Genomic DNA, 58106 nt, shown 5'->3' on the forward strand with positions numbered 1-58106 from the left:
AATAAATAATATATAATAACTATATTTTGCACATCTTTCCCAGGGACACTCAGTACTGTTTTTGAGGGGTTTTTTTTTCAAATAAACTATTAGTCACACAGTTTAAAATAGTCAAGTAAGCAGAGTTAAAATCTCTGCTTAGACTTCGTAGAATTTGCTCATAAAATGTCATCGACTGGTTAAACCTCAGAGAAAACCAGTTATTTGTCTGAGCCGGTAAAAACTGATCAGTGCGTCTCCACTTGTTTTAGCTTGTTGTGTTGGAGGTGGTACATGTCTTGAAGTTTCACCAGAAATACGTCTAGACGTCGCTGAAAACCAAATAAAACTCCCTCGAAAAACTGTGCAAAGCCCCTCAGCCAGTCCAGAGTTTGCCCACCCACAAGTAAACATTTGATTTATTTATTTATTTTTTTTGTTGCTCCATATCTCCTCTCAGATCCAGACCCAAAACATTTTTTCCGTCCCATTTTCTCAGCACCAGCCCAGCCGGCAGGAGAAGGCAGCCAAGAGTCTCGGCCGCCGGGCTTAATGATGAATTGTGCAGATAAAACCTCTGTTGTGGAGCATTTAAGCTAAATCTTAAATAAACTTTTCCCCTAATGGCGAATCCAATCGTCTCAAAGGTCTTCGGCGCGGCTCGGGTCACGCCTCTGCAGCGGGCGGAACTGGAACACTTTATCACCGCGCAAAGTGACGGGAATAATTAGTTTTCTGCGTGTGCGTGTTTTCGTGTAAGTCTGCGGCGGCGGGGAACGGGCGACCCTCAGAGATACACATGTTTATTAGATGGTGGACCTCAAAGCTGCGTTTAGCCTCATTAAAGTGTTTGATTGTGCTGCACGTTCTTCCTTGAGCGCGTCGTTCATCACACGCGCAAACAAACACGCTTGTGTTCCAGCAGCTGGCAGGTTTTTGTCCCGTCTTAGCTCTCTCAGTGTTCATTAAAAGCTTTAATTAGACTGATGGGTGTGTGTAATTACAGTCTTTAAGATGTACAGCTCCTCTGCAGGCCCACTTCCTCGCCGCCTGCTTCCAGAAGTCACTGGGAAATCATACAAGGCTTTGTGTGTATTTAGAAACATTAACCTCCCGTAAGTTCCGTCTTTGACATTTGCCATTAATATCACCCGGAAAGGAGTGACATTTATGAGGCCCGTACCGCTTGCAGCCTTTGCCGCTCTTGGATTTTTCTTTCTCTTCTTTTTTTTCCCAGTCTTGCTCTTCCTCCTCCTTCACACGCTGGCTTCTGCTTTCCTTTCTCTTAATTTAGAAACCTGTCCCTTGTCTAAGCCGCCATCTTCCCGCCCGCTCCGGCTCACTCTCTCTCCCCGCTACGTGTTGCAGATCGCTGTCACGTTCCTCCCTTCAGACCGCTGACCCACTTCCCTCCTTTTCCGCATCGTTTCCAGATTCCTGTTTCGCCAGACGATTGTCCTTCAACCATGCAACTCTCGTCCTCCTCCTGGTGCCCTCTTTTCCATATTTCTGTTACCTGAAAAGTCCTATGAATCTCTCACGATGTTGGGATTAAGAGATTCGAAAGGCTGCTTCAGACGTTATGCTCCTCGCAAAAGACTTCACACCCCTTAATTAAGACTTTGCAATGTTACAACTAAAAAAAATATTTACCTTGTTAGGGAAAAAAAACTGAAAAGTGTGGCATGATTTCGATTCCTTCCCCTTGAGTCAAGAAAGTGTCTGGGGTAAATTTTTACCAGTTTTGCTCAACAGGGATCTGATATTTTTGCTCAAACTTCCTTACAAAAATTTCTCCAGTTCAGTCACATGTGACCTTGAGCATCTGTGAACAGCAAGGTTCCAAGTTTTGGCACAGATTCAAAGGTCTGGACTTTGACTGGACCATCCTAACAAGTTATAATCCTTTGCTCTTAGCCTTTGTGTATTTACAGTAGTTTTCCTGTTGGAAGTTGAACATCCACCTCAAGACTTTTATTAGGACTGCCCTGTTTTTAGCGCTGACCAGCTGTACGCTAAGCATGATATTGCTCCACATAATGTTTTCCATGCAGCCAAAATCAGTCCTATTTAGGTCAGCACGCCTTTGTTAGACTGTTTGCTAAGTTCCCCCGAACTGTAAACGGGATTTCTGCTCCTTTGTTAGCTAAAGCTGCTCGAGAGGAATGCTAACTGTTGTGCTTTGTTTTGATTCTCAAACACATGACACAAAACAGTGTCACCGAAATGTCTGCCAGTTGCTGAACCCTAAATAGCCTTTTCCGGCCTTTAGCAACCATTGAGTCAAGTTGCATTCCCAGCATTCCTTAATCGGTTTCGCACCAGTCCGCTTGTGGAAGTCAACATCGGCTGCAAGGTTGAGTCAAAGTCAGTCACAACAAGAACATCTCAGTGTGTTGTACAGACGTTTTGGCTTCAGATGCACGCAGAGCTTCGTGGTTTGTGTTTGTCGTCGTCGGCTGGTTTTGCAGAGAACTCGCGCCCCGTGAGGGTCGCCTCCTCCGTGTCTTCGACATGTTTCGCGGCGAGGCGCCAGCGCCGAAATCCTGCAATGACAAACAATGTCACAGTCAGGTTCTGCTTGTGAGGAAGCCCCCACTAAGAGTGGGAAACATTAGGGTAGTAATTGAAAGGAGAGGAGCTTCGGGAGAATAAAGTGATTGCTGCAGCAGACGCCTTATTGTGTTTTTTTTTTTTTCTTCTTCTTCTCTTACGGTGTGATGAAAGGATGATGGGGTGTCAGGAGACAAGTAGCTGCGAGTTAAGGTGGAGTTGTCTCTTGTTTTCCTCCTCGCTGCACTGAATTCACGCCTAAATTGAGCCAGTAAATCAGAATAATGTGAGACAGTGGGGTTTTTATGTAGCGATCTTGTGCTCACACAGGTATGTAAGTTTCCCTTTCTTTCCTGAATTTGTGAATGTGGGAGCGTGAGGCGTTTGGAGGACGACACAGTGGCTCAAAAACCATAGCAGGGTGACCAATTAAGGTATTAATCAAAGATGGATGCACGCTTGAGTGTGTGTGAAAACAGGGATGTTAACATTTGGTTTGTACATTTCGGATGACATTTGTGTGCATATCAGTGACAGTTATCAATATTATCACATATTTGTAAAGCTGCATTAAAAAGAAAGTAAAATTTTGGCTTCGTCAGACCGTAATTGATTCTCCAACAGCGTTGTAAAAGATTTCAGCCAGAACTGGATGTGTTCTTTGAAAAGAAAAGACTTTAGTTTTGTAGTCCATACAAATAGAAGATAAGAGATCGCATGTAGACGGTGGACTGAATTTTGCCGTAAGCTTCTCTGGTCGGTTTTCTTGTCATTTCACTCATTTTGAAGAAACTTCCAGCCTCCATTATGTCACTAGTCCCGTATTTTTTTAAATTACTGTTGATTCTTCTCACACTACCACTTTATGCTCTGGAATTGTTTGTACCCTTCCCCTGATTAATACTTTTATACAATTAGGTCATTTTGCAGACTCTGCAAACTATTGCTTCAACTAAAGAAACGATAATCCCACTAAGACAGCTGAGCTTTATTTCCAATTAATCAAATTCAACGAGGTATGAAGCTGTACTTTAATCAAAAGGTACTTTAACAAAGTATCAGTTTAAGGGTGCATGTATTTAGTAACAGGTTGATGCACGTTTTTTCTTTTTTTTTTGTTTACATTTCTTCACCTAATAGATTTATTTTTCTGTTTAATTAAGCAAGACATTAGTCTTTGCTTCACAAAAACCTTGTATTTGAACAGAAATCCATTGTAATTCAGTGGAGATGTTAGAAATGCAGTAAACTGAAAGGTTTGGTAGAAACCGGTAAATACGCAGCGTCGTCTTACCTAAGCACCTGCTGGGAAGTCGAGCCTTATCTTGAGTTTATGTTTGTCCAGGTAATTTCAAACATTAATACTAACCCTGGGAAATGTTACCTTGGTCATCACCAATAACTATAATCATACAATGCCTAAGTGAAAGTACAACCGCCTTAATGAAAACCCTGAATGAGTCCTATTGAGCTTTGAGGCTCGCTTGATCCTGAACTTTACTTTTATGAGCAAGAATGTTGACTTTTCTACATCGTTGCCCCCAACGCTCAGGGGTTGTAGAGCCAGTTGTACCACACAAGAACTGTATTTTATAAACACGTGTCAGTGGTGTATGGTAGCTTGTAGCTACCTTTCCATTACCAATGTGCGTGAAACTTTGTTGCTACTCCACAAATGTCGGAAAAAACACTATTTTGCAATTGCGTTGTTTCCATTAAATAAGAAGCACAAATCAAACCACACGTGAAAAAGGCAAGGAGTTATTTAAAAACATTCTGTGCCATGATTCTCCCACCACTTCCTGTTGTTTTCTTTGTCTTTTATGCCAGTAGCAACATCAGGTTGTTGATCACATGACTTGTGTGATGTGAAAAAAGTCTTTCCGTTCTGTAACCAACGGTGACATGTCAAGGTCGTGTCGCTCCGCTCTCTTCCTGCCTCACTCCCTCTTAACCCTACCAGCTTAGACGGAGAACCAGCAGTGACACAAACAAAAAAAAACGCATATCGGGAAGACAGGAGCAGTGACGGACTTTGCGAGTTTAACCCACATCCAGGTGGCCGCAGGAGGAGCAGACAACCAGAGGTGTTTCGATTTTATTCTGGGACCGACCTGGGAATAAAAGAGGCGGCGAAAATAAAATAACTCGAGCAAAGAGCAGGGAGAGACAGCGAGGAGGAAGCTACGACGCCGGCGCTGACCCATTTCTCCAGGCCTCAAGTGTTGTTCCTGATATAATGGAGAACGGCTAACTCGCCCGCTCGCACGCGCATGCGAAGGAGCCGAAGACGAACGGGCGCCGCCAGCAGACACCAGCGGATGAAGATGCGTGTAGACATGCACTGCTAAGGTCTGCGGACAGATAGATTCCATGCGAGCGCTTCGAGCCTTCCCTCTTACTCCGTGTGACTGCTGCAAATCTAGCATCACCTCCGCCAGCGCCGGGAAACATCCCACCGAGAGACGCTCGGGCTCGACCGTGAACCCGTTGGCCCGCTCCACGGGTTCCGTCAGCTCAACTCCGGCTATTCTTCCCCTCGGCGGCGACGAGGGGAAGTCTCAAAAGACTTCTATGCCTTTTAAAAAAAAAAAAAAAAAAAATAAAAATCACTTCTCTAGAAGTCACTCTGGGATTCACTGATAAGTGTTCATTAAGTATTGATAAGTAGTCATTGAAGTATTCATTCAGTATGCATGCAGATCCATGCAGAAGTGCACTTGACTGAGAGTTTCCAGTGGGTTTTTTTGGGGGAAGTTAACAGATAGACACACACACACACACACACACACACACACACACACACACACACACACAGAACGCCCTCGCTGCCCCGGGACGGGAGCATTGACCCAGTTGTAAGGAACATTGGTCATGACTGTCCTACATGGCCGGCACTTTACCAACGTTACACAAGGCTTATCCACCCAGTCACAGGGCCTCCTTTTAACGGCCGGCTCCCTCTTTTCTTTTGCATTAGCACTTTTAGTTTTTTTTTCTTCTTCTTCTCTCTCTGCTGCCTTTGTCCCTGTCGGCCTTTTCTTTTTGCTCCATTATGCACGTCTTTGCTCTGGCAGCCACATTAAGCCGGCATGCATTAAATTCCCAAAACGGCCAGTCAGACTTATTGCATTGATGTGGCCACGATTTGTTTTCTTGTCATTTCATTAAGCCAAGAATAGGCGAAAGTAAATCAGCCTCTGTGCTCACGCCTGCTGATCACCTTCTTTACTCTGTCTTCCTGTTCAGTGCGTGTCCGTGTATATAAATGCACATGCATGCATATTTATCTTTTGAAGGCGGCAAGCAGATTTAAAGACGCAGTGCAGAGATTGTTTGTAAATGCAGGGGCCCGCATGCATTCATCACGCATACATCAGGCCGTTGTGCTGCTGCAAACCCGATTATGAACCAGTGGATTTGTTGCTCCGACAAATACGCCATGACAGTCGTAAACATATCTGACCTCTGCCCGCATGGAACAGGTTAGCCACACATGCAGCAGAATAATTCCCAGATGGATTATCGGCATGATGCGGGGCTGTGTGCGCTTATGCAAACCGCAGCACAACAACATGCTTCGCTAGTCGGAGCTAAGTCACAAGCAACCAGGCTATCGGTTCCAGCACCATGTGTGCAAGTGTGTCACATGTGATGATCTGGAGCGTTTTCCACTCCTGTTTACACACACACACCTATGTGACAGCTTTGGGCCTAAACAGAGATAAAAACCTGGAACGTCACAGTGGCGTAACAAGGTAACCTTGGTAACAAGGTCCCAGGTGTGAGTCCCAGCTTGGATTTCTTTTACATTTTTTTTTTGCATAGTTCTCTCCAGGTATTCCAGCTTCCTCCCAAAGTCCAAAATCATGACCATTAGGTTAATTAGTTACTCCCCCCCACTCGCCCACTGAACCCTGGACATGAGCACCTCCACCCCCCATGACCCTGCATGGATAAGTCGGTACTGATAACGGATGGATGGACAACATTTAGATGTTTTATTCTGAAAAACAAAGGCAACTAAATCTCTACTACTGCCACAGAAACACAGAAAATAAATTATCTATGACCGATGTTTGAGGTAAACATTATGGTCATTATCTTTTATTATCATGTTATTGTTTATTTTTAATAAATTAATTACTATTAATATTTACGTTTATCATTTTATCATGTATTGTTAAGTACTTTACTACTATTTATTATTTTCTTTTTGTATCTTTTTTTAATAATTTGGTTATTTTCAAGTGCAGATCTTCTTATTAGAATAGCTGGCTGGTTAATTAGTCAGGCTGTCTGCTAAGGTAGCAAAATTGCTGCTTGTAGTTTATTAACAATAGTAGTTTTGAACCTTAAGAAATTTTAATAAGACTATAATAAGGTTGGTGTTTCTGTAGTTTCCACACAACAAACAACCACATTTTTGTTTTTTCTTCAAAACAAAGGAAAAAAAGTAGTAGCCTTTTTTTCAGCCAGCTGACTGGCAGTGTAAAGCGACAGGTTGGAGGAGCAGTAGCGCTGCGTTCAGGGTTCCCGTTCAGTCTGGAAAAATATGGCCTTTGATTTAAGTGTTTTTCCAGGTCTGGCTAAGTATGGAAAAAGAAAATAAAGTTTGAAATAAAACGTTTGCATTTCAGGACAATTTGAAGCCACCCATCCGCCCATTCCTCCATCCATCACTGCATCTGTCTATTAATCAAGCCATCATCCATCCATCCATCCATCCGCACGACCACACATCCATCTGTTTACCCTTGTTTCCATCCATCCATCTTTTCTGTCCTCCCTTCCTTCCTCTTCTTCACAGCTTGTAGTTTTCTTTAGGTTCCAAACCCAAAAGCCTCAGCAATGTGAAACGTTCCCAAAAATACATGCAGAAGAAAAGGGCAGAGAATCTAAAAACACGGACATGAACCCTGCAGCTCCCTCTGTCAGGGTGTCTGCAGGGTTCAGTCAGACCTTTTTAAGACTTAAATAAGAGAACAATTACTAAGTTAAATAGATGATTTGTGTTACCATGTTAATAACTTAAGCAAGATAGCATATCTTTGTCAGGTGTTTTCATTTAAATGCCTTCCTGCAGTGTGAAAGCTGCCTCATAGTGGTTACTAAAAGGTCCTTAAGTGCCTCTTTTAAAGCAAAACCTCAGCAGGGACAAAAATGCATTTTTTTGGTTTTAGCAGGTAGGTCTTTACTTTAATTGCCTGAAAAATAGAAGATGCAGTAAAGCTGAATATCCCTGGACAAACTCCTTCCAAATTGGGGTGTTTGCAGCCCTGCATCCGGAGGGTTAGTAGTTTTGTCTCAGTATAAAAACACCCACATTCCTGAGCCAGATTGACACGTCGCCGAATAAAAAGAAGCCAAGTAGCTCCCTTCTGCAAACCAAAGCCAAGAAATAATTTGAAAATGTTGATGAAAGAAGCAAAGAATGAACAAATGTCCACAATTCAGATGCAACCGAATGCAATTTAAGAGCTATTATGGAAAACATGGGCCTAGTTAAAGCCTTTCTGTGGTGCTTGCATCCTGAGAATATCCAACACTTTCTCTCCCATATAATTAAAATGACTTTAGGATCCGGGACGTTTTGCGGTTCTGAATCCTTAGTTTGCTTCTGTAGCCGTGACTGACTGATATGGAGGCCCGCGATTCATGTTTGTTACTTTGAAGGGGGAAGGCGGAAGTTTTCCGGAGATTGATACGAAGTGATTGGGAGTCGGCCGCTCCTCGGGCTCACAGGAGACGCAGGAGGAGGAGGGAGCAGGCAGACGGGGTGGTGGTGGGGGGGTTTGGATAGGTGGACAGTGGGTGGATGATTCTAATAGAACAAGATGGATGGAAGGAGAATAACTGCTGAGAATTAAAATGTCATCGAGCACAGAGGGAAAGATCAGCCGCACGCAAGCAAAGACACTGAGATCATTACCCCAGCTGTGTGTGTGTGTGTGTGTGTGTGTGTGTGTGTGTGTGGGTGGGGGGTCATATGAGCATGTACAAGGGGGTACATGTAGGACCCGCCGCCCACGGTTCCAGGGAACTACGTCTCCATCAGAGGAAAGGAAAAAAAATAAAAAAATACAGCGCCTTGCGTGATTTTATTTGATTTTTTCCCTCTGAATGGTCGTGTGTCCGCCTCCTGGGTCAGCATGTGACAGATCATGTGAGTTTAGCCTGTGACTCCAACACTGGCCCTGTCAGGTCCCGTCGCCTCCGGCGCTCCGCTCATGTGCAGGAGGTCGAGAGACGCAGCTTTAAAACCAAAGGACTGAACTGGAAATGATGAGCCGCAATATATCACGTCCATCAAATTGTTGTTGCTCTGCTGAATCCATCAGGACAAGAAAATCTATTTTAATTTCTATTGTTTTGTGTTTTTACCTTTCCAGTTAGCATGTTGTGTTTTGAGTTTAGCGAGTTATTATTCAGCCTTAGCAGGTCTCTTTGGGGTGTGCTGATCACAAGAATGATTTTAAAGTTTCTAATCCTGATATTTACGGTTTTTGAAAGAAGTTCAGGAATGTCTTAAGCGACGCTCCAGCTGGTGGTTCTAGTCTGCAAAGGGTTTGTTTGACAGAACTCATTGGATTTGAAAAGACTCTGGAACAATGGAGAAGGTCCAAGAAACTCATTAAAGATTAGGAAGATTATAAACTGCTGGACCACCAGTGAAACCGACATTATGTCAGCGATTATAAAAATAAATGAGACCCATGCTCCAAAACGGACATCTTCGAGTTCAACATGGACACGTTCCTCTGGAGAAAAAGCTTTAAATATCTGGATGAGATAAAGGGCGTTTTCACGCTCGATAGTCCGGTTGACTCGGTTCGATTGGGGATCAAAAATGGCAACATTTGTTACATTTTCAGCTGGTGCGGGTCACTTTCACCATTTCTCCCGCTAACACTAGACTTGCTCATCTGTTTAGGTTGTATTTACCCAGAATGCCTTGCGCTATAGTTCTCTTCCTGCTTTTCGGAGCGGTCTCCAGTCCGCTTGCGTCCACAAACCACACAAGAGTTCACTTGAACCAAACCGAGACTTCAGGTGAGGTTTACGCGCGGGGACCAGAGCCGGTCTGTTTCGGTTCAAATCAAAATTCGATTCCGCATTCACGCCTCACGTCTTAACTTTCTATTCAAATGAACTTAGTTTGATTAAAGTGGACTAGACGAGGCTGGTGTGAATGAACCCAAAGTTTCAAACCTGAGAAATTCTGAAACAAATGTTTGGACACGGAGGTGGCCGCATCATGATGTTGGACTGTGTTCTCTTTAAGTAGAAAAGGTATTTCCCTTTTTGAACACCATGTTTGTTTTGTTTTGTTATACAGAATTTTAAAAGAAAGAAAAGAAAGGAGGAGGAGTGCTATGTTAATATTAAATCAGGTTTCCTAACAGGACCATCATCCCAGCCTCAGTGGGATTACATTTTCCATTTTCTTTCTAATATGATCTTAACTCTCTGAGCTTAGTGTTATTTAAAGTTTTTGAATGCAAGCATGTTGTGCCAGAAGATTCTGGGTGGCTTCAAAATGTCCGCGCTCAAGGAGCATTTTACTAATTTAACCAAGTAATTTTGACCCTGTACACATTGGAAAACAAAACAAGAAAGGAGTAAACTCAGACTTCTCAAAGTTTTATGGTCAATATCTTAATACTCTGGAAAGAGCGCAGCTCAAATAAACCTTTAAAAGCTACAAATTAAACCAGCTTTGATGTGCACGACGAGTTTATATAAACTTCTGACCCAGAAATGTATTTTCTTAAACTCCACCAAAATATCTCTGGGTGCTATATCAGGCTGCTTGGCTGTTAGCGAGCAAATATTTCTGCGGTTCAGGTTGTTGTTTTTTTTATCTGCACAAATCTCTTAGGTCATGCACATAATAAACTTATTCTGCTCTCAGACCTCTGGCATACCGTTACCTCACCGTGCAACAGAGGCGCCAATCACTCAGACGTCTTTGTTTTAGGAACGTACTTGTTTGTAGCCGGTCCGATCTGCGGACCAAAACCACCACAACACAGCCAGACAGGGAGCCTTTTGTCTGCAACAATAGAACAGGAAAGCTTGTTGCCCCGTTCGCAGCAAAAAGAACGAAAAAAAAAACAAAACAAAACTCTAAAACGTCATGCTATATTGGAAGTAATGGTGTGTTTGGTGTATAATTGAAGGTGGAATGCAAGTAAAAAAACAACAATATACTGGGCTTGTGAGTCTGTGTGTTGGTTTATAAGGGGAGCTAAAATAATGCCTGTTCTGTTCCAGCACACAACTTAATGTCTTTTGCCACCGTGGCGAGGTAATGGCTTGCGATAGCTTCGTTAATGCGTCATAGCCAGGTTATAAAAGTGTCATAGGAGATTTATGAAGACGGTTTTAGTTACAGGAAATTTCGACGGCAAGATCCGTGCTTTTTTTTTTTTTTTTTTTATAGAGTAAGAAGGGGACACAGCGAGAAGGAGAGAGCGAGATTGCATCCTTAAGCGTCGCCTCGGGGGAGAGGAGATCAGGTTTTTCATGCTCTTCATCATCTAGCCTTTAACGGGAAGGATTCAGCAAAGCCCACCTTCGAGAACCTTCTGCACACACACACACACACACACACACAAAAAAGTCCCCACCAGTTTTCCAGCCCACCCACGTGGCGAGGCTTAATGTTGTTGTTGTTGTTTAGGAAAAATCGGCACAAAAGCTAAACAATTGGAACCCAAAGAAAATCAGGATTTTAAAGACAAAGCTACACATTTTGGTTTTTATGTTGATTTGCACAAACACACACCAGCCTAACTAACCTCAGGATGCAGTCATGTGCCCCCCTGCGTGACGCAGATTTCTCCCAGTCACTCGTTCTCGTCGGAGACGGGCGCGGGGCCTCGCTCTGTCCCGGCAGGACGCGGCACAGAGCGGCAACCCGAGCGTCCCGGCTGCAGCTCGGCTATTTATTCATTCTGTTTGTTGTGTAATCTGCCTATTTGATGCGGGTCAATTTTGCTCGCTTTAATCTTACTGCCATTAGAATAAAAACAACAAAAAAACCACCCCGAAGCCTTTAAACTCGAAGCATGTGTGGGAAGTGAAAGGGGGGAACGGCCGTCTGTTTGGGAACGCATTTGGCAATTAAACTCTATCGCATAAAGCTCCTCCTTTGTGCCTCCAATTATGAGAAACAAAAGTATAAAAAGTGACGCTGATGACATTAATTTATTTTAATTTAGCAGGGACACGTCTCTGTTGTGGTAAGCAGGTCTAAAACCAGAGCTGACGCTGCAAAGGGAGGCACATTACCTCCGTTTAAAGCCTCGCTTTGCCAGGAAGGTTTGTACTATAAAGCAACAATCATTCAGATTCAGTCAGTGATGTTCATTACTTCATTGCAGCATGCAGATATTTTTCTTTACTCCTTGTTTTTATTTCCAGGCTCTTAATTAAGGAATTAAAATAAAGTCTTAGAGATGCACCTGTCAGGAATCTTTTTTCTGGGTGATACTGATTTTTTTGATTTTCTTTCACGTTCCAGTTTTTCCCCTGAAGAACTACAGCGTATTTGGGTCCCTTGATAGAGTTTGATGTTATGAATCCAACAGTAAGATGTGGGGATTAAAATATTATCCCCATTTATGCATCGAAGCCCTCAACCTTGATCTGATTCTTACTGAAGTCAAATCAAAGTGCAAAAAATTGCGTTATCTGTCGATGCGTTTACAGTCGGGGAAAAGAGAAGTGAGTTTAAAAATAAATGGGATTCAGCTAGACGAGGGTAAAATTATTTATTCAGGGAATATTCACTGGGAGGAATGAATATTTAAGCGTTTTATCAATCCATAATATGAATCAGTTGTAGATTACTTACTCGGTCAATCATAAGAGCTTCAGTAGGAGGCAACTGGATGTTTTCTCTTGTTGCTTGAAGATGTTTCGCCTTTCACCCTGAAGGTTTCTGAACATGATTACGACTAACAGGCTTAAATACTAAACGACACTGAGTCCAGCTCCCTTGCTTCAAGCTTTCAGCATGTACAGGTGAGTGAACCTCCAGTGGTGCAGACGGAGAGTCTGCACGGCATCAAATGAGGTTAAGTGTAGTTTTTACGAGGTCTTTGCTAGATTTGTATTGCAGTTTTGCCGAGAAGAAGATAAATAGTTTCTCACTGCAGTTACCCACCGCAAAGTTGCTTTGGTTTTTTCACGTAAAAGCAGCGCATCAGCACGGCACCTCGATGAAATCAATGACAGAACTGCTAAAAATAGTAAATGATGATGATAATCAACAACAAGGCATTGCTTCGGTTGCAGCTATAGGGTCATGTCAAAGGCCTGTACGTTGGAACGCTCACGCTGTGGAATGGTGATCAGATTATGAATGCTAGATTATCAGTATCTTTACGCATCATTGAAGCACAACGTTGCAGCACAACGGCGTGACCAGTGTGTGACATCAAAGGTTCTTTGAGGTTTATGTTTAAATCTGAGTTATTTTTGCTTTTATATATGTTTTTAGAATGTCAATCACAATAAGGGTTACAAAGTGAGAGAATATCCCAAAGCTGAATCGTACTTCTACGAGAAACACGCTAGCAAAAAAAAAAAAGAGCACTTCTCGTAACTTTAGAACAAAGCAAAAATACCCCAAACTTCTCAGAAGTACATGACAGAAATGATAACATCAGCAAATCTATAAATCATGTGGAAAGAAATGTTGTTTCGTCTGACTCTGACTTACCATCTGTACGACAGAGAGGAGGTCTGCCGAACAGCCAGCGTTGCCAAACATTCGGTTCAGAAGTGCGTCTTAAATCAAACGACATAAAATGTCGACCGTCTCCGCAGCGAGTGGCGATCGTTAAAAGACTGAGCACACGTCAGATTGGGGATTTATGTCCCTGAATGAGTGAAGAATGTTCTTCAAATGTCAAAGTTTTTTTTTTTTTTTTCCCTTCCTTATAAGAATTGCCAAGCTGGTGCTGTGACAGTGGAGGTGGGGAGGAAGCTCGGCCCACACTGACCTTGGTAATAACAACAGAGTCTGAGAGAGATTCCCCTCTGCTGTGTGTACACAGCCGCGCCTCTGCCTGCCTGCCCGGCTGCTGATTCCTCGTCTGATTGGGGTTGACTGCAGTATTATTTCATTAATTAAGTTTTTCCACTCTCCCTGCCTCTCCCGCCTGTCTTCTTGTCGGGCGAGGGCGGCCGAGCGACGCCCTTCCTCTCCCCCGTCCTCCGGTGCTTCTCATCTCCCCATCACTGCTGATCATTGTCTCAATTACTCATCCCTGCTCTCCCTTCCTCCCTCTCTCCCTCGCTTTTCCCCCCTTCCTCCTCTAATCCCAGATTGCTGTATTCACTCCTTCCCCACTCCATTTTTTTTATATCCCGTCCTCCCAGAATAAGGTGGGAAAGATTGGAAGCAACCCCTCCGCCTCCCCTCCCATCCCTGCCTCTCATCAGGATTTCACAGATGCGCGGTGATTATTTCTGCCTTGATTCGGCGATATCTTCACCCCCTCGAGTGGGAGAAAATTTGAAACATTTGTGCTCATCAGCTCAGATTTTTTTTTTTTTTTTGGGAGGAGCCGCTCTCTTGATCCAAGGGCAAAGCAGCTGGGATCTCTGCGTTCGCTTTGTTCCCGTGAAACCGAGATTTGCGGAAATGGCGACACCTCTAATGGCTCTGAGAGGATGATGCGTCACCCTTTTAACAAAAAAAATGACCTTTGTGATATTTTCAACCTGATTAGGATGTTTGAAAGACAAAAAATAGCTTACATTTGCAAAATTTGCCGAGGCTCTTTTGGTCCAATTTGCCTCTCTGGTGTCCGTCCCGCTCCTTTGTATCCATTACCACACCACTTTTCCATAATGGACGCATTAAAGTATTTTACCTTCCTACTTTCTATCATGTCATTTAAACTCTTTCCTTCCTTTCTGTTTTTAAACTTTCCAACTTTTCTTCTGTCCTCCTCCCCCGGCTCTCCGTCCCCCCGTGGTCCCACATCGTCTCCTGTGTCCATCATATCACCAACAGCTTGTCGCAGCCAATCAGTCTCTGTGCCTCACTTCGCTGCACGGCCTCCTCCACCTCTTCCTTTCTTCTCCCTCGTCTCCCACACCTCCCTCGTCTCTCGTCACCTTGTTGTCCTCCTTCATGTGTCAGTGGTTATTACTCTCAGAAATCTTCAGCGCGCTTATTCCTCTTCTTCTTTTTTTTTGAAGTCCTGTTATTTCTCCCGGTGGCACCTCTGGGCTCGGGTTAAACCGGAGGGTGAGATCCTGTAATCACTCTCACGGCGGCTCCTTATTGAAGGTTTCCAGATTCGGTTTGTTTTCCAGAGGCGAGTCTGAGTTCGGTGATTTGAAATTGGAAAAAAAAAAACAAAAATGGGAAAACATGGGAAGTGTTTAAAATGTACTTTGTTTCCAAAAATGACATTTTACGCTGATGATATGCAGTTATTTTTCCAAATACTGTTTATGTACCATCGATATCTATTTTCAAATTCATATGTTTAGTAATCGATTTTAAAAAAAAAAATCTTTTACCTCATTGTTTGAACATCAGTAAATCTAAATACTGTTTACATAATCGGTGATGGTTTGAAATACATTCTCATTAAATATTTGGAAGAGTATACTTTTTTCTTTTTTAAATAAAGTCATAGAAATCTAAAATTTTGAAGTAATCAAATATCAGAAAGTTGTTGGTATCCATTACAACGTAATTTGTTTTAGTATTTAATATTTGAAATTAGTTATTTCAGTTACAATTCTCAATTATGGTTTTAGTTTCTACTCTCTCTTTATGCATTGAGATGTTTCAAAAGGCATCAATAAAGTATCTGTCTTTAATTATTTACACTAAAATTTACATTTAAACCCACAGATATTCACGACCACTGGCAGGTTTAGATTTAGCGTCATTTCCAACTTTACTTCTGATAGTAAATGAGACGAGCGTCTCTTAAAACAACGGAAAATGAGGATCGATTACGGAAAACAAAAACCAGTTTTAGTTCACATTTCACTTAAAAACTGTCATGTCAAAAAACGTCTCAAATGTTCAAGAAAAAAAATCTGAATCCTAAATTTCGCTTTCTGTTTTCTTTGAAAAATAAATATTTCATTCCGAGTAAAACTTTCATGAATAGAAAATAAAGAAACAAAATGAACTGCTGCTGGAATGACTGGAAAACCTTCTTCTGTATTTTAAACAGCCTTATTTTTTAATATATATTTTTCCTAGCTGCCTCACAGATCAGACCACCTGAAAAAGTAAATAAGATCAAAACAATAAATCTGGTTTTTTTGCCTTGTACTTTATCTTGCTTAGTGACCCTGAATGACTATTTTTTCTGCATTGGTGGCTTTTGAAGAACAAAGTTCTCTTGCATGTGAGCATCTATTGTATGATTTTGTGTTTGGCAATTTAAGTATTTGTGGTTACAGTAAAATTGCTTACGTTAATTTACACGTTTGATATTTGTTCAGGACTCGTCTATCTTTCCTTTTGCCTGCTTGTGTGTTTTGTTTTTGTGTGGTTGAGGAGGTGAGAACAGACAAATAGTTTCAGACATGCCTTCAGTTTTTAAAAATACTTCTTTAAAAAAACTGAATGTTCTCCTGGTTGCAGAGTTTAACGGTTTGCCCTGCAGACATCCAGACAAAAACTCACAACTGGGCTGCAGCTTTTTTTTTTTTTTTCCAAAATAAAATAATAAAAAATCAAACCAATTAGCTTCTTAAATTCCTTTCCTCACTTCACTTCTCACAACTAAATACCCTTTTTTTTTTTTTATGATTTCCCGCTGCTGAGTTTATCAAATCTGCACCGTTGAACCTGGTTGGTTTGCCTGAGCCGCATCTCGCTCACCTTCAGGCTGATTTTTCCTCTTTCTCGTTTTTTTTTTTTTTTTTTTTCGGAAAACAGGCGAAATCAAACGGATAGTTTCTGAAATTTCTTCACGCCACAAATTGATTTTCTAAACCACCTCCTAATAAACGGAACGTTCCTCGAGTTTGGCAGCTTATTGTTGGTTCAAGGCGGATCTGATTAGAAGCACAGTTTGGGTCAACCATTCAAACTTCATTCTTCAGATTTATTTCTCCTGATGCGCTTCATTTCCGAATGTGCCGAATGGGTTTCCTCCTGCTCGAGAAAACACATAAACATTGGATGTCAGGCCAATTAGGGACATGAAATTGGCCTCACACTGCAGAATTGTTTTTTGGCGCTGTGCTGGACTGCTGGCTGCACCTTGGCTGTTAAATGCTGGGATGGATAAATTATATTTTATCGGAGCACAAACAAGTTGGTTAGCTTGGAAATAAACATCCCCACAGAAATCTGTGTGTGAAAGCAGAGGGCCTCTCTTCTCGCGTCTCTGTGCACAAAACAAATAATTAAAAAAATAAATCAATAAAGAGGTACTAAAAATTAACGAGTGATGCTTTTGGTAAATAACTTGCGAATGAACTAGACAGTGAAAAGGTTGGGAGTAGCAGAAAAATGAGTCTGCATCTTTTTCTCAATGAAGTTTTTCAGTATTTATTTATAATATCGTCTTTAGATTTTACTGCTGCTACGGAAACCTGACATCTGAGCTAAGCTAATGTCTAATACTCAGCAGCAGCCCTGATTAACAACCTTCATTCTCTGCTTCTTTTTATTCAGTTGAACTTCATTTGAATGAATAAGTGCTGTCCTTGTAGTAAAGAGAGATATTTCACAGGTCTTTGACAGATTTTGTTCTTCAACAAACAGTGCTAAGTGTTGGAGAATGTGCAAACTTTTGAAAACAAATTATTCTATATATTTTCGGTGTTTCTTTTTTTTAATTATTTTATTTTATTTTGGCTTTTCCGCCACACTGGTGTTTGCTTTGACCTCGGCCCGCTTTGCACCTTCGCTCGTTTTCACACGTTGCTTCCTGTAAGGATGGAGAAGAAAGGTGTCAGAAGTAAAGCTGCCTCTTTTTCACACCTCCGTTCCTCTCGCTCCCGAACGCCGTCTTCCATTTGCCATTTCTCTCTCCCTCTCCTCGGCTTCACAGGGGCTAATTTATATTTAAGAGGGAAAGCAAGGATGCAAGGGTGGCGTGTGCAGCCGCGCTGGAGGGAGAAAGGCTATGATTACCGTACGGTTTATGAGCCGCTGCAGCTTCGCTTTAGACTGTCTGTCAGCGCAGACCTTAAAGACAATTATAGAAGTTTCTGCCCGGTATTTGGACTGGTGATTGAAACCAAAACCGGGCACAGCGAGGAGATGCTTCTCAAGTATTGAAACCAGCTGCACAAGCAAGCAGAGCTGCGTCGACCGAAAGAGGTGTGATTATCGGGGTAAGTGCCTCTCGTCTCCTTACTTCTCACTCTTCTCTCTTTTTGCGTTCTCTCACTGTGTCTGCGTCATCAAAAGCTTGTCCTTCAGAGCAGCATTTCCTCCCGTCCTCCCATCCCTAGTCTCCTCTTTTCCCCTCCGGAAGGCCGCTGAGCTTTTATGGACCCGCTGACTCGCCGTATGCGACACTAAATCAGGGGTCTTCAGCTGCAGGCCTCCAGGGCCGGTGTCCTGCAAGCTTTATATGAGCTCCTTATCTGTGTTATATGTGTCCTAACACACCTGAAGTAAATTTATTTTATTGTCATCTTTATCGTTATCACAATACTTCCACTAAATGTGGTTAAAATTCTAAGTCCACCCATAATTTGTATCCCATCCATCCATCCATCTTCTAACCAACTAAGTTACAAACTTAATGGAAAAGCAACAAAAAGCCCCTAGAGAAAACAAAGTTTTCCAACATGGCCGCCGCGTAGATTATCTTTGTTCAGCTAATTTGATTGCAGCTACAGCTCTATGTCTATGTTGTCTTTTCAATATAATTTAAATAGTGGTGCAGTAACATTTTTTGTGCTATTTTTCCAAGGATGTCATGTTGTTTTTTGAGGCGTGAGGCCCAAAGGTGTCCTCCAGATCTCGGCCTGCTCTTCATGGAGTATTAAACACGATGTTTTGTTTTTATGCTGATGATACTGTGGGCTGTCGCATCATCTCCTTATGAGCTACAACCAAAGAGAACGGGGAGTCTTACTTTAATCTGTTCCAAAGGTTTCAACACAAAATGAGTCTTTTAGGAATCCACAATACCTTTAATTTAAAACATTAGCCTTCAATTCACTTACTAATTAAAGCATGAGCAGTGGAGGTAAAGGGGTGTTACCTGTTGCTGCTTCCACTCATCCGTCAGAGTCTAAAGTCGAATAAATCAAGTCTGGTTTTTCTCTCAAATCAAGCAGTGATTTACGTCTTAGTGGTTCCATTTTATCTCCCTCTATCAGCCGGTCTGTGCTTCTCCAGATTAAAAACCTTCTCCTCCTCCTCAGCCCTGCTCCAGCCATTCCTGCAGCCCAGGCAGCAACTGTAGTTGATTGCAAAGCGGTTGAGTCCATACAGTGTGTGTGTGTGTGTGTGTGTGTGTGTGTGTGTGTGTGTTTGTGTGGCGCAAATTAATTCCAGCAGCCTGGTAAATGAGGACTTATTAAAGTGCCGCTGCCTTGTAGTTTGGCATTTTCAGAGCTTCTGGTGGAGTTTTAAATCACTTCCTGTGCAAATGTCACTCCGGCGGTGCTGACTCCATGAGAAGGAATCTGTTGTTTACTTCTTCTGTGGGCCCACAGTGCAGGTTTATAAGGAAAAACAGGCTTGTGTTTTTTTTTGTTTTTTTTTTAAATTTCCCTCCATTCTAATTGTCCAACTTTCTGTTTCTCTCGCTGCAGCCACGTCGGACGGGACGCGCCAAGGCCTGGACAGCATGAGAGGGGGCGTGTGCGCTACGAAAGGCATGAAGGTGGTCCTGAAAGTGGGACAGAGTAAGTCTTCCTCACACGACTCACATCCAGTGAACTGGCTGAATACGCATTATTTATTTATTTATTTATTTTTTCCCCATTGCACATAATCAAATCACTTAACAGCTCAGCGTGATCAGCACACAATGTCACAGATCAGAGATGAGGTTCATTAGTGCACCTCCTCATCTCTCCTACTTTTTAAACCGTTCCTCTAATCTTGCGGCGTCACCGACCCGTCTTCCCCCCCGTTGCCACGTGCGTGCCCTTGCCGAGCATATTAGGCCTCGCTAAGTGGCGAGAACGGCGCAGAAGTGTAGGATCAGTCGGCTCTAATGAGCCCTGTTGACTCCCTCCTCACTCTGCCTTTTAACTGCTACTGACTCACTCTGGACGCAGAGGTGTCCGGGCGGGCGGGCGTCCGAATGAGCGAACACACACGTCTCGCCGCGCCGCCGAGAGAGCGCGATAACAAAATGATTCCATTTGGTGTTAAAGCGCGCAGTCAGTGATTTTTAATGACTCGTGGCAGTGCACACCTCTAATTTGTTTGGAAAATATTCGCGGGTAATGATCCCTCAAGAAAGCAGCACATAAAGAAAGGAAAAGTAAGGGTGGTGGAAAAAAAAAAACAGCCAATTTAAGCATTTTCACTGACCCGCACGTTCCGGCACATAATAGGCACCTGTCCTTCACATGACCGCCCATACACACACTCACCAGTACACAAATACAAGCTGCCTATTTCTATTTCTTTGATCTGTGCCGTGTTATCGGACCCAGTGTATTGGAGGTTCTCTTCAGCAAAGAGCCAAGTGGCGCTGTTATGGCTCTATCAGCCTGTAACATCAGCACAGTCAGCTCAGCTCAATAGAAATACCACACACTTTATTTCCCCTGGCTCACATAGGCAATGGAAAAAGCAACCTTCTCTCACTTTTTCTTCATCCTCTCCTTCTCTTCTTCATCTAAGTTGCTCCTTCCCTCCCCGATCCCCTTCATCCCCCCCATCCCACCGTTTCGCCTCGCATGCCGTCCGCCTCTCCTCACACCTCTTTTTTGTTGTCACTTTTTTCCCCCTCTGTCTCTCCATCTTATCTGTCATGTGGCTGAAAGGTCACGTCTGTGTTGTTTGTCGTCTAAATAAGCCGCCTCGCGCTGATCTCCGATGCGAAGCGCGGAACACACACAGACACGCATACATCGACCTGTCTGCTCTCATTTTTTTTTTTCGCTCTCTCTCTCTCTCTCTCTCTCTCTGGATCTGCCACATACATGCACGCACTTTCTCCTGCACCCACCCCCCACATCCTCCACTTGCCCCCGCTGACCACACAGCAGTTCCTATTGATCACCGCCTCCAACTTCTGCTTGGTTTACTGTCAAAAGGGAGCCGCTGGCCAATAGGCCTACACTTTTGTAAATGTCAGTACGTATACTTGCACCACTGTGCACAGAACACGCACACAAAAACCTTAACTCACCCCTTGTTTCTTTATAATTTACCTCCAAGCAGCCAGACCTTTAAAGTAGTCTTGGCTAACCGCTCCCAAAGCTTTTATAATGTCTTTTTTTTAACTTCTTTGGACTTTGGCGACTTTTTTCTATTTCTTTCAGATGAGCGTTTTGTGGATTTGCAAAGAATCTTATGATCCAATGCAACATTTCTTGCAAAAGTATGCAGAGCCCTTGAACTTTTCACACTTTGCTACGAAGACAAACTTTAATGTATTTTGTAGACGTAAACCTGTCAAGGTTAGGTTGGGAAAGAAAATAATCAGAGACAACAGCTCCTCTAAAAACGCATTCAACTACCTATTTTAATACTTCAAACACTAAATTTACACTAATATGTATTAATAAGAGCAGTGGAAACTGTCTAAGCTCTACCACAGATATCTACACCATTCCTTATCTCCATTGGTTTAACCAATCAGCACCAAGAAATGTTAATAGTACTGGTGGATTGGCTGCTTTCAGCCAGTACGGTGTCCCAAACTGGATTTTTTTAAAAAGTATTTTATATTCTTTCTGAAAAAAAAAAAAAAAAAAAAAAAAATCCCACAAATAATTAGGAGTCATGTTCCACAGAAAAATCTGTGAATACTGAACCACTAATAGGTGAGGGGCAATGGAAACGTTCAAGGGTCTTCAATAGGCAGTTAGTTTTCAGGCGGCCAGCATGGTGCCACATTGTTATGCATCTAAAAAAATATAGATTATAAAGCAGTTTGGCTGCTGAAAGTGTCCGTTTTATTCTCTCATACCTGCTGACACATTACTCAGCATCACAGATTTGAACTGATAAATCACCATGCCAGCGGACACGTCTGCGGCCTCACAGTTCAAACCCATGAAAGACTTTCAGGAACCCTCAGCAACTGTTGAGTACGAGCACTCAGTGAAAGTTTGAATGCCAGATGAACTCACTCTGCTTTTGTACTGCATCGTTATCAGCATCTCAGCCTCTCTTGTTGCTGCAATAACCTGCAACCAGCTTGTTTACGTAAAACACTGCATGAAGTGAAAGGAGTGTAGAGTAACACCCGGCTTACTGCTGGCCAAACGGCTAAGAAAGGGAACAAAAATGAGTATTTTCTTTACCATCTAATTCAGCTTTTTGATAAGAAGCCCTTAACACAACATGAGTGTGTCCGTGTGTGTGTTTGACATGTAAATGCTCTTTAATGCCATCAGCATCACAGAGGGCCTGCTAGACAGATGGCCTGATTTAGAGACTACAGATTACAAGCCGTTATGGTCTTGTGAAAAATCACTCGCTCCAGAAACAACCCAATGGCCTCTTTCTGGTTTCCCGTTTGAACAAACACACGGAGCTCTGTCAATATGTGCTCGGCTATAAGAGGAGGTGAAGGGAGGGAGGTGTTTATTAAAGCTCTGCAGAGATCGTTTTCCACGCCGGGAGGGGCCCGATGTCGGTTCTGATAGATGAGAACAGAGTCTGGATGCAGCATGGAAACGATCGGAGAAAAAAAGGGAAAACAGAAGAGTGTTTGTGTCTCCAGACCCGTCTGTCCATCTGTCCATCTGTCCATGGACGGATCCATCTGTCTATCTGTTCGTCCATTCATCCATCCATCAGTAGACCTCTCTATCCGTACTTCCATCAGTCCATCCATCCATCCGCTGATCCATCCATCCGTCTATCCATCCATCCATCCATCCTTTGATATGTTCATCCATCTGTTCGTCAGTTCATCTGTCCTCTCCCTGTTGATCCATCCATCCATCCATCCATCCATCCATCCATCCATCCATCCATCCATCCATCCATCCATCCATCCATCCATCCATCCACTAACCATGTGTCTAAAAAGACAGAAAGAAGAAATCAATAAACGGTTTACTTTATAAATATAAGCCAAGATTCATGGTTTGGAACAAACTTATAACTTTGGAAATTTCCGATTGGAAAAGTTTGGGATTTTGGGAAGAAAATGACCACTTTTTTAGAAGAATATTCCACCTCTTATCCACCCCTTCATTTTTCTTCATGCAGGCCAGTACGGACTGCCCCCGAAGAAGGACCAGCCAGCGGGACGCACGACCAGCAGAATCCCAGGTAAGCAGAAGATAATCCCACCAGCAGACCCGTCCACAAAACAGATACATGGAATGAGCGAAGATATAAAGAAAAGCAACAGAGGGGAGAGGGAGGGAGGAAGGGAGGAAGGGAGGGAGGCGACAGATGGAGAATGTGCAGTGGTGACATCTGCAGATCTCTCTGTTTAATTCCATATTTCTATCCCTCTCCTCCTTCTAGCTAAGTGCTGCCGGCGAGAGAGGGATGGCTAATAGCTACCCTGGGAGAAGGACAAGAAAAATAGGGGGAGGGCAGAAAGAAAAGGGCAAGGAGTCACTGTGGCCTGGATTCTGTAGTTCTGTCGGGGGACGTAAACGATTGAAATAAAAGACAGAAAGATGAGAGGAGAAGATGCACGGAGGGAGTGATGGGACAGAGTGAGAGGAGAGGTGAAACGCAGCAACAAGCAGATTCTCGCTCCAAGTCAAAGTCATTCACTGAAGGGGAAAAGACATGATTCACACTCAGCTGCGTCCGCCGCTCCCCTTTTTTCTTTTTTTTTTTATGACTGTAAATTTCTTTTCCGTGGAGAACGTGTAAATTGATGCGTTCACGCTTTCTCACATCACTTGTGCATAAACCCTATATGTGACGAGTGAAAGAAGCAACAATAGTGTGCATCTCTGCCCGCATGAATGGCTTAATCACACACACACACACATTTAACAGCAGACCTCACACCTTTTGGATTTTTTAAATGAGGATGATTTGATTCACTCTTAACCACACATACTTTTTTTTTTTATTATTTTTATCTCCTTATCATTTTTGATTGTCAGATTAAAATCATTTCCATCCATCGAATCCCAGTGCAGTATCCAAATAGACAGAGAGGAGGGTTGGAGGGGTTATTTTAGGAATTTACTTTCTGTGTCATCTAATTTATACCAACCTCCACTCATCCGTATCAGAACACGCTGATAATTATTCACTCAGCACTAACCCACTCTTTACAGTCCACTGAGAGTGAACATCCGTGGGTTTGCTTCATATCAGAGAATCAGGCGCTCCTGATGATTGTTGTCTCTCGTGTATGAGGCGCCGCCTTTCATTATGCAGATGGAGTCATGGACGTTAACCACAAAGCTTTGGACTCTTTTAGATTTAATATGCAAACTGTTTTTTGTTTTTTTTTAGTTATTGTTATAGCTTCGTCACAATCAGCTTTAATTAAATAATCCTCCAACAAAGCTTTTATGTGCACCTGATGCTGCAGTGCACACTCTTTGATTACAACCAAGCCAGGCTGCCTCATTTAAAAAAAAAAACTGATCAGAAATCCCACACATATGCACCAACGCTGCAAAATTTAAACTTAAATGCTGCCTCAGAATATTACCCAATCTCATGCTGTGCCATGCAGACACTCTGTCTGCCCTGGTGAAGATTTTCTCACCCCGGTCAGACTTGAATACGTAGAGGTGAGGTTGTAGGTTTTCCGTCTACAGGGCTCAGTCTGTGTAAGCATTTAATCAACCACAACTAAAAATCTGTTTGGTGTGCCGCAAGAGTTCACATGTTCTGCTTGGGGTTTTAATAGTGGGATCTGTTTATGGCTGCTTGTGTTTGTAGGGTTGGCGGGGAGCTGGTACCCAACTCATATGTCATCGAGTGAGACATGTGCAATTTATTGATTTATTCATTTTCTTTAATAGTGTCACCACACTCTGTCCGTGTTCTACTATCCTGGGTTCAAGCGTCAAAATATTCCAAGGTTTTCGAGTTATAACAAAAAATGTCTGGAGTTTCTACTTGTGTGATGTAACACAACACCCCTTCCCCACCCATCACTGTGCACTGCCGGACAGCTGACTAAGAAAGGACACAACCTAGCATTTTTACAAGGAAAAGTAATTAGGCTGTCGAGAAATTATGTCCAAATATACACTTTTCCTGTGGAAACTATGGGAGTTTTACAACCAAAGTTGCCTGCTAAGCAGCCAACTGTTTGTTGAGCAGATTGCCTTTCTAATTAACCAAATAATATCACATTGTAGTGCTTGTGGTGTTACTCTATAAAAGGCACAGTGATAAAATGTAGAATAATCTACACAATAGGCTCTTGAAAACTGTTATTAAACATTATTGTGACTCTAATGGCCAACATGTTCAATTATTTTAGCAGCAAGAGCTGTAATTGTTGCTTTTCTGCTTTTAAATAATAATAAAATATACTAAATCATGCTATAAATGGTTTTATGTGTAGTTCCACATTAAAGCCAGCAGTGCAGCACAAAGGAGTATCACTTCAACTCGCACTGCAATGCTTTTTCTCTGCATTTCCTATCATTCTTTTTATATTAATAACCAGCACAGACTTGCTAGAGAGTCTGTGTGTGATCATTTAATGCGCGTAGCTGTCATTCTGTCAGGGAAATGATAAAAATGTGACCTTTAAAAATGTGCTTTTGTGGAAGTAGAAATAGCTGGGAAAAGTTTAAGTGCAAAACCTTCTTATAGCAGTTGCACCAGTGCAACCAGTGAAAACGTGACCTGGAGACTCATTAATAAGGCCAAGCTGTAATTCGTTTAGCTGCATGCTGCAACACAGACACTTTTAAACTTTCAGCTTGTTATGACATAGACATCTTAGTTCTTAAGATGTCTTAAATACACCCAGGTCCCAAATTATAATTAGTTATTTCCTAAATTAGGATTTTTGTCAATAAGGAATTCAATCAGCAATCCCTGCAAATCTGAAAAAAAACGTCTTTAGATAATTGAACGTTTTGACCAATCCTTCACTGTCCTGGTCCTCAGATCCTTCTGTTCTGCAGGCTTTAGGTGTTTCTGCTACCAGACACCAGACTTAAACGATTAACAAAGCTGCAGCGTTTAACGACATGCTTAGGAGGAAATTTGGAGCATAGAAACAGCTAAAACATGAAGCATGGCGATCTACTGGCTCAAGCAGTTCAGATGGAAGCGTTCTTGGTATCTTATACCCCGTCATTTTAACAGCTGGCTAAAATGTGGCATCGAGATGCGTTTTTAAAGCGTTGAAGTGAAGTAGTCTAGATTCTTATGTGAAATGACAGAGTTGAGGAAAACACCTTTAAAAACACTTCAGAGTCGACAAAGGTGTTTCCGGCGTCGCGCTCCGTCACGGTCCATATCTAATGGCTCAGGGTCAGAGTTCTGAAGAGCTTCTGTCCTACAACTTCTTTTCTCCAGCACATCTGAGTCCAATGAGTCCATGTCTCTCAGCTCCGCAGAGGCCTGGTATTGAGGGAATCATTCGATTTTGGTGTGTTAGAGAAGGGATGCAGGACAGCGGCTATCCAGGACAGGAGTTGGACGCTCTTGTTGAACAGATTTATTTTATAGCTCAGATCTTTCTGAGCCACTGCAGCGGCCGTATTCCTGAAAACCAGGCCTCCGCCCATCCATCCGTCTCCGTCCTGCACCAAAGGTACTTCAACTCCTCTGCATTGAAAATCATAACATAGGCTTAGAGGAGCTTATTCTTCTTGGCACTTTATCGAGCTTAGGTTTTCAGTTGAATTAATAAAAGTCTTAAAAGGAAAACGTTCCGAGGAAACCTTCAGAAACTCTTGAAACATTCCCAATAATTTGGCGCGGTTGTAAATGTGTAGTGGAAGAGCACAGGACAGCTGGTGGTGCTGCTTTATTTTTATTTTTATTTCTTGCTTGTTGCGTGTTTGTCTCTAAGGTGAATTCATTATTGATATAAAATGGTTAATGGAAGCAAATGGAGAATAAAGCCTCAGAGTCTAAACTCTGGTGATAAAAACAGGAAGGGGAGTTGGAAAATGGACGGGGGGGGGGAAGGGAGAGAAGAATGGTAAAAGAGAAGAGGATATAATAAAGAGACTTGGTGAAAAGCAGCGGCCGTAATGGAGACGGATAGTGAGGGATGTTGGGTTAATGGAGGGAGGAAGAGAGCGGGAGTAGGGAGCATAATCGACGTCCGGCATTAGGGTTTTGCTCCCGGTCGGTCCAGCGCGACGGGGCGCCGAGAGCGGAGGGGGAGGGGGAGCCGGTGAGGCGAGCCGGCGTGTATCCGCACATATGACTGTGTGTATGTGCGTGTCAGTATCTGAGTGTACCAGTGTGTCTTTGTTGCCAGGCACTGAGCTCAGAGCAAGGTAGGTCATTACGGCTACAATAACCCAAAGACAGCGAGGACCACGGAGCGAGGAGGGAGGGAGGAGGAAACAGAGGGAGACGCAGGAGCGAGGCAGAAAGGGATGTGTGCCAAGAATAATGATGGACCAATCCAAGCGACTCTATCTCAGCCTTAACCAGTTTGAAACTCCTGCTCACACGCTCCCTGGCTCTGTACACACACACACACACACACACACACACACAGATAGAGAAGCAGCACAAACCCACCCCAAGAACATCATTCACCTGCTGAGTTCTGACCCGACCTCCTGCGGGGACAGCCGCCAACTCGGAGGCTGTGAAAATCTCAACTTTCAGGCAAACGAAGACCCACAAAACAGAAAGACAGAGTGAGGACAGAGAAAGAGAAAGACGTTCAGGAAGAAAGGCGAGCGGGCCAGTGTGTGGTCCGGTGGTGGAGCAGACCCGGGAGGCGTCCTTCATGTGGCCGCCTGTAATGCTAAGCAAATACCATCTTTAGGGTTAGGGAAATACCGTTTCCTTACCTTGATATACACTGCGGCTGAGCCTGGCTCTCCACAAAAGCGTAGACTGTGCGGAGCGCCTCTCGCTCACTGCGGACATTCCTCGCTGTTTTATATGCGCTGCTGTCCACTTCATCACATCAATAAAGAGACCACAAATAAGCTTCTGTGAGATCTGCTGCATACTTGCTGCATTCCGCTGGGTCGGAGCCGACGCAGCCTCCGCTTACTGAGCTAAACCATCACCATTACTCATGGTGTTGTGGTGCAGGGCCATAAAGAGCTGCATGTTTTCTCCAAAGCATCATGAAAGCAGGAGTTGTGAAAGCATGCAGTGTTATTGTTTTGTTGGGTTTAATGTAGAAGCACTGAGAAGCTTCTTTGGGTTTCTGTGGTGCCTTCAGAAAGTTTTCAAAGGGCCGGGCAGAAAGAGTGTTTACTGAGAGTCTTTGGACGGTGCAACAAAAACTACAACTAGAGATTCATCCGTATGTGATCTGTGACCAATTTTGATGTCAAGCTTTGATCTGCCTGCATCAGTTTTACATTTCTATTCAAGAATTATGCAGTTATGCCCTGAATTCAGAGATGTGGCTTGCATTGCTTGAGTTTGAATCGCAGGCCTTTCTGCATGGAGGCTTCATTTCCTCTTCTGTGCATGTGTGGGTTCCTCTCTGGGTGCTTCGGCTTCCTCCAACAGTCCCAACACATACATGTTGGGTTAATTGGCCTCTCAAAAACTACATTTAGATGTCATTGTGTGTGTGTGTGTGTGTGTGTGTGTGTGTGTGTGTGTGTGTGTGTGTTGTTTGTGCCATGTCTGGCTGGAGAAGTGTTCTGGGTGTACCCCGCCTCTTACCCAGTGACCGCTGGAGAAAGGCACCAGCTCACCTGTGGTCCTACAAACTACCTTTTGTCAAACTGGCAAACTGTCCAGGGTCCCTCTCTATATAGTAGGCACTACTATTCATATCTTACCAGATATAGAATATGAATGGTTTCAAATGCCAAAAGATGTAGCAGTGCTCCATGATTAAAATGATCTTTTACTGATATCGGCAGTTTTCTTGGGTTGTACGTATCATCGGCGCTCCATGCTAGCCTTGAATGCACCAGGCCGTGAATGCACTGCTTCCCATCGCTCTGTTTTTAAGATTACATTGTTTAGAAACTGCTGCTGTTAAGTCATGTGCTTTAGCAGTTAGCCTAGCTATCCAGCTAATTTAAACTGTTACACTTACTCGGTTAATAACAGAACGGTAATAGCCACAAATTACAAATTATTCTACATTTAATCTTTCCTTAGCCAGGTTAGGATAGATTTTTAGTTGTCTAGTAGAAGTGTCCACGTTTATCTGTTTTAGTCGAGATTGAAAACCATAAAAGAGCATTTGAAAATGTCTTCGAGTTACCAGCTCTACAGCATATGAGTGGTATAAATCCATTCCCTATCTGCCTCTGAAATATTCTCTTTTCTCTGTGTTGTGAGCAGCTTGATGAAAGAGGCGTTGCTGCTATTGTACTCTCATACAGCCAAACTCTGTTTGGGGGCTGAAAATCTCAAAGAAATGTTCTTGTCTTACTGTTTTCAGGTGGAAACGCCACCCAGCCTCGAGGGCCCTTTGGAGATGGAGGCAACGGTGAAAACGGACCCCTCGAGTCAACCAACATCGCCTTCATCGCTGGCGTCGCAGGAGGCTCCGCCTTCCTCCTGCTGGTCACCGCCGTGATCTGCGTCGTGTGCTACCGCCGGAGGCACGCCAAGCACTCCGACACGCACCACCCTCCGCTGTCGCTCTCGTCCCTCACCAGCCCCAAGCGCGGCGGCGGCGGCGGCATCACCAGCTCCAACAACAACGGCTCAGAGCCCAGCGACATCATCATCCCCCTGCGGACGTCGGACTCGGCCTACTGCCCGCACTACGAGAAGGTGAGCGGGGACTACGGGCACCCCGTCTACATCGTCCAGGAGATGCCGCCTCAGAGCCCGGCCAACATTTACTACAAAGTATGAGACAGCCGTCTGGACACGCCTGCCTTCCTTCAACCACGACCAGCCAATCACACCCAACATCTCCCAAATGAAGCCACTACAGAATCTGCCATCATAGCTCCAAACTGGATCGCCTCAGTAGTACCAGTATTGTCCTTCGGAAACCCCCTCCCACCCTACTTGCCCTGGCCACTGTTGTGTTTCTAGCTGAATAACCCCCCCCCCCTTCCTTCCATAACCCTACTTCACACAACTGGGCCATTAAGTGTGAGTAAGGGGTTATGTTGTAACCGCACATAACCCTTCCTAACAAGGCCCTCATGATTGGGCAAGAGGCTCTGAATTCCCTCGTCTTGTTATCTCAGAGCTAAATGAGCCCCCACCCTTTAACGCGCCACACACTTCTTTTTTAAGAGTGTGAACCTGGTGTTGGGATGTTTTAAAAGAAAAAAAAAAGAGACTGAAAGGACTTTGAAAAGAGGACTAGGCTCCTGGACCCACTTGGCACCAATGAACTCTGATTCTCAGAGAGCCACACCCGCCTTGCCCACCACCCCATCCCCCTTTTAGATCTCTATCATCCAATCAGAGACGAGCCCCTCGCCGCTAACTCGACAATAGCCTCCTAGTTTGTTCGTGTTTGTTTCAATCGAGAAAACAGGCTTGGGGGGGGCGGCCTCGGACTCACACCCTGAGCCGACACCGGATCCCCGGACGAGGCCTGACCAATCGGTGACTCTCAGAATCGTGTATATTTTAATAAAGCGTGTGTTTGTGTGACTGTGCGCGAGCGTGCAAAACAGTTGGGTAATAATTATGGCGATGCTGCTGCTGCTCCACATTAGAGTGCAGTTAGTGTGCTTCAGCAAGTTTGCAGACATGTGAGTGTGTGTGTGTGTGTGCTTTTCTGCGCGTGCGTGCGTGAGTGTGTGTGTTCTTTAGACTTGTCTTAAATACCAAAACACAAAATAGTGAGCGAATATCAAAAAAGTGAGATTTTTTATGGCTATCAACACTTATAGATTATATATATGAATATCCAGTAAATAATTTCTAGATGTTTTTTATTGGTTTATTATTTTTACCCACTTCTGTTAAACTACACTTCTGTTTCTAAATGTTTTCATTTGCTTTTTATTTTTTGCTTATTTCCTGCCCTTTTGCCTTTATATTTTACAGTGCCTTGCAAAAGTGTTCATACCTCCCAAATGTTTTCACGGTTTGTCACGTCACAACCACCGACTTCAATGTTTGTCTTAGGTTTTTACGAAAATAGACAAATGCAAAGGGCTGCATAATTGAGAAGAGGACTAAAAATGAAGCGATGTGAAGATTCTGGCATTTGTCTGTATTCAGCCTCAATTACTCTTATTGCATAAAATGCAGAACAACCCTTTTTAAGCCCCAAACAGATTTTCATCCAGTATCGCTCTGCATTCATCCCCATCCCAGCGTGCGAACGCGACGCCTCATGTTTTCACTCCTCCGTAGAAACCAGTAATTTAATGAGGATCAATAGTGCAGTAAAGTTTTGTAGCCATTAACATAAACTTTTTGCCACTAATGTTAGTCACATAACCAATGTTCTCTTTCTAAATTTAAGCACCTTCCATTATGTGATCTATCTACCAGAAGCACTGATTTAATTAAATCGTATTTGCATATCTAGGCAATCAGTAAATATGACTGTGCCATTGCCTACATCTATTCCTGGCCATCAAGCAGCACAAAACCTGCAAAACCAGATGACTGCACAAAAAAAAAGAAAAGAAAAAACTGCGAAAAATTTACAAGAAATGCACACCTGTATACGTATCACTGCATGTACCAGCAGCATGTATTACAGTCTGCAATTCTTAAATCTATGTAAATAAACCGCATAGAGGGGACGACTGTGGTTCAGTATTCACACATTATGGTATATTTGGTGCACAAAGAAGCTCACACACATAAACCTATTAAAATAGGCAGTTATAAGCATCTTCAGAAGGAGGTTTCAGAAATTTTAGCTATTCGTGTTTGGCTGTAATAACTTTATTGGCAAAATGTTATATTGATGGCTCATAAACTGCATTACACTACTGGCAAGTTATGGCCAAAATGATAATGTTATCAATCAGTATTATGTTGAGGAGCGCGTCCTTGTCGATTCTCCAAAACGAGTTAAAGAGGAAAACTGCACAGTTTGACATCGAAGGCGACTGGGTTCACAGTCATGCGGTACTTTGTGCTGGTCTATCAAGTGAAATCCCAATAAAACGTGTCGAAGTTTGGGGCTGTGTCGTGACAAAACGTGGAAAAAGTTCAAGCGGCATGGAAACGTTTGCAGGACGCTGTACGTTAACTAAACCCCTTGTTTTTTGAAGTTGTTTCTCTGTTTTCATTCTCTCCCTCCTCCTCCCGCCCGAGGTCAACTCTGTGTATATTTTTATAGCTCATCGTACTATGCTGTAGTTTTGAGGTCTAGACCTCATTTTCGTGGAAGTGTTGAGGTAGAACCATCGATGAAAGTTTTTCCTGTTATTTTTTTTCTTTCATTTTAAAAGGCAGACGTAAAAGAAGCCGGGGTAGGGGTGGGGGGGTGGTGGTGGCGATGGAGGATGGGGAAGGGGAAAGGTAAAGAGAGAGAGAGAGAGAAAGAGAGAGGACGAAATGAAAAAAGAAGAACAAAGAAGAGAGAAACAGCGCTGTCTCGGGAGGAGGAATAAAGCGGCGTTTGAATGCAGAACTTTAAGGAAAAGAAAAAAAACGAGCGGGAGGGAGACGAGGGAAGACGAGACTGTGAAGCAAACAGGAAAAAATAGGAGCAGCAGAAATAGTAGATGAAGGATCCAGTGGAAGGAAGCAAGGATGGAAGGATGGACGGACGGACGGAGAGCACATGAAAGAGTGGCTGGCGAAGAGGAGAAACCTCTGAGGTGCTGGACCGTCAGCCAAAAAAAAAAAAAAAAAAGAGAATCCCAGAAAAAAAAAAACGGATTTTCGGAGGAGTTGAACTCTACACGCACGCAAAACATCCACACACACATCCACTGTGACTCCGGCACGTTTCGGAGGCGTTCCTCTCTTTCTCCCGCCAAAATTTTGTGTTGAAACACGCGCGCACACACACACACACACACACACACACGCTCTCTCTCTCAGATCTCACACTGTTTTTTAACGACTGTCGAGCAACATCCCGCAAACACGCTCACCCACACTCAACATAAAAAAAAAAAAAATGTTGCTTTCGTCTGATCTGTGTTCCCGGGAATCACCTGACGGACGGGAAAGGGATTTAAAAAAAAAAACAACAAAAAAAAAATAAGAAAAAGATTGATTGTGCTGTGTTTTCCTCCCTCCTTCACACACACACACACACACACACACGAGTACATACATAAACACACACCAGTGCCCTGCACCTCAGCCTCAGAGAGCAGCAGCCCGTCGCTGTGTGGGGAGGTGCTTTATGTTCACCTTGTGCATACTAATAAAGCTGTTTTTGTGTTGCTCAGACATGTTTTTTGGCTTATGTGTAAAACCGCGGAGAGCTTATGCTTTTTCTATTTTTTTTTTCTTTTTGTTTTCGACTTTGTGCAGACAACACGAAGTCTCCAGTGTTATTGCCATGTTTTCTGTGTGAAGCCAGTGTTAAAAATCTGAAACCTTTCCACATTTCTCAGCCGTGTTTTTGTATCGGTATCATATAATCTTTCATACCTAAGTGTCGCATTCGTCTAAAATGACTTTGTTCCACACATGACGATGTTTCTTTCTATCTTTTTTTTTTTTTTTTTAATACCACGGAGGAGTTTGGATTGTACTTTGACTGTATTAAAATTGATTTTGGAAAAACAAAAGACAGAGAGAGAGAGGCGGGAAAAGCACCTCAAATTCTCCTTTTTTTTTGTACAACTACCAATAATTTGTGTTTCCTTTTTTTTTAATGTATAATGTTTATTTAAGTACTTAAAGAAAATCCTCCAAGCCAAATGAAGTGTCTGTTATTCTCTGGAAGTCCAAAATTTGACGAAGAAAGGGGGGAATGGTTCAAATTTCTGAACTCAAATGAAACAAAAAAAAGTTCACTTTCTGGTCTATTTCCTTCCTTTTTTCCTCTCAGCAGAATGTCAGCTGCAGCCTCATCAGAAGTTTACATTCGACTTTCATCGGCGTTCACGTGATGATTAGTGATTTCGGTTTGAACCTTTCCTCTTTGGGCTGGAATGACGATACGACACGCAACTTCAAGACTTTGGTGTGTCCCTCATGAGCAGCTGTACATTTAAGTTGTTGCTTTCAACAACCCAGTTTCCAGGCGTCATTATGAAGCCAAATTTCTTGTAAGTCGTATCTGACAACGTTGTAAAAACTGAAGGTAAAAGAGTCATTTGATTCTGCTGTAAAACGGCACTATGTGGCTGGAGGACACACCTTTTCAATTAACTTTTTAAGAGGAACTGTCAAATATCCAGCAAAGATTATGCAAGAGGCTTTCTGACTGTGACTGAGGTAGAATTTGCTGAGGGAAATTTAACCAAATCTTAGTGGATCTTAAAGTCTGAAATCTACATTTTTGCACCCATTCCTCGTTTAACAAACATAGATTAAATAATCATTCCAAGTTGGAAAAAAAAGGAAGGTTCAACTGCATCATTGAAAGTGAGCAGAGCAGATTTGCTTTTAAATTGAACCCCGATGAGAACTTCATGTAAACCTTTGAGCAGAGCTGTGCCTTCTGGACTCGGTTCTTCTTCTCCTTTATCTTCATGTAGATGTTATATTTCAAAGTTGTGTCTCTAGCTCTCACTGTTTCTCCAGTTTTCTAAGAAAAGAAGAAAAAAAAAGAAGAATGTAATAGCACTTCAGAAATGTTTTTTTTTTTTTTTTGAAAAAGAGAAAGAAAGTGCTGTTTCTGTGGTACAGAGGAGACAGAGAGAGAGAGAGACGAGAAGAAAACCGCTGCCTCACCTCCCCGTTGGTTAAAACTGTGTGTATGTGCATAAAACGTGCGTGAGCTTCTTTGTGCCAATAGCCGGCGAGCGGAGGCCGCCGGTCGACGCGGCGCTCCTATGTGACGTGTTGCGACTTTGTATTTTGGGGACACCTCTGTGTGAAAAGGGTTGTTTTTTTTCTTCCTCTGTTTGTCCTCTCCTCTCTTCCTTCCTCTCCTTTCCCTGCTCATCGCCACATCCCCTTCCCCATCTCCCTTTCTTTACTCCTCCACCCGCTCCCTCCCCCTCCCCTTCCAACGCACCTCTAACGAGAGGAAAAATTAGTACATTCCTGGTTTGGAAAAAAGAAAAAGGAAAAAAAAAAGATTGAATAAAAAAAAACAAACAAAAATGTTTAAGCACCACACTTTGGGTTCTTCTGTGTGATTCATTATGAAGCCAGCTCTTTTATTCTGCCTGCAGACGCAGAGAGAAGGTTGCTGAGGCCCACTGACCCTGCCTCTAATAGCAGGTCTCTGCCCTTATCTCTCCTTTGGGTTGGGCTCAGCAGGGGCTCTTTCACTGCCTCTGCTAATAACAAGTCCATGTCAGACACACACACACACACTTTCAAACTCTCCCACCAGTGTTATCAACAAGTTATCAAACCCGGCTTCGTTAGTGTTGAGCGTTGCCTGGCGACATATTGTCAGAGCGCCGTCTCGACACCCCGTTTCTTCCTCCGTTTCCCCCCTCGGCTTTGTGGCACATTTCCATGGCAACTGTTGGCGTCCGTTCCAAAATGTGCTCCATCCGGTTGTAGATCTGTACCTTGGTGTGTGTTTTTACGGGGTGCCTTTGGAAGCAGGCCGTGCCATCAGGGTGGCCGAGGGTAAAATGACCAGGCGGCTGCCTTTGCCCTTTGATCTGTGATGCATGAGAGCAGATTACTAGCTGTCACACACACACACACACACACACACACACTCTCATACGGTGGTCCCACCCACACAAACACAACCACATGTGTCGACACAATCTTCTGGAATACCCCACCGTTGCCTTTGGTCCCAGAGGATGCTCGCCGTTGCCTCCGCCATGACAACCAATCACTCTTTTCTTGTTTTGTTTTGGTTTTGCTTTCTGCCAAACTGGCTCCACTGCTAAACCAGCTGTTTGCTGTTTCCACTCCTAAAGCCTGGCACTGGCACTGAGAGAGTGAAACTAATGCAAAACTTCCTCCTGGGCCAGAGCTAAAAAAAAAAAAAAAAACACTTTCCTCAGCTGCTGATGAAAGTCGTGCTGAAATGTTTCAAGTGCTATGTTGAGATCTCCAAGTGGAAAAATAAAAACAGAATGCCAAGAATAAAAACTGAGATTATCTGCTAATTTATATATTTGAGATAGCATTCACCTACTGCTGGGCTTGTAGAATCAAGAAATCACTGGATTAAAACCCGTCTGACGACATGAAGTAGGCTGAAAAGTCTAGGTGACAACACATCATACCCTGGTAGATAGAAATAAGAACCAACAGCGGGCATCGCCAGCTAAGAACTGTGCTATCCCTAAAGCATAAACATTAGTTTCACTACTGCTGAAGCACTAACATGGCACAGAGTAGGAGCTAATGCTAAAGAGCTAACTTCAATTCGAACTGTTTCTGCTTCAATAATTTTGACATCAATAATTTACATGTTCCATAATGCCCTTTGATTTTGTATTCATGTTTATATCTCTTTCTCCGCTGTGTGTTTTATTTTTTTTGTCTTGTACAATTCTTAAGATAAAAGAGAGAGAGAGAGAGAATATGAGGAGAGGAAACAGAACAATTTCCACCTGCTTCAAAACAGGAACGTGAATACAGACGTCTAACTACCTGAAGGAATCTTGGTAGTCGATAACCAAAACTTCAACAACACAGATGTTGAACTTTGTTCAGCTGAAAGTTTGCAAAGCAGCCAAGTACATTTTCGCTTCAGAAGAAGAAATTTAGGGGAAGCTAAGAGTGCTAAAAATGTTCAAAATGAGCAAACGCACAAAGCAAAAAACTAGGTCTACACACACGGACCTGTTGAGAATCAAAGTCACTAGTTCCAAAAGCATTTTTCTGAGGTTTTGGTACGTTAGAGACTAAATCTGTTCAGCTTCAGGGCTCAGTCTTTCTGAGTTATAATAAATCTGATGAGGATTAAATAATTTCAGCCGTCCTTGTAGGAACTTGTTGACACTTATTTGGATTCTTTCAGTTAAAGTCCTAACTCGCAGTTCAACAGCATTCTCTGTAGTCATCAACAAGTAGAGACAACAGGCGCGGATGCTTCTTTAAAACTGATGAAAAGACGAGATGGAAACAGTTCAAGGAGGCGGACAGCGTCTCTGAAGGAGCTGCAGGCTCTTCTTATAGAAACCGGCGATGCTCCATATGTGACAACCGTCTCCTGTATTATAAATGTGTCCGTACTAAGAAGTTGGAGAATCAAATAAAAGCTTTTCCTTACCAAGAAAACACACAAGCCTGACTAAAATCACACCACACCAGAAACTTTTGTTCCTCGGCAAAAGTTAAGTCCTGAACAAAAACCAACAGTATTCATCACCAAAACAGTCACATCAACAGCGCAACACGCTGTGCGCTTATTTTCTTCAAATCGACCAACGGTGTTTTAAAAGAATATGAACCGAACAATTCAAAACTCAAACTTTCTCGACAAAAATCTTCCGAAACAAAGTGACGAGGAGGCGTATCATTTCCTCGCACCAAGAAGACGTCCAGACCAAGTTATATAACTTTATGAAAAGACTCCAGAACGGAAGCTGATGGAAAATCTGTGGAGACGCCCAAAGAGGGGGAGACGTCCTCACGACTGGACCGACTTGGACGTCTTTCCAACGGTAGCGTGGGTAAGTAGTATTATCGAGATATTACGTGAGATTCTAACTCCAACCAAAAAAAAAAAGGTTGAATAGAAACTAAATGGTGCTTCAACAAAATAAACCTGAAGGGCGTGAGCGCAAAATTTCAACCAGGTAATTGCACCTTTGCTACATTTTACATTTCCGCACCTTGTGAATTTGTTTGTTCTTCAGATCAACTGTGTACAGAATACATAAAGACAGGATACATAACGACCAAGCAGTTTTTGTTGGGATCTGCCACGGGGATGGCTGAGTCACAAACCTAATGCTTTTTTTCCCCACCTCGTGTCATTGTTTCTTTTGGCAAGGCACTAAACCCCAAGTCAACAAGCAAACTACCGATGAGCATGTGAACGCTGTTGAGAAAAAAGTCCTTGCATGGCAAGAAAACAGCAACAAAAATGTAATCCGTCATGATCCTATTATATAACAGCCCTTTGACGGATGCACATTTTTAAATGTGTTGCATTTAATGTTCCCATGGATTCCAGAAGTTTTAAATAAACATTATGTTCAAAAGCTAAAGGAACGTCAGTAAGACGTTTCCAGCTGCCGGATAATGATGCCTGTAGACTCCATTTGGATCCTACACGCCATTTTCTACGACATTTCTAAACACTTTTGAGTATTTTTTTTCATATCACTGCTGGACATTTATAAATTTTGCTTGAAATAATGTCTGTAACTCCTTCTCTGATCAAAGACCAGAGATCAGAAATGCCACTAGGTCTGGGAAAGAGCATCAGAAACACCGACTGTTGTTCCAAACTTCATTTATAAATCAAAGTAATGATGTAAGGCGATCTGTTTATGGGTTTATGTGAAAATATGAAACAAATACAACATCTACCGTACGAGCCAAGACACAATGACGTCTGGGATGACTGTGTGAAAACCAAACCCTTCACTTATAAACCAGTTAGGAACTGGCTCCAGCTCCAGGCCAGATTTAGTGCTGGTGCAAAAAGGAAAAGCTGCTCTGAGGGCCGAACACAATGAATGTTGGAAAACACTGAGCATCTTTCCACCAGCAACCTGCTGAGGCTGCTAATCTACCAAACACCTTCCCTGTGGAGCAGTTTTCCCATTTTCATCTGCTTTCCTTCCATTTGTACGTTCAGTCCGGGAGGAAGAATTCAGCTCTAATCTTATAAACCACAATCACAAACAGCTTGTAAAGCAAAAAGCCTATTTTTCTTGTTGACTAAGAACTGTGAACTGGATTCTAATTAAAACTGGCTCAGCAGTCTTCTTATCTCAAGTGATTTCTCATATCAAATACCTTCTCTTTTTTTTTTTTTCATTTCCAGAACAGACATTTTAAAATTAAAACCATTTCAGCATGACAGTGACTAAACAAGCGCGGGGAGTAATCCAGAAATTGTTTACTTGCTAAACATTTCAAACGTTTTAGGATTTTAGAAATAAAATATATACATGTATATGTATCAAGAAGAAGAAGGAGGAGAAGAAGAAGAAGAGAAGCCTCACCTGCCTGGTGTTCTGCAATACCAGCAGTAAATTCAGGTGGGATAATTTTGTCGCCTTTGCAGCTGAATCATTTCCAGACGGATTGTTATCCAAAGATCTGCAAATATTCACGTGATGCAGCAGGTCGTGAAACAAATGTGCTCAAATATTTACTATGCCCTGTTTCGTTTGAAATCGCACCACTGCATCAACATTTACAGACCAGGTGTGGAGGTTCACAGGGTTCGGTGTGACAGCAGGTGGAGCAGTCAGAGTTACAATCTAAAAATGGAAAAAGGTGATGATTGCTGCTTTTATGCGAAACTGAATTTCATGCTCGCTGTACAAAAATAGCCAGCGTATTTACATCCAACTTCAGTTTGAACGTATCTGATTAAACATCCAATGGTTGGACCATCATCCGAGGCCGTTAACACTTTGTCACATCCTTATTTGGTTTTCAGACTGATCATTCGGGTCGAGTGAAATGCATCATGCAGCAAAAGCATCAATACGCCTTGAACTTTTGCACCTTTCGTCGCGCTACAGCCACTTCTTCAGTGTTGAAATTTTATGATTAACCAACACAACACACAGCATAACTGTGAAGTGGACGCAAAACCGTCCAAATAAAAATCTGAAGTGTGGCGTCCATTTGTATTCTGCTCACCTGTTGTAACTACACCTATAATCTCTCGCTTTCCAAACCAGCTGAAGCTCAGTCACATTGGAAGGAGTGTGTGAGGCAGATTCTTAATCAGATTAGGGCCTGGACTTTGACTGGGCCGTTCTAGAACATTAATATGGTTCGATTTGATCTACAATTAGCAAGCTAGCCCACAGTGTACTCCCCATCTCCAGTCCAGGGGCTCAGCCAATCAGCACCAAGGAAGGTGAACACTGCTTCCGGATTGGCTGCCTTGCATATGTCAGCCAATTATTGAATAACGTTTCAGCTGCTTTTTTCGTTGTAATATTTTAATCACGAAAAAAACTGTAAGCAAACTTGTTTTCCTCAAACGATTTGAATTTAAACTCCACAGAAAAATGTGCGGATGCTGAACGGCGAGCAGGCGGAGGTCCGCCGCGGTCCAGTCCACTTTACCTCGGACGTTCAGGAGGCCCTGAAGACGAGCGCCGTCGCTTTTCAACCGTTAGCTGCAGACTGCTGCCGACTGTTCTGCACCAACAGTAAACTCCAGACAGGGAGCGTCATTCTTCAGCTCTTCTTCATAAACAAGGAACAAAGGTCCTGTAAAGAGGTCAAAGAGGAGGGGGCGATGATCGCCTGGATAGAACCGTGTTTTTTCTTTCTTTTCTTTCGACTTTCTTTAATCCGAGTCTAATTTGCCAAGCATTTTTAAAGGTCGACAGCAACACAGCAACAAAACATATGGGTTAGATGTAATTTATGTAGTAGGTGGCAAAAAATTCAACACCTGAATTTAACTAGGCAAATAGGTCTGAGCTTCCCATTGGATAATTACTGTGTGGACAAAAAGACATATAACCCTAACTGATGCAATGAGCAGCTTCTCATTTCTTAAGCCAGCTTGTTAAAAAACACATCCTCCAGCCGTTAGTCTGTTCAAAAAGGATCAGATCATTGACAACACACAAAGAAAACATCTAAGGAGACAGCAGAAACTACCAACATTGGCTTAAGAGCTGTTCAACGGAAGAATCTGCGATCACTTAAACATTTGGTAGAAATCAAATCGAGGAAAACCTCAGTAGAACTCAATGTTCGCGATGTTTAACGGTGAAAGTATGGATAAGTTCAGACAAGATGAACATTTATTTTTTTCTTCCTCCTCATTTTTATGAACTACTACAAAAAAGTGCCAATAAAATGCCTTAAATAAAGGAGTTTAAAACTTGTTCAAGGCACTACTTGGTCTTTCCCGCAAGTCCCAACGTCATTAAAACCAAACCTCTAACAGCGTTGGCTCCTATTAATAAAAGAAGAAGCCGGGCTACACCTCAGATATCTTTGAATTTAAATAGGATTCACTTTCTTTTTGCTACAATCTCTACGATCCCTAAAAAAAAAGAAAAAACACTCAGTGGATTTTCGACCGAGTGCGAAGGCGTCACGAGGAGGGAGTGTGAGGAGGGAGTATACTGGGAGTGAATCCACTTAGGGGAGCCAATAACTCTTTTCCACTTTAATAAATGATATTCAGAGACGGGGAAGAAGCAGCTAATATCCTGTGGTGTCTGGCGCCTCGTCGCAGAGCTCAGCTCGGCATTCGCTCAGCTCGGCATTCGCTCTCTTTTTGTCATGTGATATCAAATCCCGAAAAAACATGCCAGCAGCTGTAGCGGTTGATTAGCTCTATTAAGACAAGTCTAACAATAAAGAAGATGGAAGCTGACAAACAGATCGCTAACTCTAATAGCAAACCAGTGGCGATAATGTTCTGTGAGCGGCTCTCCACAGCTGCAGACTCGTGGAAACCAGCAGCACTGTTCCCTTCAAAGAGGAACTAATGCTCATCTAATGGCTGTTAAGCATTAATGAGTCCGCTTGCTTCTTTCCAGTTGGGTTTAAAGGAGGCCTGTTCAGACTGTCGGGACTGCCGCGGTCCCCTTATCATTACATGCTCATCATTACTCCTGCTAATCTGTTCTGCTCACTGCTCATACAGATGAATATTAATGCCACGGAGGATGATAGTCGTGCACGTGTGCCGCTCGAACACACACAGACAGATGCAGATAGGCGGAGGGGGGGGGAAAGAAAAAAATTAAAAAATAGAAACGGAGAGAAAAAGTTGGACGCGCAAAGGCGAACACGCTTCCCGTGTGTCGCCAAGTGAAACGGCGGAGCCGGGGAAGAGCACGTGCCGTCTTTATCACGGCAGCTGAAGGAAGGATGGGGAAAAGAATCGGTTTTAAGTGAAATCAATAGAGATAATCCCCTAAATTAGATTTTGAAAAGCTTTGCTGGCGAAGCACAACTTGAAACCAAAGCAGAGGCCTACTTGACTCACCGATGAGTAAGGCGCGTTTATCCGGGGGGTGGGTGGGGAGGGGGTACGAGCGAAGGTCAAGGATGAGAGGAAGAGCTGGGAAGGGAGAGAGAGAGATGCTGGAAATCAAAGCAGAATCCCCAGGAATGAGCTCCTGAATCAGGCTAACGTAGCCGTGATTACCGCGCGGCCCACCGCCTTCACACCCGGAGGAGGGCGGCCCGGCAGGGTTCAGGGACGGCCTGCACCTGACAGACCTGAAATGTCACGTCACAACCAGAGGAAGAAGAGTGAAGGGTTAAAAGGTCAAGCTGCCTGATTGTATGCAGAAAGCTTTATCTGTGCAGAGGAGCACAGACAGCTCCGAGGGAGAGTAATTAAACCTCAGCGGATCAGGAATTATCAGACGAAAATCCACGATTTCACGAGATTGATGCTGGCAGCTATGTCTGCGAGTCTCCAGATTCCTTCCTTCCTTCTATTCCCAGCTCTGTGTAGGGCAAACAGTTTGAGACTGAGAGAAGAAAAAAAAACACAAATTGGAACATTTTGTCTTTGGTTTTACCACAACGTGAAAATCATTAACCCCTTAGCTGTCATGAAGATGGAAACAATAGTAGGTGAAGCAATAAATAAAGGTTAAAATCATAAAACGGGTGGATGGATGACAAGTAGAAGGACGGATGAATTTGTGAACACCAAGAAAAATGTGAAAACCTTTTCTTTTTGTCATATTGAACCAGGTGTGAACTTGTAGTACCTAACCTGAGGTGTTTTTCTCTCCCTGACCAATCAGTCCAGTATGAGTATCTTTCTAACTAAAAGTCATGAATTCACCAGAAACATGCACCGCTTTGCAGAGCGGAACAACATCTGGCAGGATGAAGCTGGAATCAAACCCACAATTCACAGCCACCATAGCACCCAGTGTAACCACTGCACCCAGTGGTTCTCTTAGCGCTTAGAAATGCGAAAACCGTACGACAAACATCTGGATTTGTTATTTTTATTGTTTTAAGCTTGAAAAAGTTTGGAGCTTATAGCGACGGAGAATGTGCTCCTCACTCTTTTACGCCTGTTCTTTTTTTCCCCCCCTTTTTTTCCCCCCACTCCGCCTCTCCCCGCCAAATCCCTCACTTTCTCTAGTGAGAAACTGTTAATAAAAGAGCCGATGACAAGCGCCGCAGTGATCTGCTAAAGCGGAGCTGACAGTGAGCCGGAGCGGGGAGCGGGACGGTTAGGAGCCGGTTCTGCTGCGCAGTGGGAGTGTGGTTGGAGGGGGACGCGGCAGCAGGCTGGAGCTGCTCTGTTTGTTTAGCCGGAGGATACAGGAGCGTTCATTTCACACAATTAACTTGTAAAATGTTCTCGAGTGGATCAAGTCGCCGCAGCCAAAGTTTTGTCACGTAAAATGCTCCCCTGACACCACCCACCCTCCCCGGCACCTTCTCCTGCACCGATGTACCATATGCGTCGGAACAACTGGGGCCCTGCAGGAAAACACGAGGCAGGTTGTGTTCAGTTAATGAGGCTTCTGAACCCCAGCAGCTATAGAAGGAGATATCCGATCACTTTTAACTCGTTACCTGTTCTCGTAAACGGCCCAAACCGGAGAGACGAGCACAGTGTTTGGCTGCAGAACGCGCTGGCGTCGGCCTGACAGTTTGGTAAACTCCTTGCATGAGCAGTAATTGTCCAATCATAATTTACAGTAACCAGGCATGGCAGGCTTGTCAAGCTTCGGATTTCTCTGGTGTGCATGGAGGCGTGCGGAGAAAACAACTCAATCAAAAAAAAAATCAGTTGTGCCTTTTCTTTTCATTCGTCCGTCTTCGAGACGTCAGAGGAAATAATGGCATTTTGATTTGATATAACTTGCACAACTTCGCCACACACTGCACAATGTTTCACAATATTAAGAGCTCCGGCATTCTTTCCCGTACATGGGAATACTATGATTGCTGTTTCTATGGCAGCTCTTATATCAAAGCTGCGAAACTTCACACTAAATATTTTCAATATTCAGGATCACTGCTATTCTGGGCTAAATGTTCTTTTCAGAGGCATTTTTAAACCCCTTTCCATGCGCAGTGACCTTGGAGATTTCCTCCCTTTTTGATTTCTTGTTGCATTTGAATGTTTCGAACCACCAAACTAATTTTAAAATCAGACAAAAATGATCAGTAGAAGCACTTTTACAACAATCAGAACTGTTCCTTTTACATTCTGCAGCCGTATGAGTCTTGCCTTCGTCACTGAGAGACAAAAAAAAAGTAGAAGAAGAAAAAAAGGACGATATTCAGAAACCTTCTGATCCAGCCTGTGAGTGCGCTCGGCTCATCGTGTTTGAGCACGCTTTCCCAATGTCGAGCTCAACGTACAAAAACGGGATTAAGCCAGAACAGAATATCCAGTCTGGTTGGTATCTTTCCCGACTTTCTCAGGTATAACAGAAAATGCGACTGCTAATTGTTTCCACATCTTCAGTGTGAATCACCAGCTCAGAACAACGAGCCTCTGACTCAAGTTGTGTCACTACGTTGCACATTCAAGAGGGGTTTTTTTTGTGTTGCATCTTTTCTGCAGAGTTAAGGTTTTACCAGTGGGAGGATTAGAGATGTGCAGTGTCTTGCAAAAGCAGTCATACCCCATAAACTTTTCTGCATTCTGTCACTTGGCAACCGCAAAGTTTACTGTATTGTCGTTGTGTTTCGTGTAATCAACGGCCACACAAGTAGAACTTAATTATGAAGTGATAAATGGGTGTGTCCAAATTCAGCGACTGCGTCCTTCAAAGGACCCGGCCTACGTCAAACGACCACAAAGACCAGATGTGGGCACCTATTGAATTGGACCGACTAGCCTTCAAATACTTTCCCACCCTTTGCACCATGCGTATTGTCACCTAGCAACCGTGGTGGCAGCGCTACCACAAAGTGGCAAAAATGGAACTTTTTAATCAATTTATTGAATCTGTTATATAAATACGTTTCTAACAAAACTGATATTAAAAACAAGACGTATCACAAAAGGCAAACAACACTACTGCTTTAAGTTTTTAGATTATTTGTACCACATTGTAATATACTTCTATTTAAATTTCCGCTCTTCTCACAGATGAATGTTAATGTTTACTGCTTCGTCCGCCGTTGTTACAAGGGCAGAAATCTGCTGTTGGACCTGCAATGAATCTTGGGATGGGGCACAAACTAGATCTTAAAATCTGGAGAAAATGAGGACGTATTTGAGGGGCGCAATTTGGAGGAATCTTTACATCTTTACGCCTTTGATGCAGAAGCCCTCTGAAGAAAACTGTGCTCGCTCGCCATGCTTAGTGGGCACACTGGTCAGGTAGGAACAGAACCTCCTGATTAATCTGATAGCCAGATTTTGAGATCAAATCCAACACTGGACTTGGCCTAACAGAAGAAGAAGAAGAAGAAGAAGAAGAAGAGCAAGAAGAAAAAGTAGCGGAGGAGGATGAAGAGTAGAAATGAAAGAAAAAAAAACAAGGAAATATCGTATAACTCCTCCTCTTCTTCTGTGCTTTGAGTCCCCCACTCGATTAATAAATGCGTTGTTGTGATAGCTCAATAAGCCGCTCAGAATTTTTTGACACAATTGTGATGCCGTAGTTCTATAAAAATGCTTACTAAGTGGAGTAATTACAAATTGCACCACACTTTTTCAAATGTTTATATGTTAAAAAACCTTAAACTTCACACTGACCCACTACTTTGTGTTGATCTATCACCAAAAAAAATAAAATACAGATAAGAGACAAAATGTGAAACGACCTGAAGTGGAACGATAAGTCTAGAGTTTAAAACAATAACCATCTGATCTGGTTTCAGCTCATCAAAATCCCATCACTGCTCCTCTTTCTTTTTGATTTACCACATTATATGAATGTTCTCCTTAAGGTGTCATTAAAACGCTCCTATACACACACAGGCTCACTCAAGACCAATAAACAGCTGCATCATGACAACATAAAGTACACACACACACACACACACCACACACACACAGAGAGAGACACTCGGGACTCATAAACAAACCCGATCAGACGTTAAATAAACCGCGCTCTCAGAGAAAATTCCAGCCCAACCCACAAAAACAAATCTCCCCCAGTGCGCACCAGTTTGTCATGATTAAAAAGTTTATTTCCAAAACACCCCATCCATTGTTTTCGTGTGCCCGTTCATCAGGAGGCTCGTTTATGTGCTTGAATTTCAAGTTCATTGTTAAAGCGAAAGAATGCCCTCGCCCCGACAAAAGGAGCGGCTTCCACGGCGGCCGGGGTGGTCTTGTGGTTTGGGGGAAGGATTTCAGTCCCTTTGTTCCCCAAGCGCCTTCCCTGTTGAAGTTTCCTCGAGCAAGACCCTGGAGCCCGGAGGGCCTTGAACGGAGAATACGGCGTCGTCAGCGCGAGAGTTGAAGGTTCGGTTCTTTCAAAGTCTTGCGCGACTATTGCAGGGACGTGTGAGAGGTTCTCCAGCTTCGCTCTCTTAAGAGGAGGAGGAAATGCGTATGGAGGGACGTGTTGCCCCACAGGCACTGTCAGTCATGATGTGATGAAACAATCGCTGTAGAATGAGCACAGTAAAAGATTTAATGGATCAAAATAAACATTTGTTTTACCAGGAGCTCATTACCATAAACAGGCTAATGAAAAAATCAGTCTAGTAAAAGTAAATAAATAAAAATGCCTGTAAAGGCGACATTAATCTGACTGACATGCAGCTGTAGCTGTTTCTCAGCTGCCCCTTGTTAGTTTTATTTATGAAAGCATTAGCTAATAATTATATACGACGCTAAATCGTAACAATATGAGAAGGATGAATACGATTGTTAGTCGTTTGCTTCACGCCGCTTCTATATTTCTCCCCTAAACGACAACTCTAATCACAAAGAGCGGCTCTTATCGGCGTTAAAGCCTCCATCAGCGACAGCCGGGTAGCGGGAGGAAAAAGGGTTTTTTTTTCATTGCAGAATCTCAGATCAGATCAGGAAAAAGCTGCAGTTACGAAAAAGGCTTTAGGGTGTATACGGGCGCCCGACTCGCAGGATTAATCTTAACAGCTAAAGCAGGCAGTTTGGTTTTACAGTTGGTGATGGAGGCGAGGAGGGCTGGGGGTTTCTGGATGAGCAGAGTTTGTCTTGTTTCTGATCCTTCAAAATTGTCCACACTTTGTCACCTGACCACACACTTCAACGTACTTTGGTGGGATTTTTAGTGACGTTTAAAGACCCGACGTAAAGGGACACCCAGCAAATAAAACATGCGTTTGTAGCCAGTGCCTCCGAGTGAACACTTTTCAGAGACATCTTTCACTTCAGCTACAGCTGCAAGTCATTTAGTCTCCACCAGCTTTGACCGTCCACACACTGAGTTTCGTGTCCATTTCTCTCTTTTTTTTTTTTTTTGCACTCTCATTTGAGGTTAGGTCTTGACTTTGACTTTTTAACTTGTGAATACGTTTTGATGGAAACCATTCCATTGTAGTCCTGGTTGAATGTTTGGGGTTGTTGTCCTGATGGAGAGTCCGTCCCAGTCTCACGTCTCTCGCAGCCTTCAGGACATCACTGTGTTTTTATTACATTTTTAGCTTTCACGATGCATGCGAGTCGAGTTTAGCTTCGCCCGACCAGAAGACCTTCTTCTGCATGTTTCCTACATGGCTTGTGGCAAAGTAGACTTCTTATGGTTCTTACAGTACAATCAGGTATATTCTGAACTGTAAATCAAAATAGATGGCGTAAAGATTACTACACACGTTGAATTCACACTTGACTAGAAGTCGCAGGGGCAGCCAAACTGACAGTGTGACTTTTAGTCTAGAAAATATAGCACTTTTTCCTGATATTCTTCCATAAATGCCAGATGTGTGAGGTGTCTGGACCTCAACCGGCCCTTTAAGAGCATTCGGATCTTGATTTGGCCCAAAACAAAAACAAATTTGACACCCCTGGTTTAGGTGGGACAGGGTTCAAGTCTCCGGGACTTGAACCCCAGACGGTTGTGTTGAAGAGTAGGAGCCTCTACCACTAAACCGCACGCTGCCAAAGATTGTTGTTATGCAGCGAGACTTCCAACTCGTCATTGTCGTGTTTGCAACAAACACGGATTCTTAACCTTCCCTTTGCCTCTTGGCTGAAGTATCTTCAACTTTATTTCATCGCAAGCGTCCCTGGAATTTGACAGGAATGTCCTGGATCGTTTTGTGCCGCGCAGCCAACACTAATTAACAATGAAACGTTCTGTTTTAGCAAAGAGGAGAGAGCGCAACACGCAAGACACAGCAGGGTTTTCATCATGCCAATTTGTGCATGTCACACCTTTTTTTTCTCAAACATTTGATGCATCACCACCACCGGGAGGAAGCGTGTGCATAACAAAAAGGCAGGGATGAAAAAAGCTGGGAAGTTTCTAATGTCAAGTTCAAAGTTTAGGGAATACCAAAGGGAGGTGGATTACCACCTGCACATGTTTCCACAATCAAATTGTGTCATGAGACCCCTCCTTTTTTTTCTTTTTATATAAACGATGCCCAGGCAGAGTTCAAAGCAAATCCCGTTCAAAGGGGAATCTGATTTAAATTTCCCTCGGCCGAGTCTAAGTGTGATCATGCCAAAGTCATCCTGGTTAGCGCTACACCCTCTGACTTACTTGAGAAGGAGAGCCTTGGCATCCTTAAAGACACTTTTCAGCCCATCAAGGAGGATTTCACACCGGTCCCTCTCCGGTAGCCTTTGGAGGTGGAGGCTGAAGTGAGTGAGAGCTCCACATCTCGCAGTCCTCTGGCTTGTTCTCTGATTTTAGACCTTCCAGAGGACAGGTGTTATTGCAGGATATTAAATCTAACATCTTTTTACCTTCTGTAACATCCCACTGTGTTGTGATATTAAAGTGATAAATCATTTTGTGACAGTTTGTGGCACTTTTACAGAGGTTAATGCGTCCTTTTTCAGATGACCCGAGGCGCACTCTGTCCCTTTTTAGAAATGATGCAGCACTTTTAAGTGAATAAAAATGATCCCTGCGAGATGTTGGGAATAATTAAAACGATTCTAAATGATACTCAGCAGACGGGAGGTATTAGCGAGAGAGAACACTTTCCTGGTTTTGTTTCATCAAAGGTGCACTGAACAAATTCGGGGGATTTGAAGGAGGTGAAAGGAAGTGCTCGCTGCTGTCGAGAGGAAACCACACAAGAAGTCTGAGTTTCACTGCAAAGAAAGCTTAAAGGCGATGAAACTGGGAAACAGAGAGTGCAGCAGACCTGATGGAAGTCCAATGAAGTTTATTCAAACGTTATCATCATGACGTAAAAACCTTTTTCCAAAGGTTTCTAATATATTGGTGATGTTTTCCTAACCCAGTTGTATGTGTGGAGTGGGGGACGAAGCCAGAGTACCTGGAGAGAACTCACGCATGCACACGGAGAACATGCAGAATCCATGCAGGGAGACCCCAGGCTGGGATTCAAACCAAGGACCATCTGGTGCTTCTATCTGCACCACCATGCGACCCAGATGGATACACACCAAATGAGTAACCATTTTATGTACATGATGCTTTTGTGGTTCCATTAAGTTTCCATTATCGTTCATTATCTTTCCATCTCAGTTCCATTGTGCTTCCAAGAAGGTTTCAGTCGGTTTCCATTTGATTCCCTCGCAGAATGTTTTCTATAATTCCAGCTGCATTGAGGTTCTCATGTGACTCCATTATGTTTTCATCTCAGGTTCAACCACATGTTTCCTTGTGGTTTCATTGCTTTTTCGTCCATCTTCCATCGTAATTTACATCATGGTTCAATCATAGTTCATTTGTATTTCCCATCATGGTTCCACTACGGTTCTAGTATTGAATGGGATTTCTTCCAGGGTTCCACTTTGGTTCTGTTGCTCCATTATGATTCCACTGTGGTTCCATGATATTCAGATCTGCTCCATGGTTTCATTTGTCGTGATCTTTGGGACCTTTTGTCTTGGTATTCATCTTCTGTTTCCTTGTTTCCTCTGTTCTGTCATCCATTTCTTCAGTTCAACTTCAGTTCCTTCACAGCTGCACCAGGTTCCTAATCAACCACCTGCTCATTGTTCAATAATCTAATCTCCAGCTTAAATATTTCTCAGATCACCCTGTCGTTACGGGTCTGTCTCCTTGTGCTCGTCTCGTGATGTTTGCATTCTCTGACGGTAAGGCATTTAGCTCAAGCTTGGGTAAGTACTGCAGCCGACTGAGAACATCCTGACCTTTGCTCTCAGTTTGGGTCTTCATTTAGAGCTCACATAGAGTGGGAACAGTTATGAATAACTTGATACACTTGGAATCTACAGCTGTTTACAAAGAGGTTCAAACTACTTTTGTGAGTTGTGTAATTCAAGTTTGTTGAACTTTCCTGTTGCTCCCAGTATTGGTCATTCAAACTGTTACTGTCAAACAAATCATTTCTATGCAACCAAAGATAATCTACAAACTTTAATCAATCATAAAAAAAAGCAAATAGGACTTGGCCTTGTGAAGTTAAACAATTTTAACAACCTCCACCACCAGTTTTTTTTTTTTTTTTTTTGAAGGTTTATATCCTTGTATGCATATATTTTACCTTTTATGTATAATATTGGCCTTTGAATTTTAAATGTCTTGGACTTTTACAGTGCTTTATCAAGTTCATTGGACCCTAAAGTGTTTCACAGTACATTCAGTCACACACACATACACACACAAACACACACACACACACACACACACACACACACACACACACACCTTATCAGGATGGGAACTGTCAGTGTCTGAAAGCTTCAGGGTCAAATAATACTAAAAGTAGCTCCTCGTGATCCCATTTTAGGAAAATGGTTAGAATTTCTGGAACTCTAGCATAAGATTAAAGTTATTCACAAAGCACCTTAAACCTTCAGAAAGCTTGTAATGTGACAAAATGTTAGTGAGGAGGACCTTTAGCGAGGATAAGAGTCTTAAGCAGGGAAGATGGAGGAAACAGCTACTTATATACAACTTTATGCCAGCAGCAGGTAATCACAGTAAATTGTAAACAACTGAATGTAAATAATGTGCAGTCAAACATGTTGATGCTGTGTGGCAAATAATGTAATTTCCTAATCCAGTCTAGATTCAATGATTGGCCAATATCTATCACCCGACTCCTGTGGGCACATTTCCTGTTTTTGTGTCTTCTGTTTAATTTACCAACAATCACAGACTAAACTGAACCTTATTGATTTATTTCAAAAAGAATCATGAAGTAAAAGCTACCAGGTTGTGTATTTTCTGTGATAGGATAAGACCTTGGTTGTTTTTCTTGCTCACATGTAGTTCACACTCCGTATCAGTTGGTGGTTGTAATGCTCCATTAAGTTGTTTGGCATCCGCAATTAAACAAGAAGTAGAGGACAAAAAAAGAGCCAATCACAGTCCCATCACCCCTAGCAACGGGGTCAACCAAACCTCCTAACTAAGACGGGAATTTCTGTCATCTGTCCCTCTCATCCGCTGACTGAATCTCTTCTCCTTGGCAGAGATTTGTAGGCTAAGATGGAGACTCTGAGAATGCAGGAGCAGAACTTTATACATTAAACTGCTGCAGTCAGGTAGAAATTTTGATCCTGTTAGTATCAGACAACTGGCCAACACAACCGTGTCAGACCAGCGGTGGAGAGCTTTCTTTGTTAGCAAACAGAAGACCCGGCTTGTTGGTCATCATCGGCACAAAGACGGCAGCAACGCCAAGGATCCTCTCTGGTAAACAGCGGTAACCAACTGCTCCTGTTTACATTGGCTGCAGCCAAAAGAGAGTAAACAGGGTTGGAGACAGAGGTAAACCCGCAGGCTTCCCAACAGCACCTCGACTAAACCTTCAAAATATCCAACTCAGACCCCTTAATGCTCCCAGTTTTTATTCTGCCGGGCGCAGAAAGAGAAGAAAGTGAATGAGTCACCCGCCTCCTCGCCCCCTTACACCCCCAATTTCTTTATTGAGGCAGCTGCACCCTTTGACCTTTATGAAACGTGGAATGTGTGTGTCTGTCTGCATGCGTGTGTGTGTGTGTGTGTGTGTGTGTGTGTGGACCACTGGTCATGAGGGCTGATGGTAAGGGGGAGTACAAGTGTGAAGGCAGGGAGAAGAGGACGGGGGAGTCGGTGAGTTTGGAGGGAGGGATGGAGGCTAGAGGTTGCTTTTTCTCCCCAAGTACAAAAGCTGTCAGGGCGAACAATAAAGCATGGAGAATGGTGTGTGTTCAGGGAGGCACTGAGCCGTGTTAGTGTGCGAACCGGGCCCTGAGCGGGCATACGGGAGGGGGTGGGGGGGAGAGGCGGCCAACAGAAAGGAAGGAAAGAAAAGAGCGAAAGACAAATGACTCAGATTGAAATTTGATGGGAGAACCAAAGAGGGTGATGGCAAAGAAAGACATACAGGAGAGAAGGTCTGAGAGTAAACAAGCGAATTAAGGGAGGCAGAGGAGTTCGGACGGATATTCGTTTTGTCTAGCAGCTTTCCAAAAAGCTGCACTTCCGTTGCTAAAGGAAACAGAAAACAAGGCCCAGAATCGGGACATGCATGTGTGTGTGTGTGTGGTCAGCATACCAAAGGGAGAACGGGGGGAGGGTGCGCTCTACACTGTACCACTACCATCAGTAAGGTTTAGGGCTTCACATTCAGCAAACCTTCATTAGGTTTATCTGCGTGACTGTGTCACCGTGAATGCATTCACGCTGCAGCTGGCTGCAGACAAAGGTGAATGAGCCCCGGGCTTTGTTTCAAACATGTGGGCTTGAGAAGCTGCGGGACGGCACAGGGTTCATGAGTGGTGAGCAGGGAGTGGGGAGTTTTGCTTTGAAAGCCAAGAGCTGGGGCCTCTCTCTCTCTCTCTCTCTCTCACACACACGGACACACACTCAGGGATGGTAAACGTATTGATTTTCTAACTGGTGTGTGAGGTGTGGTAAGTGGTTGGTAATAGCGGGAGGAGAGTGTTGTGAAGTGGTGCAGGTTAAGAAGTTTGGCTGCTGGATAGACTTTTTATCTCTGGTTTGGGGTTAGGTTTGATGGGACGAGATGGACGGAGGTCAAAAAACACTCCAGTGGCTCTAATGGGAAAGAGAGGTGTGAAAATGACTAAAACCACTAACAAAAACCATCTACAAAGGCCCATTTTCTTACACAAACAAACAAATTACTTCTCTGTGTGACTTTTTTGGCACTCAAAATATAAAACGCCAGACGTTTTGGGGGGGAATGCAGCGCCACAGCCCATTTTGTCATCAAGCAGCCTCTAATTTAAATGTATTTTTGAAAGGATTTTTATGTGACAGACCAGCAACAAACAGGGCATAGTAACGAAGAGGACAGAGGCTTTAGGAATTCATCTTACTAATAGAAATTAGCAATCACAGCTGCAAGCCTTTTTGAGGTATGTTGCTGCTATGTTTGCACATCCAGAGGCAGATTTTTGCAAAAAACCAGTCAGGCTCAGTCAGATGGGATGGAAATTTAGTGAATCATCTGAGATTCTGATATGGGATAAAATTACAAAACACATAACCAAGTCGTATTCTGAGCTGGTCGCATATTTTTAAAAAAGCAATTGAAAATTTGCTTAACTGTTCATCTGAGTTATAAGTAGTATCTTTTTTTAAATGTAATGCTTTGTGATGTTGCCCTGGGCAACTGCCAGAATTGGGTACAGGGGCCAAAAAATTGTACTCAAGTAAAGGCATTTTTAGCCAAGTAAAAAGTTGGAATCCAAGAAAAGTAAAACAGTATTTGATAACTAAGTAACTGTTTGAGAACATCTGGTTTAATCTGTGAAAATCTCGTAATCCATACATTGTTTTTACCTGCTTTTCCTCACAGGGGGCTGGTGCCCGTCTCCAGCAGCCATCGCCCTGGACATGTCGCCAGTCCATCAAAAGGACAAACTCTGATCCGCACGTTCACTTTACGCCTTTAGGTTATTCATTTAACTGGACGGTTTTGTTTTTGGACTGCGGGAGGAAGCTGGAGTAACCAGAAAAAGCCTGGCATGAGTAGAACGTGCAAACTCCACGCAGGAGGCCTGTAAACGCAGGACCTTCTTGTTGCAACCGTGCAATGCAAGTGATGCAAGTAAAAATCTAAAGTTATGCTCAAATTCGAATAAAATACAAAGAGTAAAATAAATAAAAATAAATAAATAAGCAAAATTACTGCATTCAAGCAGAAGAAAACCCAATTCTCTCTTCTTTTCAACAAAGCTTTTGAAACCAACACTTACAGTAGATTTATCCAGGTCAGAGCTGTGCAGCGTACTTCCAGTGACTATAAATATTTTTACAGTATTGGTCTTACTGTAGCTGAGGTTTGTGGTTTAAGTACGACCCAACCTTTTTGAGCTATTGACCATACTGTGGACCAACACGCAGAATGAAACATGGTCATTCAGCCACACAGCTCCTGTACTGAAGCATGAGAAACACATAAAAGTACAATTTGATGATAAGTGAAAATCCACACATGAACTGCTTCCCAGAAGTAATGGAACGTTATGCTGTTACACTATAAAATACATTATGCAGAAACATGAACACATTACACAGTTACTTAAGTGCTCACAGAATTATGCAAATTTGTCTGTAAATGCTGCAGTTCTGTGTACTTAAACTGAAGACTTGGTGGTGAAATTCTTAGTCTGAGGTGAATAGATATGCTCAGAAGGTATCAAGTAATAATCCAGCACCAGGAATGGGGGAGGGGGGGAAACAATTACCAAGAAATCTACATGTGCTTTTAAGTGAATATAAATAACAGGTTTTTCCGTCACCCATTAGTCTGTAGAGCGCCTTTTTAAATGTCATTTAAAAATGTCAGTTTTGCTTAAAAATAGATTTTTGGTATAAAGAAACTTTACTTTACTTTGCAAGTCTGATTCCTCGCAGTCCAACATGGCTTCCTTGTGCAAAATCACACCAAGACTGCAGAAGAAATAAACTGTTTACCTCTACAGGTATGGGTTCATATTTGAATAAAAGTATTTGAGCACATGGCGCTTTTACCTTTTGCGTCTTCAAGAGGACACGTTGCTGTGGTGTTAAAATCTATTATAAGAAGTGCTATGTGTTTTTATCAGCTTTTTTAAATGTCTGTAAAAAAACCTGGCCAAAGCTTAACTCAAATGTAGATTTGGCTTCATTCTGCTTTTCCAGTGTTCAAGGAACGCATCAGCAGTTACTAATTACAGCCTGAGGTGGTCGTCTGAGGACGGCCGGTTTTTCTGCACCTTTCTGGCTTCTTTCAACTTAAAACTAGATCATTCAATTGGATTTAGATCACTGTTTAGCTTTACCTGAAGCAAAACGTCTGAAGTCTGCCATTTTACTGGATAAATTTGATTCTTCTATAGCTGGGATTCTGTTAGGAGAACATAAGACATCAAAATATTACCTGCAGGAGATAAATCCATCAACATTTTCAGTTTGGTAAAGCAGAGATCAGCTCTGACTAGATGCTCGCTTGAGTTGACAAACATCCCATATTTTTTCTGGTTGCAAATTGAGACATTTCGTTCTTGTTTGTTGTACATATAATTACCTGGTGAGCCACTGAAATCTGTAACACAACTTTAGCTGCCATCTATTTGAGCTGTAGGAGGATGCTGCAGAAGTTTCCTTTTTATTTGCTCGTCGAGGTAGCATTTGTTTTCCTCCTTTCCCCCCCCCCCCTACAGATGATTGCGCTCACGCTTGTTCAAATAAATAAGTGGGCTGTACTTTTCTTGCTTGTATGTTTTGAAGACATACCGATGATGGTTTCCGTGTTCCTGCGCAGAAACCCGGCGATTGCCTTTTCTCGACACACAAAATCAGCAATCACAGAGACAATCGCAGCCGACAGACACCTTAACACAGCTGCTGCATAGAAGTACCTAATCAGTGTCAGACAAAAAGCTTTGTTCCCATCACCCACACGGCACTGTAAACCATTCCCATGTGGAGATTATGCCGCTGAAGAGCCGGAGAATGCCAAAACGAGTGCATATGGAAGGCTCCGTCGAGCAGACCTGCTGTCAGCATGACGCCCAGAAGCACACAGAGGAGAAACATCCTCCAGGCCTGTGAAATCCTCCGCTGCTTCTGCCCTTGTTTGTCGACATGCTCTGGATTGTTTATTTTCTTTCCCTGTGATGGAAACAGGTGGTGTCTGCGCACAACCTAAACACACGTGCGCTTATATCCACACTCATCACAAGCTCACCTACAGGAGGCTTTTCTTCCCCAGTACTTCAATAAAATCTCTTTCTGCACACCTTACCCGCCTACCCTACAACCTAATTACGCACAACAGCTGCTGGTCTCTTTCCAAAGGAAAAAAAAAATGATGCACTTCCAGAACAACTGATCTCTCCCTCTCTGTAGTTCTGTCTGAATTTCACCACTTTGCCGCCTTCTGTCCCCTCTTCAAGCCTCCTACAGAGGCCAGTTAACATCCACCCCCCGCCCCCTCTCGTTGCTGCTGACTCCTCTCTTCTGCTGCTGAAATGTGCAGCACGTTTTACTCAGCCAGATAACAGCAGAGGTGGTGGATTTTTTGTCTGGCAGTCATGCAAATCTGAATGTGGCACCTATCACCTCATCTGACAGGTACACGGATCCTACCATGATATGCAAAACTGGGCTTCTCTGTCACGTGCAACTAAATAGATAACTGCTCTGATTGGGTTATTCAACAGCAGAATCTCTGGTCCTAAATATTTGCAGTATCTATTCCATACTTTCCCAGGCTCAAATTTCAACAGAATGACAATTAAATAAAACTATGAAACACTGAATAAGTGCATAATGACCTAATGACCTAATAAAACAGAGGTTCATCCAGCATCCAGCTAAAGTTACACAGAAATGGTTTGAAGACAACAAGAGCATCTTGTTGCGATTGTTTTGACTGGCGTGGCCTAGTCAAAACCCAGACTTAAATCCCATTGGGAATTTGTGGCTGGATTTGACAAGGGATGTTCACTGTCATGTAACCTGGCAAAGTTTGAACAGCTCCTAGCGATCAGGGGCTAAAGTAAAAAACTACTTTTTAACTGAATTTGATCCTTGAAGTTCAAAATCCCAAATACTCAGACTGATCAAACCCAGAGTGAATGGCTCTACACGGAACAACCGTTTATCAAAACAAAGGTTTTATTTGATGCTTATTTTAAAAATCCTAGCCCAGATTCTCTTATTGCTCAGACCTGAACAACTTTAGCTGTGCTGAATATTTCTTCTATTTGGGAAAAGCCGATTTGAAAGAACTGCAGAACTGAATTAATTTAGATGAATTAGATCAGTTCAGATGAATTTATGAAAGTAGAACAATAGAGGAACCGTTAGCCATCTTAAAACATTGTTAAAATGTTAGCTGGTTCTCGTAAACCCAGTGTTGTGTGTTGTGCATGTGTGTCACAACCCCATCAGTATCAGTAGCTGGGTTTCCATTGCAAATGTGCGCTAAGCTTTGTCGATATTCCACTACCGTCGAAAAAATACAATTTCGCAATTGCTGTGTTTCCATTAAATAAGAAGCTCAATTAAAATCAATAAAAATAAGGATAAACGTCCTGCCACTTCCTGTGGTGGTCGTCTTTCTTTGTAAGCAGTAACATCGGGTTGTTGGTCATGTGACTTGTGTGATGTGAAGAAAATGTCTCTATTGCAGTTGTGCGAAATAAGGCAGTTTTGATCTAGCCAAAACTTTTAATCAAAAAACCAGTTTGTTTGTTTTTTTTTTTTTTCAAATTGGCATATTTCTGTTAAGTGAATTTATTTTCAAAATTCAAAATGCGCAATTATTTGGCCAGTGGAAACGCAGCTAGCGACTTGGCTGCAATGACTGACGGCCACGTTGCAACACAAACACATAATTCCTGTAAAGGAGCAATAAAGTAAACAAATATATATCTATATATATATATATATCTATGTATATATATACATAGATATATATATATATGTACATCAGAGCCTCCCAGTTCTTCTAACCCTGAAAAAGCTCAACAATGGAAGACTGCAGGATAACAGAGTGGCTCTGCTCTTTGTTTTGCTCACCTGTGATTCTGAAGAGTTGGTTAAGGGTCTTGTTTTATTTTGTCCTCTGCGGCGGTGCGATAGAGAGGATTTCATTATGCAAATCTCAGTCTCTCTGCTGATGAGCATGGCCTGAGGCTTCTGTT

General features: G+C 42.9%; 1 protein-coding gene across 1 annotated transcript; it reads left to right on the forward strand.

Annotated features, from left to right (window-relative positions):
- Window positions 1-4905: 4905 nt before the first annotated feature.
- On the forward strand, window positions 4906-34418 carry LOC103146612 (ephrin-B2a-like). The gene is made up of 4 exons (XM_016677733.1): window positions 4906-5043; window positions 19179-19404; window positions 22904-22966; window positions 29196-34418. The coding sequence occupies exons 1-4, from the start codon at window positions 4906-4908 to the stop codon at window positions 29615-29617; spliced, it is 849 nt and encodes a 282-aa protein (XP_016533219.1). The 3' UTR covers window positions 29618-34418.
- The last annotated feature ends 23688 nt before the right edge of the window (window positions 34419-58106 follow it).

The sequence above is a fragment of the Poecilia formosa genome, unplaced genomic scaffold, assembly GCF_000485575.1.
Source record: "Poecilia formosa unplaced genomic scaffold, Poecilia_formosa-5.1.2 Scaffold163, whole genome shotgun sequence".
NCBI lineage: Eukaryota > Metazoa > Chordata > Actinopteri > Cyprinodontiformes > Poeciliidae > Poecilia > Poecilia formosa.

Excerpts from the sequence above, each read along its gene's own strand:
- LOC103146612 (XM_016677733.1), top strand. The coding sequence starts at position 4,906 with ATGCGAGCGCTTCGAGCCTTCCCTCTTACTCCGTGTGACTGCTGCAAA. Across the intron at positions 5,044-19,178 it reads TGGCCCGCTCCACGGGTTCC|GAATCTGTTGTTTACTTCTT; the intron begins GTCAGCTCAACT and ends CTCCATGAGAAG. Across the intron at positions 22,967-29,195 it reads CACGACCAGCAGAATCCCAG|GTGGAAACGCCACCCAGCCT; the intron begins GTAAGCAGAAGA and ends TACTGTTTTCAG.